The following is a 72,089-nucleotide window of genomic DNA, read 5'->3' as shown; positions in this document are numbered from 1 at the left end:
CAATAACAAATTGTCAACTAAAGTGAAAATCTGTATTTGAGACGTGTTTTAATCCACTCTTCTATATGGCTCAGAAACATGGACAACTTATGCCAAATATACCAAAATACTAAACAGCTTTCATATTAGATGCTTGCATAACATTCTTTGAACAAGATGGCAAGAGGGTAACAAATGTGGAAGTGTTAAATCATGCTGGTATGTCATTCATGGGAATGTTTATTAGTAAGAAACTAATGGCTTGGACATGTAAAGCAAATGCTGGATTACAGGATCCCAACGAGTGTGCTGTACTCTGTAGCTTGTGAAGGGTCTAGAAAAAGAGGCAGACCACTGCTTGGATTTCAGGATGCTTGCAAAGATGACTTAGTATCCTTTGGTATCACTTTGGATGATTGGGAAAGGGGTTTTGAATGCTGTTCAGCAGAGTCAGCTTGTAGATGGAGCAAGGCATTGCAAGGCAAACTGGATCAAGCTTTGTGATGACCAGCGTCAGAGAAGGAAAGAATCTGCTGCTCAGCTTTAGAGTATTGCTAGTGTGTGGGTGTGCTCTACCTGTAGACAGGATTGTCCTTTGCACATTGGACTCGGCAGCCATCAAAGAACTCTTTGACGCATACACCATGCTCTGTAAAGAGAGATGGTGCCTATGATACAAGAGGTGCAGGAAAAGGTGTCTGTAAAGTAGTTATACATAATTTACTTTGAGGTTACATTATACTTACACAGGTATTTACTATATAGTAAATAATGTTTGGGATCAGAAATCCTGATTTCTATTCCTGGCTCTGAAGGAGAGTGTAGCTTAGACATACAGCATAGCCAAGTACTTAGATTTGGCACATTCATGCTGAAAGACAGTGCAACAGAGTGGAGTAATTTGAGTCGTCCATATTAAAAACAGGTTTTATCCCATGACTCCTAGAAGTGATGTTATGCAACTTCTCATGTAACTAGTATGAGGCTTTGCTTAATCCTAAAGGCTGTGAAATGTACAGAAATATAAACCATGAGTGGGAGAATTGAGATTTGAACTTCTAGTGTGTTGACTCCCAGCTCAATGGACCTTCATTAAGATAGATTGTATTGTGTGTGTAAGGAGATGGGGGGCAAAAGTTGATCACCCACTGTCATGGTTAGAACACTGCCCTACATGGAGTAGGAAGCCTGATTCGGTTAAAATGCAGAACATACTGCAAAACCAGTATACTTAAGGGCTTCACTCTGGGCCTGAGAGTTGTCCATTTCCTGCCTCCTTCCAGTTGTCCAGTATATGTCGTCTAGGGTGACCACAGCACATGTGAAAAATCAAGATGGGGAGTGGGGGGTAATAGGAGCCTATATAAGAAAAAGACCCCAAAATTGGGACATCTGGTCACCCTAATGTCCTCACTATTTGCACCCCAAAACAATCACCACTCCACATCAGCCAAACTGTACATCAAAATGTCATCTGATCTGTCTGAAAGATGTGCCGTTCTGCTAGTGCTCTAAAAACAATAATGACTTCTTTTTCCTCCACAGGGCCAATTACATGGTGGTGTATATCCTCAAAATAAATAATGCCCCAATGGAGGCTGTTTGAGCTAAAATGTTAACTGTTGTAAGGAAACATATTTATACTGATATCAGAATAATTGTGTTGATTCTTAAAACAAAGCCCCAATTTTTTTCGACAGGAGCAAAAATAGAGAAAGCAGATGGCCTAAAGAGTGAATAGGGGATTTCCCTGATGACTGGATGGTGTTTCCCTATAATTTGCAAAACGATGTGAAGTTCTAGCTATACGATATGGTAAATTTTGCAGTTTTGCTTTAAAATCTCAAAACATTGTTGTCCCTTGTGGTAAGAGTGGACAGATCATAAGAAAGCATATGCAAACTAAATGTTGTTCTAAAATTATTTGAGCACTGCAGAGTATTAGCAGTCAATTTGTACTCCATCTAAAACAGCCTGATGACCTGTAATGACTAGGATTTGAATCCCATAATCTGAATTTACTTAGCAGGATAATTAAATATTTAAAGTCAGTTCATTTAGGGGTTAGAACAGATTCTCTCTCCACACTCAAAGATTTCTGTTTCTTTTATTAGTATGCACTGCTGTACATCCTCAATTTTTATTATAGCTTTTCTTTCAAATCTCATATCTCTGCCTTTGCCATAGCAATTAGGACTCTGAAGAGCTGTCGTTGTCCTAGGAACTGAGGGAAAAGAGAAATTATGAAACACTGAATAAGACAAAATGGGTCTAGTCCTCACTGCAGTGGAGAAAAGCACTCAGAAAAGTTAATTAAGCTCAGGAAATAGACAGCAAGATAATTAAGATTAGGCCTAATTTTACACGGCAGGCATTCTGTGCTGTTTTTACAAGAGACTAAAGAGACATCATGCAGAGAAACTCCAGGCCTTCAGTCAGATTCTCAAAAGATTGTTATGGCTGATGTTAAACAGATAGGCAAACTAATGCTATGGGGGCAAATGTTTCTTTTTTACATGTTGTTTAATATAAAATTGTGCCATAAATGTAAATAAGAAATGAATAGGGAATTTATTATTACTGATAACTAGATATCTAAATGGTTTTTCAGCAAGGAAACAAACATTTAAAAAATTGGATGTGGTTCATCTGTCAGATTAAAACTTTGTGTACATTACTGCAGTTTACTGCATTCTGGAAAATTACTGAGATATCTCTTTCATTTTGATTAAAGCTGGCACGCAGTGTCTGTTTTCCTGCCATTGGGGTTTTCAAACAAATATGTCACACTACACACAGGCAAGGTGTGTTCCTAGCACTGCACATCAGCAACAAAAGAATCCCTTTTGGGGTTGGAGTGGACTTTGCAATGGCCCTTTATCCAGTGTAGTGTTTTATAACCAGACACATGAAAATACTTGAAGGAGATGAAAAATGAAGTAAGAATGCAGAATAAGGTATACTCATTACCTGTAGTATGCAGGGTACTTATTTGATGTTTTTTGAAATGCTTCTAAGTCTGTGTATAACAAATTACTCTGTCCTTTATTTGTGGTTAATATTTTAGATACCAGTTCTGCATTCTGGCAGGATTGGGCCCAAAGGTTGTAATTGTGTAACCCCTCTGTAGATTTTGTGGTCACTTATAGGAAATAACTGCATAATACATTTTCTTTAAAATTGAACAGTCTGTCACTGATATTTTTAATCCACTATTGTTTGTGTTGTGCATGTTTTCTCAATCTGTAATCTCTCTCAATTTTGCTATTCTTCCTGAGATAAAAGGTCATCTCTCCTGTGGAAAGAGCTGTTCAGTGAGAGTGACTTGATTTTTTTTTTCTTTCTAAAAACCATGATATTCACTCTTATTCAAATGTAGCTTAATAAAGATGTAGCTAACTGTGGAGTTTTATTCCATTAGGAAGTAAAAGGGTTGGAGAACACTGTGTGTACCCAGAGGGCATTTCCCTTTGAATCTGGATTTATTCATTCTGATTTATGCTGAAGATAAAGGGTTTTTTTCAAGATTCTTAAAGAAATTAATAAGGACCAATAGGCAATTTAGATATGATGAGAAATCATGAGATTTAAAAAAAAATCTGGCAGTTAAAAAAAACTGAATTTCAGGGAACTAAAGCCACCTTTTATTGGAGCCCTATCTCCTCCCTTTCACCACATTGCTACATGCATTTGCAGTGGCAGGGAATTAGATTAGATAACCCAATACATTGGTGAACAAGTGTGCCCTGATTGTGTCTTGCTCTCCCAATGCTACAAGTAATCCAGCGTTCCCAACTCTTAGAATTATAATGCAAGTCTTGTGAAATTTGATGTTTTTTCTTAAATCCTGGCTCCTGAACTTGTATGTGAGAATTTCAACTTTCATTTTACAAAAAGTGAGTATCTAGACCTCCAGATTGTGGGAGGAAAAAAGCTTGAAGACATAACCCAAGTGCACTCTGAAGGCTCAGAAACCAGAACACACACGAGCCCCTTGATGTGTTGTGTGTGTGTTGTTTGTTTTTTACTCATGATTTTAACCCAATGTCATGTTGTTGTTTTTTTTTTTGTTAAGCCTGACTTACGATTTTTGAATGCTTGGGGTTAGCTATATTGAACTACACAAGTGATTCCTTTAGTGGAGAGTGACTTTTAGATGGATGGATTAAAAAAGAAGGATTTTCACAATAGGTTTAAATTTCCACAACCTGGATGTTAGGACTATTCATTTATAGAAATGGCGTATATAGTATTATGTTCTACGTGTCTGAATTCTGCTTATTGACTGGGGTATATTTGTATTTCCATGAATGGGATTTAGTGTGGCCATGGGCACTAAGCATTGTAGTGTTCTATATATTCTTTCATAACAAACTTACTCAATGTACACGTCAAAATTAATTTAACTCTCAGCGTTATGAGCTCACCTGCCCACTCAACATCAGTTTGTGGTCTTTTCCCTAATGATTATTACACAAAAAGCAAAGCAAGTACTTTCATTTTAGACAAAGAAAGAAATAGTCTAAAATCTCCATGAGAGAGAAGTATGTGTCATATACTGTAAAATCTTAGATTGGCTCACAGCTTTGCTAGGAGACAAGCAGGCTCACTTACGTTTAAAGATGCAATATCAGGAAAACTATAATTGCTAGTTCATACAGCACAATGCTGTAGGATGAAGGACGTCTGCATGTTGTGTTCTCCTACTTGAAATCATGGAGTTGTTACAGGGAGTGAAGTGGCCTGGTTAGATTTTTTGTGACATTAGGAGATGTGAAGAGAGCATCTGTCCTGATAGTAGAACACCCAATCAACATAGGATTTCCTGATGTCTGGGAAATGGGATATATTTGCTACAAAACTCTCTGGTTAGATTTTCTGATGTTGGCAGGGTGGGCTGGGGCATCCCTCAGTGATGCATGAGCTTCAGAATGGAAGAGCAGACCTAATCGTCACTCTTATGTGACATGGTTAATGTCATGGTTACATGGTGAGCTGCATCTTGGAGCCCTTTGTATCAAGTGCAAGCCTCCATTGAGAGATTTGACTTTCTGCATCTCTCTCCAGGTGGAATAACACAGTCTGACCATGGGCACCGGCTTCCTTCTTCCCAGCCATATTATCTCAAAAAGTCCAGCTAAGTTTGGCAACTCTAAGCCTTTTCCTCCAAGAGCCTGTGACAGCAGCTGATGAAAATGATTTAGAGTAAACCATTATTTATTTCTTCACCCGCAGCAAGAATAGTAAATGCTTAAAATAATAAAGACTCTAAACACACATTTTCCCTTACTAAATCCTTAATCTCTGAGAGCTTTTGTAAGTTCCAGTTATCTCCATCTCTGGCTTTAAGAAGCTGATTGTCCTGTTCACAACATGTGTGCACGCTCTTTCTCTGTCTGTCTCTCTGGCTACGTCCAGACTACCTGCCGTATCGGCGGGTTAAAATCGATTGCTCGGGGATCGATATATCGCGTCTCATCTAGACGCGATATATCGATCCCCGAGGGCGCTTATATCGATTCCGGAACTCCATCAACCCCAACGGAGTTGCGGAATCGACAGGGAGAGCTGCGAACATCGATCCCGCGCGGTGAGGACGGGTGAGTAATCCGATCTTAGATATTCGACTTCAGCTACGTTATTCACATAGCTGAAGTTGCATATCTAAGATCGATTTCCCCCCCGTAGTGTGGACCAGCCCTCTCTCTCTCTGTCTCTGTCTCAGGGAGTCTGGGTGTCACACTCCCACTCTGCATCCTCACAGACAGAATTTTTAAAGTTTAGGAGCCTCTTTAGTCCCAGGCTTTGGTTATGGAATCAAGAATCTTGCGTTCTAGGCTTGGTCTTCCTCTTCATTTGTTTGATTTCTTAGCATTTTTTAAAAACATTAGGAGTAAAGGTGGACTATGCTGCGAATGCATGATTGACTAACTTTAAAATGTTTTATCTTAACTTTGTGTTTCCTAGGAGTATGCCACTTGATTTTTGGTTAATTACAACGTAACTGTAATGTTTAACTTTAAGATACTGATATATTTATACTCTCAACCTTAACTCCATTTGAAGGTCATTTTTTGTCTGGCAATATCTAGTTAAGTTAGTCAAGTTAAACATTACAATTACATTGTAATTAACCAAAACCCAAGTGGCATACTCCTAGGAAATGTAAAGTTAAGATACTACATTTTTAAGTAAAATGTAGTGAGGGTACCCGAACAACCTTAGCTTTGCCCTCTAATGATGATCTGCAATAATTGTACAATTATGAAAGAGGCATTTTAGGATTTGTGATCCCAGATTATATTAAACTGATTTTTAAATCTGCATAAGAATATAGTTTATTCTTTAAATAAGAATATAGCAGTAGGGATATACTACTGACCATCTGACCAGGATGATGATAGTGACTGCAAAATGCTCAGGGAGATTAGAGAGGCTATAAAATAAAAAACTCAATAATAATAATGGAGGATTTCAACTGTTGCCATATTGACTGGTACATGTCACCTCAGAATGGGATGCAGAGATAAAGTTTCTTGACACCTTAAATGACTGCTTCTTGGAGCAGCTGGTCTTGGAACCCACCAGAGGAGAGGCAATTCTTGATATAGGCTTAAGTGGAGTATGGGATCTGGTCCAAGAGGTGAACATAGCTGGACCGCTTGATAATAGTGATCATATTATAATTTAACATCCCTGTAGCAGGGAAAACATTACCCCCAACACTGTAACATTTAATTTCAGAAAGGGAGACTACACAAAAATGAGGAAGTTAGTTAAAGAGAAAGTAAAAGGTACTGTGCCAAAAGTGAAATCCCTGCAACCTGCATGGAAACTTTTTAAAGTCATCATACTAGAACGTCAACTTAAATGTATCCCCCAATTTAAAAAACGTAGTAAAAGAACCAAAAAAGTGCCACTGTGGCTAACTAGCAAAGTAAAAGAAGCAGTGAGAGACAATAAGGTATCCTTTTAAAAAGAGGAAGTTAAATCCTAGTGAGGAAAATAGAAAGAAGCATAAAATCTGGCAAGTGAAGTGTAAAAATATAATTAGGAAGACCAAAAAATAATTTGAAGAACAGCTAGCCAAAGATTCAAAAAGTAATAGCAATTTTTTTTTTAAGTACATCAGAAGCAGGAAGTCTGCTAAACAACCAGTGAGGCCACTGGACAATTGAGATGTTAAAGGAGCACTCGAGGATGATAAGGCCATTGCGGAGAAACTAAATGAGTTCTTTGCATCAGTCTTCACGGCTGAGGATGTGAGGGAGATTCCTAAACCTGAGCCTTTCTTCTTAAGTGACAAATCTGAGGAGCTGTCCCAGATTGAGAAGTCATTAGAGGAGGTTTTAGAACAAATTGATAAATGAAACAGTAATAAATCACGAGGACCAGATGGTAATCATCCAAGAATTCTGAAGGAACTGAGATGTGAAATTGCATAACTACTAACTGTGCTTTGTAACCTATCATTTAAATCAACTTTGTATCAAGTGACTGGAGCATAGCTAACGTGACGCCAATTTTTAAAAAGGACTCCAGAGGAGACCCCGGCAATTATGGGCCAGTAAGCCTGACTTCAAAACCAGGCAAACTGGTTGAAACTATAGTAAAGAACAGATTTATCAGATACATAGAATAATATAATTTGTTGGGGAAGGGGCAAAATGTTTTTTGTAAAGGAAAATCATGCCTCAAACTACTAGAATTCTTTGAGGGGGTCAACAAGCATGTGGTCAAGGGGGATCCAGTGGATAGAATGTACTTAGATTTTCAGAAAGCCTTTGACAAAGTAAGTAAGACTCACCAAAGGCTCTTAAGCAAAGTAAACTGTCATGGGATAAGAGGGAAGGTCCTCTTATGGATCGGTAACTGGTTAAAAGATAGGAAACAGAGGGAGAGAATAAATAATCAATTTTCAGAATGGAGAGAGATAAATTGTGGTGTTCCTGAGGGGTCTGTACTGGGACCAGTACTAGTCAACATATTAATAAATGATATGGCAAAAGAGGTAAACACTGAGGTGGCAAAATTTACAGATAATACAACACTACTCAAGATAGTTAAGGCCAAAGCTAACTGTGAAGAGTTTCAAAGAGATCTCACAAAACTGGGTGACTAGGCAATAAAATGGCAGATGAAATTCAATGCTGATAAATGTAAAGTAATGTACGTTGGAAAACATAATCCCAACTATACATATAAAATGGTGGGGTCTAAATTAGCTGTTACCACAAAAGAGAGATCTTGGAGTCACTGTGGCTAGTTCTCTGAAAAGATCCACTCAATGTGCAGTGGCAGTCAAAAAAACAAACAGTATGGGATAGATAAGACAGAAAATAACATATTACCTCTATATAAATCCATGGTACACCCACATCTTGAATACTGAGTGCGGACATGGTTGCCTCATCTCAAAAAAGATGCATTGGAATTGGAAAAGGTTCAGAAAAGGACAAAAAGGACATAAAAATGATTAGATGTATGGAACAGCTTCTGTATGAGGACAGATTAAAAAGACTGGGACTTTTCAGCGTGGAAAGAGACAACTATGGGGCGATATGATAGAGGTCTATAAAATCATGATGGGTGTGGAAAAGTAAATAATGAAGTGTTATTTACTCCTCATAACACAAGAACTAGGGGTCACCAAATGAAACTGCTAGGCAGCAGGTTTAAAACAAACAAAAGGAAGTATTTCTTAACACAACACATAGTCAACCTGTGGAATGCTTTGCCAGAGGATGTTGTGAAGGCCAAGACTATAACAGGGTTAAAAAAAGAACTAGATAAATTCATGGAGGATAGGTCCATCAGTGGCTATTAGCTAGGATGGGCAGGGATGGTGTCCATAGCCTATGTTTCCTAGAAGCTGAGAATGGGCAACTGGGGATGGATCACTTGATTACCTGTTCTGTTCATTCCCTCTGGGGCAACTGGGTAGTTGGCCACTGTCAGAAGACAGGGTACTGGGCTAGATGGACCTTGGTCTGATCCAGAATGGCCATTCTTATGTATTAGATTTTTTCCCCCATATTGTTTTCCTCCTTGTGGCATTACTTTAGAGACCAGTGACAGTTGGACCTAGTAATCTACCACTGAGAACTCTTAACATGTATCCAACTCTCCTCATACCACTGAGTCTTTTTAACCAATAGATCTACTGGATGCAAATTAATGGTGGAGAAATGTCTCATGTCCCAGTGGCCCCACTTAAGTAATTTGCTGTGTGCTTGGCTGTAGTCTATACAACTGTAGGTGATAATTATTAATAACTTACTTTAATTAGGCTATATTTGAAGAAATAAAGTTCTATGTGCAAGATTTTATTTAATTTTAACTATGTGGAAACATTGAAGCATCCATGTTGTTCTATTGTTCAGAACATTCTGGACAAAGAAAAGATTGACACAGATGCTAAATTTGTTAAAGGATCCAGTTTTGAACTTTAACTCAAATAACAGATTTATTTGTAAAAATTTTCAGAAGGCTTATTTTGTACCCAAAGAGTGAATGCTGTAATTTTGGAGAGGATACACTATCTTTTTGTACAAAATAGAGAAGCTGAAACCGTGCTTTAAGTGCAAAATTGAATTCAACTTTAACTACAGAGTTTTGACCAGTGCCTCCTTAATAATGAAGAATAATAAGTATCTTGTTGAGTGTTCACTGAATGAGACAGATTTCTCTTGTCCTCTTTCCTCTAAAATCCTTTTGTAGGTGTCTAATACTCAAGAATCTTCCTTTCACTCACTGGATAGTTCTTAAGGCTCAAAATGCTGTTCATATTCCCTTCTTATCTGCTGAGATTGTCATTGTCCTTGGATAGCTGGAATAGAGAGCTACGAAAAGTACGATATGATTTTTTGGAGTACCTATGTTGAAAGCTGACATGTTTGTCACCAGAAGTGGTGTTACTACGTTGTATGAGTTTAATACTGCTAGCAAGCTGAAATATCACTTTTTTTCTTCTTCCAGAAACGTTTAAAATATCACCCGTGGAATTGCTTTGGAAGTCAAGCTGCAGGCTTCAACTGTTATTATGTTCTTCCAAATTGGAGACCGTTCTGTTTCAATCAGATTCCAAGCAAATAAATGATATTCATTTTGGGAAGTCTCTTGTTTTTTGTTTTAGACTGAAAAATAACTTTTGTCGAGAAAGAAAATGCCAGAGAACCCTTTGATCACGTTTGAAGGGAGCCTATATCCTCTTGACAGATTGTTTGTATGTATTAATATTTAGATTATAAATTATCCTACAAACTCTGGTGTGCATGGAAAAAAAAGTACATAGAGAAAGTACTAGGACATAAAATGTAAATACCATCAGTGGCACTATAAATTCAGTGGGGATTCCACTGAAACACACTGGTACGCTTTCTGGCAGCACAACCGGACTAATGTCTGTTTTCCCCGGGTTACTTCCTACCATAGTTTAAGTGTAAATAACAGTTGGAGAGTTTAGATATCCCAGTGGCTATACACAGGTATTGGAACACAACACACAGGATTAAAGGTTGATGCAAGATCATAACAAAATGGATACGCCAAGCTGCCAAGCATCATTCTATCTCTGCCACTGATGTGAGGTCAAGTCACTTTGTGCCCCAGTGGCTTGTGACAATAATGTACAATTTTCATTTTGTGAAAGAGATTCTCTTACTCATTTAGTTTTAATAAAAGCTTCAATAAGATGTGCTGGAATGTACACAGATGGAACAGTCTGATACATATGTAGGAATGTAAAGTTTATAATGTGAATGATAATAGCTGCAAAAATTACCGTACTTGGTTTTCTCTCTATGTGTGTGTTTTATGGGAGTGGAAGCAACTATTGTAGATAAGGCTGCATCATCATTTCCATTTTGAGGCTGTTTTCAGATGCTCATATCTACCCAATGCTTCCAGGCTGAAATTTGCTTCTGTCTGAGATGGACTTTGAAGAAAAAGGAGGGGAAAAATGTTCAAGCAAAATCAGTTCTTCTATTAGGGAGCATACAGAGTGAGAAATATTTTCTTCATTATGACAAAGAATTCTTGCAGTTTCCTTTGACCTCTAATGCCAGAAGAGCAGTGCATAGAGAGTTGAAGTTTGACAGCAAAGTAGTCTTCATTTAGAAATGCTTTTGACTTCCAGTGAAAATTGGTTTGGTTTTGCCTTGACTGCGTTACAAATTTTTGAAAAACGATACTACTTCATAAATGCCTTAATGGCTAGATTTTCAAAAGGGCTCAGCAACATAGGCCCCAGTGAAATCACTGGAAACTACTGGCTGCTGAGCTGTTTTGAAAAGCTGACCTCAAGCTCAAAGTGAATGTTGGGGGAATGTTGTACTTCAAATTCACACAGTACTTAGGCATCTAATCTTGCAAACATTTAAACTTTATTCCTGTGAGTAATCCAAGTCCATGAGACTACTCAAATGAGTAAAGTTAGACACAAGTTTAGGTGTTCGCAGGATCAGAGCCATAGTTCTCTGTTCACTACAAGAAATGGATGGACTCAGTAACTCTGAACCTTACAAGATGAAAGTGCCATAAGAGTCCTTATGTATTTTGTAATGTGCCCTGCTCTGGACAGTTTAGGGGCTTCAAAGGTAGGCACTCCACAACCCAGAAAGTTACAAAGCTATGGGCCTGAAATTCACTTTTGATAGATACTTTCTGAACAAAACACTGACTGCTCAAATGTTTGTGAACAAATGAATATAAAAGGAATGCACACCCTGCATTCTGAAATTTGGTTTCTAGTTTTCAGAATTATTCATTAATGTTTCCCACCAGTCTCAAAGTTCAACAAACAATACATCCAATTGAGGCTGACCTCTGAATAGCAAAACACTAACCTAATTCTGGATCTGAACATTTCTCTAATTTAAATAAACAAATTAGATAAAATATCTCTATGATACCCCATTACAATGGTCTGTAGTAGTGGTTTCAAATGCTACGTCTTATGAACAGTGGTTTGGGGATAGAGCTGGGCAATATTTGTTCGTCCAGTAGTACATTGGCCAAAAACATGCAGTTGTGGGGTAACCAAAACTATTTGTGAATGTGGGTCAAATATAAGAAATAGCTTCAGTTGCATAAAAATTAAATGGCTCACTGTCATAAACAGATAGCTAAGGGTTAATGTCTCTTTCACCTGAAGCACCTGACCAGAGGACCAATCAGGAAACCGGATTTTTTCAACTCTGAGTGGAGGGAAGTTTGTGTCTGAGTCTTTGTTGTCTGCCTGCTTTCTCTGAGCTTTGGAGAAGTAGTTTCTGTTTTCTAATCTTCTGTTTCTAAGTGTAAGGACAAAGAGATCAGATAGTAAGTTATATGGTTTCTTTTCTTTGGTATTTGCATGAATATAAGTGCTGGAGTGCTTTGATTTGTATTCTTTTTGAATAAGGCTGTTTATTGAATATTCTTTTAAGCAATTGACCCTGTATTTTGTCACCTTAATACAGAGAGACCATTTGTATGTATTTTTTTCTTTCTTTTTATATAAAGCTTTCTTTTTAAAACCTGTTGGAGTTTTTCTTTACTTCAGGGAAATTGAGTCTGTACTCACCAGGGAATTGGTGGGAGGAAGAAATCAGGGGGAGATCTGTGTGTGTTGGATTTGCTAGCCTGATTTTGCATTCCCTCTGGGTGAAGAGGAAAGTGCTTTTGTTTCCAGGACTGGGAACGGAGAGGGGGAGTCACTCTGTTTGGATTCACAGAGCTTGTGTCTGTGTATCTCTCCAGGAGCACCTGGAGGGGGGAAGGGAAAAAGGATTATTTCCCTTTGTTGTGAGACTCAAGGGATTTGGGTCTTGGGGTCCCCAGGGAAGGTTGTTCAGGGGGACCAGAGTGCCCCAAAACACTCTAATTTTTTGGGTGGTGGCAGCAAGTACCAGGTCCAAGCTGGTAACTAAGCTTGGAGGTTTTCATGCTAACCCCCATCCAGTAGTATATTGGCCAAAAACATGCAGTTGTGGGGTAACCAAAACTATTTGTGAATGTGGGTCAAATATAAGAAATAGCTTCAGTTGCATAAAAATTAAATGGCTCACTTTAGCGTTTAGTTCTGAAATGATGTTCAAAATGTTTTGTTCAGCCAGACTGACATTTTCTGTTTTTTGTTTGTGTTTTGTTTTCAAAAATACAAACCAATTTTTTTTTGGGGGGCAGTTAGGGGTAGGTTTTGCCTAATCAATTATTAGGTCAGCTCCATCTGGGACATTACTGTAGAGGGCTGTGGTAGTATGGACCTGCCTGTCCTCTCACACTGGTGTACTTTCATTAACTTCAGCAGAGTTACTCCTGATTTACACCAATATATGTGAGAGGAAAATAAGGCCCAAAGTTGTATTTAGTAGTCGTCGTCATTTTTTTCTAGGAGGTGGTATTAGGTCACTTCTGTTCCTTTATCTTATGAGGAGAGGCTGAGGGAACTGAGATTGTTTAGTCTGCAGAAGAGAAGAATGAGGGGGGATTTGGGAGCTGCTTTCAACTACTTGAAAGGGGGTTCCAAAGAGGATGGATCTAGACTTTTCTCAGTGGTACCAGATGACAGAACAAGGAGTAACAGTTTCAAGTTGCAACGGAGGAGGTTTAGGTTGGATATTAAGAAAAACTTTTTCACCAGGAATGGGTTACCTAGGGAGGTGGTGGAATCTTTTCCTTAGAGGTTTTTAAGGTATGGCTTGACAAAGCTCTGGCTGGGATGATTTAGTTGGGAATTGGTCCTGCTCTGAGCCGGGAGTTGGACTAGATAACCTCCTGAGGTCCCTTCCAACCCTGATATTCTATTTTATATTATACTCAATGCAGGAGATAAATACCTTTAATTTGCAAGAAAGTATCCTTACCCATGTTTATTCAACAGAATGGAGGCACATTAGCCATTTACAATGGCCAAAACCAACTCCAAAAAAGGACAACTTACACACTGGCCCTGATGGTTTTCAGGTTAAGAGATGCTTTCCATACAAACTCTGCCTACCACTCTTCTGCAGAACCACATCCTTTTTTCTGCACTGAGGCCATGGTGATTAAGATAACATCATCTAGGTTTGCATGTTAGGTCAATTTGTTTTCCCCATCCTACCTTCAGTTAGCCTTATCTGTTTAGTCCAATGGGTCTCAAACTTTTTTACTGGCGACCCCTTTCACATCGTAAGCCTCTGAGTGTGACCCCTCCCCAATAAATTAAACACAATTTTTAATACATTTAACACCATTATAAATACTGGAGGCAAGCAGGATTTGGGGTGGAGGCTGACAGCTCACAACCCCCCATGTAATGACCTCATGATCCCCTGAGGGGTCCCGACCTTCAGTTTAAGAATCCTTGGTTTAGTCTGTCTACATGGGCAATATGTTTTTACGAAGACTTTGGCAAAATCAAAGATGGGCTGTGCCTCTGAATATTCATGAAAACCCAGCCCTAAGCTTATTCATCACTCCGTTCAAAGAAACAAACCATTTTCTAGCATGCTCTTCATCTGTTTGCTAAAATATCATGCCGCTTAGTCCAGCCCTCACATTTTCCAGAGAACATTTCCAAGGAGCATGGTTCTTCCGGAAATTGCATTTCAGTGCTTAACTCATCCATTGTATGTCGGACAATAAATCGGAAGGTGAAGGGGGAGATCAGCAGACCTGTGAGTACCTAGAAGTATTGCATGTGTGACAATGTGCACGTTTTCAGACAAAAGAAGAGTACATTATAATAGGAACAAGAAAGCTAATCTTTGTGTGTTGAAGTGATGTTGATTTAGCACAGATACATAAGATATGAAATGTTATTAGATTTTATGTAAATCAAACCCTTGGCGCAGCATGTTAACAACAACTGAACATAACTCGCTCCCCTCCAAGTAACACTTATTTCCAAGTGCAGCATGCTTTTGTTAAACTAGCTCAGGTTTCGCATTCCATGAAAGAGAAACTATCCACAAGAGCACACAATCATCTGCCTACTGGACACCACTTTGTACCATTACATTTAGTTAAAAGGCAGGCAGTCACTGTGATTTATACAGAAGACAAACACAGGACTCATAATCATGAGGACAGCATTCCAGTAGGTGACTTATGTAGGTATTTTTAAATTTGAATGAAAATGTTAGTTGCAATTACCATTGAGAAACTTTGAAAAACCTTGTCACCACAAATGCTGGAGTGAGAACCAATACTGAGCTCAGGCAGTATTTATTTCATGGAACATAAGAGAGCATCACCTGGGACAATCTGTTTCAGAGTGCAACAGGGCTGTTTTTAAAGTTAATTGTCCATGCGAAAAATTACTGTATTACTTTTGAGAGACCCAATAACTTCTGACAGTCCTTTTGACCAATAAGTAAACAATTTTCTCAATATTAAAATATTCCTTCAGTTGGAACAAATAATTGATTTCCCTCTGTAAAACTTACTTTTTCACCGTCTGTTTAAATGAAACACTTCATTTCCAGCATGAACACAACTGCTGGATAGTGTGAAAAATTGAAAAATCATACCTGAAGAGAATTGCCACAGAAAATGTAACACATTAAGTCTGATTCACCTTATTGTTCTATGCAAACAAAGAGTAACTTTGGGGTCAATGGGGATATACCAGAGTAAAACCAGTGTGAATGAAAGTCCAACCTATTATTTTAAACATACTGGAGTAGTAGGAAGAGACGATCTGGAGCACGGGGCCTAGTACAAGGCCTGAACCAAAGTCAGTGAAAGTTATGCTACGAGCAAAAGTCAGGCCCTGTTAAAAGCAAATGCTTGCCTGCAAGTTCACTGTCTGGTATGTACTGCTAGCATTGTTAAAACACACTGAATATGTAAACACATTCCAGCAGGTTAGCATAAGTACACCCCAACCTAGCACACAATAAGATGGTTTGACTGAATCTTAGAATAGGACTGGAAGGGACTTTGAGAGGTCATCTAGTCTAATTCTCTGCACTCAAGTGAAGTTATGAATAGTAATGTTTTGTCTGAGGCATCAGGAGGAAGGTACAAGTGGAGGAAACAAACGTCATGAAACATGTAAGGAGATATGTAAGCTGTTTATCTCAATTGTTTGTCTCAGTCTATAAATGTTGGACTATCTCACCTGAACCCTTTGTCTGACTGAGCTGGTCCACTGTCATGGACGTACATGTATTAGTGTTCCTGTAGAATATATGGGGTGCTAGTACTGTGCTTTGTCATCAATAAACTTGGACAATCACCTTTGCCATTAAACCAAGTCTGTGATGTTTCTGGACTGTTTGATCGAAGTCTTCTGTGCCACATACCAGCCAGAGCTGGAACAACACACAGAGAGAACACATGCAGCTAACCACTGACAACAGGGTTAGATGCATTCTAAGAGAAAAATGGGAAGCTGCTATAGAATATATTCTGTGATAACATTCATGGCCCCAATAAACTGTATCAGGGCATTGTAGTAATTAAAATCTCATTTCAGAGGAGATAAGAGCTGCCTGGATCTAGGCATTATGAAAATATGATGCTTCCATTATTTACTTGATTTTTAACATATCTCCAAAAAAGCAGTAAATCTTTTTTAAATCATGCAGACAGAAATCATGAGTAAAAAAGACTTAGTGGGCATTTTAAATAAAATAATTAGGCCAGAGTGGAAGCTTTCAAAGATATAGCAGCCATGCCAGTATGAAAGAAGTCTCCTCATTAACTTGTGTCAGGTTTTGCAATCTAATATTTAGTGAAACAGTCATTTCTAAATTCACATTAGGAATACTGAGGAAATGAACTAACCTGCTCAAAAGAATGTGTTTCTATTGCAAAAGTTTCCAAAATCTGGACACCAAAATAAAATTTACAGGAGCGAACTCTGCTCTGTTACATGTCTATAGCTCCCACTGAAGTCAATGGAAGATGCATTGTATAACAAAGTAGAACTAGCTTTAAAGGTAATTGATAGTCAAAATACATATGAGCTTTATTCATTTCTCACAGCAGTGCAAGACCATTGACTTTAGAAAAGTTACTTCTGATTTCTATCAGCGAGCAGACTGAGGACCAGTGTCTTTATAGGCGGCTTTTCTGATTCAGAAGATACTAGGTGTAGCCCTAATCTTCCGCTCATAACTGAGGAATGCACAGTTCAACTCAGGAGTTGAACAAAGGTGGCTTTTAGTCATCTTTGTGCTCTCTTGCTTCTGAACTAGCTGGACTCTGGTCTAGTCTCTCATTGCAGTCTTAAGCCTTCTCTAACTTGTGCCATTTTCCAAGCGCACCAAGATGTTGATACAGCCACCTGAGATCAGCAGGCTTCAAGAAAGCCCCTGACACTTGCTTTGCTCTGGACACACACTCTTCACCATCGGCTGGAAGATGTGGTGATGTAGAAGCTGTTATGCAAGCTTTCTGCCACCATCCTCCTAAGCCTCCCACAGCTGACCACAGGGGCTTCAGGGGTTCTTTGTTCATGCTAGTGCAGGGACCCTAACATAAGGGAGAATCAGGGCCATCATTTTTCTAACTTATTGTGGCTTATTGTTAAAAGTGTGCCTTATTTCCGGTCTGAATTTGTCAAGCTTCAGCTTCCAACCATTGGATCCTATTATACTTTTGTTTATTAGATTTTGTCAATTTTTTGTTCCCCATATTGGTACTTACAGATTATGATCAAGTCACTCCTTAACCTTTTCTTGATCTAAATAGTTTGAGCTCTTTGAGTCTATCATTGTAAGGCATGTTCTCTAGACCTTTTTAATCATTCTTGTGGCTCTTCTTAGAACCCTTCCAATTTATCAACATTCTTCTTGATTTGTGGACACCAGAACTGGACACAATATTCCAGCAACGGTTGCACCACTGCCAAATACAGCGGCAATATAAGTTCTCTACTGCTACTCCAGATTTTTCTGTTTATGCATTCAAGTATTGTATTAGACCTTTGGCCACAGCCTCACACTGGGAGCTCATGTTCAGCTGATTATCCACTATGACCCCCAAATGCAGAGTCACTGCATCCCATGATAGACTCTTCCTGTATTCTTTGTTCCTACATGTATGCATTTACATTTAGCCATATTAAAACACATTGTTTTACTTGTGCCCACAGTTATCCTGTGATGGACTTAATCTCCATCACCTCTAAGGTGAGGGACAAACCCTAAGTAGTTTTGCTCTGGACCTGTGAGGCGTTTCACTGATTGCTTTCTAGCCAGAGGAGGAGGAGTTAAGCTGCATAACGAGCAGAGTGCACCTGTGGAAAGTGGATACCTAGAAAGAAGAGTTAGAGAGAGTTCCCTCTCTCTGGGATGGGCCTGGAGGAAGGTCTAGTAGTTTGGGACTGGCTGTGGCCAGGAAGCGGAGCTACAGGAGTAGGGTTAACTTCTGTGGTAGGGCTCTAAAGTGAAGAGCCCTGATTTAGGAGTCTGTCAGGAGTATAAGCCAATGAGGGATGGAAATCAAGCATAAGTGATACTTAGACTTCCAGCAGGAAAAACCTGGGCAGGCAGTACCCTGACAAGGAGGAAGAATTGAATTTAAGCCCCAGAAGGGGTAAAGGGACTTGTGTTTGGAACTAAATCCTGGAAAGGGATCACACTGTGGTATGACTTGGCTGGAGGGCTAAATCACAGCAGACTTAATAAGGCAGTCTGGAGAAGGGACCTAATGGGAATGACCACCGCAGCTGAGGAAGCAGCCACCAGAGGGAGCGTGAGAAGCAAAGTCCCCTGCAATGATACATAAAACACAAGGAGGTTCTCTAGAGGGATGTGTGCTTGCAATTCTAGAATGTTCTGTATCAGTGACTCAACCTCTTCATTAGTTATTAATTACAATTAATCTTTAAAAAAAGATGGGGAATAAAATTTTGATATGAGTGCTTTGGTCTAACAGCAAAAATATAATAAAATTCAATGGCTGGAAGATGAAACAAGAAAAATTTTTGATGAAAGATATGGCACAAATTTTTAACAGTGAGGGTAATTAACCATGGAAGAATTGTGGTGGTTTCTCCATCACTGAATTTTTCTAAAAGATACTCTAGTTCAGACATGAATTAATGCAGGGAAGGCCTATCACCTGTGTTACATATGAGGCCCGACTAGATGATTACAATGGTCCCTTTTGGACTTATCTAGGAATGTTTCTTTCCTGAAGAACTCAGGGCTCCCACTTTCGCTATATCCTCTCACTCTTGGAATTGATGGAGATTTTTCTCAAATCACTGCAGTAGATGATATCACAAGGTATTCTGTGGGGATCAGCCTGCAGGATATGAGAGATTGGGTCTGAATCCCAAAGGTATTCTAGGTTTTGAGTGGATAAGAAATCCCTGGCCCACCAAAGCACAATGTTGTATAACAAATATTTTGAGTGCATCTCTTGCACAAAGATGTTCAGGCCTTGACACTCTTCAGTTAGGAACATTTTAAAATCTAATCTATATTCTAGTCAACTTGCAGTGTGTGAGCCTAACTATTTAATGGTATTTTTCTCTATTTGGATATTTTTACAACCTCCATTCCTAGCATCTGAGGTCTTGATATATATTAATTTTTCTTTGTGACATACTGGGGCACAATCCAGACTAGTGGGGGACTGTCACCCCAGCCCTGTAACCTTGGGTACCTTAAAATGCCTTGCTGACATACCTCCCACCGGGACTGTTCACAAACAGCCTGCCAGCAAGCAAGCTGCACCCTGAGTGTCTGTGTATAGCTGCAGCCTGCCAGCTATAGCTGGACTCTCATGAGCCTTGGTTATACTGCATGTAACTCAAACTTCCCCCAGAAATGTATGTCCTATACTGTCCAGCCCTCTCCTACATAGTAAAAATAAAGTGTCATATATTTAAAGCCAACCTCCAAAGAAATGGGAATATTTTTATCATAAAAAGGCATGGCTGCACATGGAGAAACAAGGCCACTATAAGAGAAGAATAGAAGATGTGTTGTGATTGGTGCAATCTATGAGGGCTGAAGGACTGATCGATCAAGGTGATTTCTTTAAGGAAATATGCCAGCTTATTACCTTAAATGTTTACCCACCTACTTCATCTTAAATCCACTGGATTAGATGAAACAGCAAAACAAACTCATTAACTATAAAGATTTTAAGTGAGTACAAGTAATGAGGCATAAAAGTCAGAAATGGTTACAAAAAAAATAAAGATAAAACGCTTACTAGGGAGGGAAGCTCTACCCATAGGAACCCTAACCCTAGCTCCAAGTGCCCTAGCCTTAGGAACCCTAACAATCAGGACCAGCTTTAGGCCGATTCGCCCGATTCCCAGGAATCGGGCCCCGTGCCTTAGACACTTTTTTTTTTTAAACTTACCCCGGGTCCCTGGCTGTGATCTGCTCTGGGGTCTTCCGTGGTCCCGCCCCCTTGAGCGAAGCACAGGCGGGAGAGTGGCAAGCCCCGCTCTCCTGGCTGGAGCCCCGGCCAGAGCGCAGCAAGCCCCGCGGCTCCAATCTCCCGGCTGGAGCCCTGGCCGGAGCACAGCTCTCCCGGCTGGAACTCCAGGCCCTTTAAATAGCCTCCAGAGCCCTGGGGTAGTGAGGGGCTCCAGGGGGCTATTTAAAGGGCCAGGGCTCCAGCTGCCTCTGCCACCCTGGTCCTTTAAATAGTCGCCGGAGCCCCGCCACCCCCATGCATTCCCCAGGGCTCCCGCTGCTATTTAAAAGGTCCAGGACGGGGTAGAAGCTGGGAAGCCCCGGGCCCTTTAAATAGCCCCCAAAGCCATGGGATAGCAGGGAGCTTGGGGGCTATTTAAAGGGCTGGGGCTCCAGCTGCCTCTGCTGCACCCCCTGCCCTGCCTCCAGCTGCCTCTGCTGCACCCCCTGCCCTGCCCACACCAGCCCCAGTCCCCCTGCCTGCAGCCAGCTCTGCATCCCGTGCCCACAGCCAGTCCCTGTCAAACCCCCTGCTGTGTTTCCAGTCAACCCCTGCCACACACCCCTGTGGTCCTGCCCAAAGCCAGCCAGCCCCACACACACTGCTGCCCGCACCAGCCCTGCACACCCTGCCCTGTCTCAAGCCAACCCCTGCTGCACCCCCCTGCCTGAAGCCAGCCAGTCTCACGTTTCTCTGTCTACAGCCCTGCCAACCCCTGCTGCATCCCCCTGTGGCCCTGCCTGAAGCAGCCTGCCCCACACACCTCCTATCTCCAACCAGCCCCACACCCCTTGCCCTGCCTACCTCCAGTCAGCCCCTGCCCTGCCTCCAACCAGCCCCATGTCCACTGCTGCCCTGCAGTTCCAGGACAGTAATCCTGCACACCTGCTTCAATGAGGGGGGCAGGGAGCAGCTGGGACCCACACATGTGAAAGGGCAGTCATTAATAACCAATCAACAGCATATATGATGCAATGTACATAATATATAATTTTATTATTTATATAGATATGGAAAGTAAATAATACATGAAAGTAATGAGGGCTTTTATTTCCACTTTTTTTTTTTAAAGTCATCCCTGCCAGGGCCCCGCCAAAAATGTTCGAATTGGCCCCGCACTTCCTAAAGCCGGCCCTGCAAATAATAGCTCCAATTGCCCTACCCATAGGAATCCTAACCCTAGGGCAGGAAGCCCTACTCATCAGAACCAAAACCCTAGATCCAAATGCCCTACCCATAGGAACCCAAAAGCTAGGGCCAGGCGCCCTACCCATAGGAACCCTAATCCTAGCTCCAAATGCCTTATCCATAGTAATTGTAACCCTAGTTCCAAGTGCCATACCCATGGGAACCCTAACCCTAGGGCGGGAAACACTACCCATAAGAACCCTTAACCTAGCATCAAGTGCCCTACCCATAGGAACTCTAACCCTAGGGCAGGGTGCCCTACCCATAGAAACCCTAACCCTAGCTCCAGAAGCCCTACCCATAGGAAACTTAACCCTAGGGCTGGAAGCCTTACTCATAGGAACTCTTACCTGAGCTACAAGTTCCCTCCCATAGGAATCCTAACACTAGATCCAAGTGCCCTACTCATAGGAACCCTAACCCTATGGCGGCAATCTCTACCATTAGGAATCCGAACCCTAGCTTCAAGTGCCCTACCCATAGGAAACCTGACCCTAGGGTGGGAATCTCTTTCGATGGGAACCCTAGCCATAGCTCCAAGTGCCCCACCCATAGGAACCCTGACACTAGCTCCAAGAATCCTGCCCATAGGAACCCTAACCCCATCTCGAAGTCCCCAACCCAAAGGAACCCTAACCCTAGGGCGCTTGTCCCTACCCATAGGAAACCTAACCCTATCTCCAAGTCCCCTACCCATAGGAGCCCTAATCCTAGTTCCAAGTGCCCTACCAATAGGAACCCTATCCATAGGGTGGGAATCACTACACATTGGAACATTAAACCTAGCTCCAAGTGTCTTGCCCATAGGAACCCTAACACTGTCGCCAAGTGCCCTATCCATAGGAACCCTGACCCTAGGGCAGGAATCTCTTCCCATAGGAACCCTAACCCTAGGGGAGGAATCCCTACCTGTAGGAACCCTATTCCTAGCTCTAAGTGCTCTTCCCATAGGAACCCTAAACCTAGCTCCAAGTGCCCTACCCAGAGGAACCCTAAACCTAGCTCCAAGTGCCCTACCCAGAGGAACCCTAACCCTAGCTCCAAGTGCCGTACCCAGAGGAACCCTAACACTATCTCAAAGTCCCCTATCCAAAGGAACCCTAACCCTAGGGTGGGAATTCCAACCCATAGGAATCCTTACCCTAGCTCCGAGTGCCCTTCCCATGGGAATCCTAATGCTAGAGAGGGAATCCCTAACCATCGGAACCCTAACCCTAACTCCAAGTGCCCTACTTTTAGGAAACCTAACCCTAGCTCCAAGGGCCCTAACCATAGGAACCCTCATCCTAGCTCAAAGTCCCCTACCCATAGGAAACCTAGCCCTAGCTCCAAGTGCCCTACTTTTAGGAAACCTAACCCTAGCTCCAAGGGCCCTAACCATAGGAACCCTCATCCTAGCTCAAAGTCCCCTACCCATAGGAAACCTAGCCCTAGCTCCAAGTGCCCTATCCAGACGAACCCAACCCTAGGGCGGAAATCTCTACCATAGGAAGACTAAACCTAGCTGAAAGTCCCCTACCCATAGGAACCATAACCCTAGCTAAAAGTACTCTACCCATAGGAAATCTAGCCCAAGCTCCAAATGCATTGCTCATAGGAACCCTGCCCTAGCTCCAAGTGCTGTACCCTTAGGAACCCTAACCCTAGTTCCAAGTGCCCTACGCAAAGAACCGAAACCCTAGGGCGGGAATCCCTACACATTGAAACCTGAACCCTAGCTCTAAGTGCCCTACCCAGAGAAACTCTAAGCCTAGCTCAAAAAGCCCTACCCTTAGGAACCCTAACCCTAGCTTCAAGTGCCCTACTCATAGGAACCCTAACTCTAGCTCCAAGTGCCCTACCCAGAGAAACCCTAACCCTAGCTCCAAGATCCATACCCATAGGAACAATAACCCTAGATAAGTAATCTCTATCCATGGGAATATTAACCCTAGCTTCAGGTGCCCTACCATTAGGATCCCTAACCGTAGCTGAAAGTGCCCTATGCCTAGGAACTCTACCCCTAGCTCCAAGTGCCCTATCCATAGGAACTCTAACCCTAGGGCTATAATCCCTACCCATCAGAAATCTAACCCTAACTCCAAGTGCACTACCCATGGAAACCTTAACCCGAGCTCCAAGTGCCCTTCCCATAGATACCCTTCCCATAGGAACCCTAACCCTAGCACAAAGTGCCCTACACATAGGTTCCCTAACCTGAAATCCATGTGCCCTACCCATAGGAACTATAACCACATAGGGAGGAATCCCTACCATTGGAAACCCTAACCCTAGCTCAAAGTACTCTACCCATAGGAAACCTAGCCCTAGGGCGGCAATCTCTACCCTTAGGAATCTGCACCCTAGCTCCAAGTGCTAAACCCATAGGAACCCTAACACTGGAGAGGGAATCCCTACCCATAGGAACCCTAACTCTATATCCAAGTGCTCTAAGCATCGGAACCCTTATCCTAAGGTGGGAATCCCTACCCATGGAAACCATAGTCCTTGCTCCAAGTGCCCTATTCAAAGGAACCCTAACCCTAGGGAGGCAATCCCTACCGATAGGAATCCAAAATCATAGCTTCAACTGCCCTACCCAAAGGAACCCTAACCCTAGCTCCAAGTGCCCTACCCATTGGAACCCTAACCCATGCTCCAAGTGCCCTACCTATATGAACCCTAACCCTAGCTCCAAGTGCCCTACCCATAGGAACCCTAACCCTTGGGCGGGAATCCCTACCCATTGGAACTCTAACCCTCTCTTCAAATTCCCTACCCAGAGGAACCCTAACCCTATGGTGGGAATCCATACCTTACTGTATCTTATGGGTAGGGATTCCTGCCCTTGGGTTAGGGTTCCTATGAGTAGGGCACTTGGAGCTTGGGTTTGAGTTCCTAAGGGTAGGGATTCCCGCCCTACGGTTAGGGTTCCTATGGGTAGGGCACTTGGAGCTAGGGTTAGGGTTTCTTTGGGTAGAGATTCCCTCCATATGGTTAGGGTTTCTGTGGGTAGGGCACCTGAAGCTAGGATTATGGTTTCCATGGGTAGGGATTCGCACCCTACGGTTAGGGTTCCCATGGGCAGGGATTCCCGCCCTACGGTTAGGGTTCCCATGGGTAGGGCATTTGCAGCTAGGGTTAGGGTTTCTATGGGTAGGATTCCAGCCCTAGGGTTAGGGTTCCTATGGGTAGGGCAATTGGAACTATGGTTAGTGTTCCTGTGGGTAAGGTACTTGGAGCTAGGGTTAGTATGTCTTTGGGTAGGGATTCCCGCCCGGGGGATAAGGTTCCTATGGGTAGGGCACTTGAAGCTAAGGTTAGGGATCCTATTGGTAGGACTCTCAGAGCTAGGTTAGGTTTCCTATGGATAGAGATTCCCACCCTAGGGATAGGGTTCCTATGGGTAGGGCACTTGGAGCTAGGGTTAGGGTTAATAAGTGTAGGGCATCTGGAGGTAGGGTTAGGGTTCCTAAGTGTAGGGCACCTGGAGCTAGGGTTTGGGTACCTATGGGTAGGGCACTTGAAGCTAGGGTTAGGGTTCCTATACGCAGGGAATTTGGAGGTAGGGTTATGGTTCCTAAGTGTAGGGCACTTGGAGCTAGAGCTAGGGTTCCCACGGGTAGAGATTCCTGCCCTAGGGTTAGGGTTCCTATGGGTAGGGCACTTGGAGCTTGGGTTAGGGGTCCTATGGGTAGGGTTTCCCACCCTACGGTTAGGGTTACGATGGGTAGGGATTCCCTCCCTAGTGTAAAAGTTCCTATGGGTAGGGCACTTGGAGCTAGGGTTACGGATCTTATGAGTAGGGATTCCCATCCTAGGGTTAGGGTTCCTATGGGTAGGGATTCCTGCCCTAGTGTTACGGTTCCCAAGGGAAATGAACCTGGAGCTAGGGTTAGGGTTCCTATGGGTAGGGATTCCCATGGTAGAGTTAGTGTTCCTATGGGTAGGGTACATGGAGCTAAGGTTAGGGTTCCTATGGGTAGGGATTCCCGCCATAGGGTTAGTGTTCGTATTGGTGGGGTACTTGGAGCTACGGTTAGGGTTCCTATGGGAAGGGCACTGGAACTAGGGTAAGGTTTCCTGTGCATAGGGTGCTCGGAGCTAGGGATAGGGTTATTATAGGCAATGATTCCCGCCCCAAGGTTAGTGTTCCTATAGCTAGGATTCTTGGAGCTACCATTTTGGTTCCTATGGGTAGGGCACTTGGAGCCAGGATTAGGGTTCCTATGGGTAGGGATTCCAGCCCTAGGGTTAGGATTCCAATGGGTAGGGCACCTGGAGCTCGGGCTAGGGGTCCTATTGGTAAGGCACTTGGAGCTAGTGTTAGGGTTTCTATAGGTAGGGATTCCCGTACTAGGTTTACGGTTCCTATGGGAAGGGGACTTAGAGCTAGGGTTCAGGTTACTATGGGTAGGGATTCCCATCCTAGAGTTACGGTTACTATGGGTAGGGCTCTTGGAGCTAGGGTTAGGGTTCATATGGGTAGGGCACTTGAAGCTAGGGTCAGGGTTCCTATGGGTAGAGCACCTGGAGCTAGGGTTCAGGTTACTATGGGTAGGGATTCCCTCCCTAGGGATAGGGTTCCTATGGGAAGGGCACCTGGAGCTCGAGTTAGGGTTCCTATGGGTAGGGCACATGGAACTAGGATTAGATTTTCCTGTCGGTAGGTCACTTGGAGCTAGGATTAGTGTTCCTATGGGTAGGGCAGTTGGAGCTAGGGTTAGGGTTCCTATGGGTAGTAATTCCAGCCCTAGGGTTAGGGTTCCGATGGGTAGGGCACATGGAGCTTTTGTTAGGGTTCCTATGGGTAGGAATTCGACCCCTAGGGTTGGGTTCCGATGGGTAGGCATTCTCTCCCTAGGGTTACGATTCCCAAGGGTAGTGCACTTGGCGCTAGGGTTAGGGTTCCTATGGATAGGTCAGTTGCAGCTAGGGTTAGGGTTTCTATGGGCAGGGATTCCAGTCCTACGGTTAAGGTTTCAAAGGGTAGGGCACTTGGTGCTAGGGTTAGGGTTTTTTTGTGTAGTGTACTTGGAGATAGGGTTAGGGTTCGTATTTTTAGGGCTCTTGGAGCTAGGTTTAGGATTCCTATGGATAGGGATTCTGGCCCTAGGGTTATGGTTCCTATGGGTAGGGCCCTAAGAGCTAGAGTTGGATTACTATGAGTAGGGATTCCCGACATAGGGTTAGTGTTCCTATGCTTAGGGTTTTTTGAGCTAAGGTTAGGGTTCCTATGGGAAGGGATTCCTGCCCTAGGGTAAGGTTTCCTATGGGGAGTGCATTTGGAGCTCGGGTTATGGTTCCTTGGGTAGTGCACTTGGAATTAGGGTTAGAGTTCCTATGGGTAGGGATTCCCTCCTTAGAGTTAGGGTGCCTATGGGTAGGGCACATGGAGCTAGGATTAGGGTTCCTATAGGTAGAGATTCCTGCCCTAGGATTAGGGTTCCAATGGGTAGGGATTCCCACTCTAGGGGTTGGGTTCCTGTGGGTAGTGCTCTTGGAGCTAGGTTTAGGGCTCCTATGGGTTGGGATTCCCGCCTAGGGTTAGGGTTCCTATGGGTAGCGTTCTTGGAGCTAGGGTTAGGGTTTCTATGGGTTGGGAGTCCCGCCCTAGGGTTAGGGTTCCTAAGGGTAGGACACTTGGAGCTAGGATTAGGGTTTCTATGGATAGGGATTCCTGCCCTAGTGGTAGGCTTCCTATAAGTAGGGCATTTGGAGCTAGGGTTAGGGTTCTTATGGCTAGGGTACTTGGGGCTAGAGTTAAAGTTTCTATTGTTACGGCACTTGGAGCTAGGGTTATGGTTCCTATTGGTAGGGATTCCCACCCTAAAGCTGATGTTCCTACGGTTGGGGAACTTGGAGCTAGGGTTAGGGTTCCTATGGGTATGGGAATTGGAGCTAAGGTTTGGGTTCCTATCGGTAGGGCAGTTCGAGCAAGGGTTGTGGTTCCAGTGGATAGAAATTCCCACCCTAGTGTTAGAGTTCCAATGGGTAGGGCACTTGGAGCTAGGAATGGGGTTTCTATGGATAGGGATTCCCACCGTAGGGATAGGCTTACAATGGGTAGGGCAATTGAAGCTAGGGTTAGGGTTCCTATGGGTTGGGCACTTGGACCTAGGCTTACGGTTCCTATAGGTAGAGATTCCCGCCATAGGGCTAGAGTTCCTATGGGTAGGACATTTCAAGCTAGTGCTTGTGTTTCTATGGGTAGGGCACTTCGAGCTAGGGTTATGGTTCCTATGGGTAGAAATTCCCGCCCTAGTATGAAGGTTCCTATGGGTAGGGCACCTGGAACTAGGGTTAGGGTTCCTATGGATAGGGAACTTGGAGCTATTGTTACGGTTCGAATGGGTAGGGCACTTGGAGATAGGGTTAGGATTCTTATGGTTAGAGATTCCCGCCATAGTGTTAGGGTTCCTATGGGTAGGACACTTGGAGCTAGGGTTAGGGTTCCAATGGGTAGGGATTCCAGCACTAGGGTTGGGGTTTGTATGGGTAGGGCAATTGGAGCTAGGGCTAGGGTTCCTATGGGTAGGGGTTCCCGCCTGAGGGTTATGGTTCCTCTAGGTAGGGCACTTGGAGCCTGGGTTAGGGTTCCTCTAGGTAGGGCACTTGGAGCCTGGGTTAGGTTTGTATGGGTATGGATTCCCATCCTAGGGTTAGGGTTCCTATGCATAAGGAACATCGAGTCAGGGTTAGGCTTCGTATGTGTAGGGCACTTAGAGCTAGGGTTAGAGTTCCTATGGGTAGGAATTTCCCACCCTATGGTTATGGTTCCTATGGATAGGGATTCCCCCCCTAGGGTTAGTGTTCCTATGGGTAGGGCACCTGGAGCCAGGGTTAGAGTTCCCATGGGTAGGGCACCTGGAGCCAGGGTTAGGGTTCCTATGGGTAGGGATTCCCGCCCTAGGGGTAGGCTTCCTATGGGAAGGGCACTTGGAGCTAGGGTTAGGGTTTGTGTGGATAGGGATTCCGGCCCTAGGGTTAAGATTCCTATGGATAGGGCACTTGTAGCTCGAGTTAGGGTTTCTATAGGTAGATATTCGCTCCCTACGGTTAGGGTTCCTATGGGTAGGGCACTTGGAGCTAGGGTTAGGGTTCCTATGGGTAAGACCTCCTGTCCTAGGGTTAGGGTTCCTACCATAGGAGCACTAACCCTAGTAAGGGGCGCCCTATCCATTGGAAATCTAACCCTTGGGTGGGATGCCCTACCCATAGAAACACTAACCCTAGCTCTAAGTGCTATGCCTATAGGAACCCTAAACCTAGTGCTGGAATCCCTACTCATAGGAACCCTAGTTCTAGCTCCACGTGCCCTACCCATAGGACAGCTAACCCTAGCCCCAAGTGCCATACTTATAGGAACCCTAACCCTAGGGTGGGGCACCATATCCATAGAAACCCTAACACTAGATCAAGTGCCCTATCCATACGTACCCTAAACCTAGGGCGGGAAGCCGTACCTATGGGAACCCTAACCCTAACTCCAAGTGCCCAAACGTCAGGAACCCTATCCCTAGGGCAGGGCGCCCTACCTATAGGAAGTCTACACCCAGCTCAAAGTGCCCTATCCATAGAAACACTAACCCTAGCTCCAAGTGCTATACTGATAGGAACCCTATCCCTAGGGCGGGAATCCCTACTCATAGGATCTCTGAACCTATTGGAACCCTAACCCTTGGACAGGAAGCTCCACCCAAAGAAACCCTAACCCTAGCTCCAAGTGCCCTACCCATAGGAACCCTATCAGAAGGGAGGGAATCCCAAGGGTGGGAATCTCTAAACAAAGGAAACCGAACCCTATCTCCAAGTGCCCTACTCATAGGCACCTGAACTCTAGGTCCAAGTGTGCTACCCATAAGTACCCTAACCCCACGGCGGGAATCCCTATCCATAGAAAATGTATCCCTAGGGCGGGAATCTCTATCCATAGGAACCCTAACCCTAGCTCCAGGTGCCCTACCCATTGGAAACCTAAAGCTAGCTCCAAGTAGTCTTCTCACAGGAACCCTAATCCTAGATCCAAGTGCCGTACTCATGGGAACCCTCACCCTAGCTCCAAGTGCCCTACCCATGGGAACCAGAACCCTAGCTCCAAGTGCCGTACCCATGGGAACCAGAACCCTAGCTCCAAGAGCCCTACCCATGGGAACCAGAACCCTAGCTCCAAGTGTCCTACCCATAGGAACCCAAACCCTAGCTCCAAATGCCCTAACCATAAAAACCCTAACACTACCTCCAAGTGCCCTAACCATAAAAACCTTAATACTACCTCCAAGTGCCCTACGCATAGAAACCCTAACCCTAGCTCCCAGGGCCCTACTCTTCAGAACTGTAACCCTAGTTCCAAGTACCCTACTTATAGGAAACCTAACCCTGGGGAGGGAATCCCTACCCATAGGAACTCTAACCCTGTCTCCAAGTGCCCTACTCATAGGAACCCTAACCCTAGCTCCAACTGTCCTACCTATAGGAACCCTGATCCTGGGGAGGGAATCCCTACCCATAGGAACCCTAACCCTAGGGCAGGAATACCTACCCATAGGAAATCTACCTCTTGGGCGGGAAACCCCATTGAAAGGAACCCTAAACCTAGGGTGGGAATCCTTACCCATAGTAACCATAACCCTAGCTGCCAGTGCCGTAACCATAGAAACCCTAACCCTACATCCAAGTGCCCTACCCATATGAACCCCAACACTAGCTCTAACAGCCCTACCCATAGGAACCCTGACCCTAGCTAGAAGTGCCCTACCCATAGGAGCCATAACCCTAGGGCAGGATTCCCTACCCATAGCAACCCTAGCCCCAGCCCCTAGTGCCCTACCCATAGGAACCCTAACCATAGGGAAGGAATCCCTACTCATGGGAACCCTAACACTAGGGCCAATTGCCCTACCCATAGGAAAACTAACCCTATGGCAGGAATCTTTACTATTGAGAACCCTAACCCTAGCTCCAAGTGCGCTACCCATAGGAACACTAACCCTAGAGCGGGAATCCCTACCCATAGGAACCTTAACCCAACAGACGGAATCCCTACCCACAGGAACCCGAAGCCTAGCTTCAAAGGCCGAACCCATAGGAAACCTAACCCTAGCTCCAAGGGCCCTACACATAGGAACCCTAACCCAAGGGTGAGAATCCCTATCATAGGAACCGTAACCCTAGCTCCAAGTGCCCTACACATAGGAACCCTAACCCTAGCTCCAAGTGCCCTATTCATAGGAACCCTAACCCTAGGGAGTGAAATCCTACCTATCGGCATCCTAACCTTAGCTACAAGTGCCCTACCCATAGGAACCCTAACCCTACGGACAGAATCCCTACCCACAGGAACCCTAATCCTAGCTCCAAGAGCCCAACCCATAGGAACCCTAACCCTGGGGCAGGAATCCCTACCCATAGGAACCCGAAGCCTAGCTTCAAGTGCCGAACCCATAGGAAACCTAACCCTAGCTCCAAGGGCCCTACACATAGGAAACCTAACCCAAGGGTGAGAATCCCTACCATAGGAACCATAACCCTAGCTCCAAGTATTTCCCCCTAGGAACGCTAACCCTAGCTCCAAGTGCCCTACACATAGGAACCCTAACCCCAGCTCTAAGCGCCCTATCCATAGGAACCCTAACCCTAGGGAAGGAATTTCTTCCCATAGGAACCCTAACCCTAGCTCCAAGTGCCCTAGCCATATGAACCCTCATCCTAGGGAGGGATTTTCTACCCATGGTACCCTTTCGCTATCTCCAAGTGCCCTATCCACGGGAACCTTAACCTGAACTCCAAGTACCTTACCCACAGAAACCCTAACCCTAGGGAGGGAATCCCTAGCCATAGGAAACCTAACCCTAGCTCCAAGTACCCCATCGATAGGAACCATAACCCTAGATGCAAGTCCCCTACCCATAGGAACCCTAACTCCAAGTGCCCTACCCATAGGAACCTTAACCATATCTCCAAATGTCCTCACATTAGGGAAAATAACCCTAGCTCCAAGTGCTAAACCCACAACAACTCTAACCCTAGCTCCAAGTGCCCTACCCATAGGAACCCTAAACCTAGCTCCAAGTGCCCTATCTACAGGAAACCTAATCCTAGCCTCAAGTGCCCGACCCATAGAAACAGTAACCCTAGCTCCAAGTGCCCTACCCATAGGAATCTTAAGCCTATGGCGGGAGTCCCTACCCATAGAAACCCTAACCCTGAAGAGGGAATCCCTACCCATAAGAACCCTAACCCTAGCTCGAAATGCCCTACCGTTTGGAACCCTAGGCCTAGCCCCAGGTATCCTACCCATAGGAACGCTAACTCTATCTCCAAGTGCCCTCCCCATTGGAACTCTAACCCTAGCTTCAAGTGCCCTACCCATAGGAACCCTAACCCTAATTCCAAGTGCCCTACTCATAGGAAGCCTTACTGTAGGGAGGGAATCCGTACCAATAGAAACCCTTACCCTGGCTCCAAGTGTCCTACCCTTAGGAATCCAACCCTAGGGTGGGAATCCTTACCATTGGGAACACTAACCCTAGCTCAAAGTGCCCTAACCATAGAAAAGCTAACCCTAGCTCCAGGTGCCCTACCCATATGAACCCTAACCCTAGGGAGGGAATCCCTAGCCTTTGGATCCCTAACCCTAGCTCCAAGTGCCCTACCCATAGCAACCCTGACCCTAGGCAGGAATCTCTTCCCTTAGGATCCCTAATCCTAGCTCCATGTGCCCTATCTAAAGGAACTCTAACCCTAGCTCCAAGTGCCCTACCCATAGGAACCCTAGCTCTAGCTCCAAGAGCCGCACCCATAAGAACTCTAACCCTAGCTCCAAGTACCCTACTCATAGGAACCCTAACCCTAGTTCTAAGAGCCCTACCCACAGGAACCCTAACCCTAGCTTCAAGTGCCCTACCCATAACCCTAACCTTTGAGAGGGAATCCCTACCCTTAGGAACCCTAACCCTAGCTCCCAGTGCCCGACCCATAGGAATCCTAACCCTAGCTCCAAGTGCCCTACCCAGAGGATCTCTAAACCTAGGGAGGGGGTCCCTATGCATAGGGATCCCATCCCTAGCTCTAAGTAACCTACCCAAAGGAACCCTAACCCTTGCTCCACGTTCCCTACCCATAGGAACCCTAAGCCTAGGGCGGGAATCCCTACCCATAAGAACCATAACCCCAGGGAGGGAATATCTACCAATGAGAACCCTAGCCCTAGTTCGAAGTGCCCTACCCAAAGTAACCCTAATCGTAGTTCTAAGTGCCCTTTACATAGGAAACCAAACCCTAGATCTAAGTGCCTGACACACAGGAAATCTAACCCTAGCCCCATGTGCCTTACCCATGGGAAACCTAACCCTAGGACGGGAGTCCCTACCCATAGGAACCCTAACCCTAGCTCCAAGTGCCCTACCCATAGGAACCTTTACCCTTGCTTCAAGTGCCCTACCCATAGGAACCCTAACACTAGCTCCAAGTGCCCTAACCATAGGAACCCTATCCCTAGCTCCAATTTCCCTACTCATAGGAAACCTTACCCTAGGTTGGGGCGCCCTGCCAATAGGAACCCTAACCCTTGCTCCAAGTTCCCTACCCATAGGAATCCTAACCCTAGCTCCAAGTTCCCCACCCATAGGAACCCTAACCCTAGCTCCAAGTGCCCCACCCATAAGAACCCTAACCCTAGCTCCAAGTGCCCCACCCATAGGAACCCTAACCTGAGCTCCAAATGCCCTACACATAGGAAGCCTTACCCTAGCTCCAAGTGCCCTACCCATAGGAACCCTTACCCTAGCTCCAAGTGCCCTACCCATAGGAACCCTAACCCTAACTCCAATTTCCCTACTCATAGGAAACCTTACCCTAGGTCGGGGCGCCCTGCCAATAGGAACCCTAACCCTTGCTCCAAGTACTCTACCCATAGGAACTCTAACCCTAGCTCCAAGTGGTCTACCCATAGGAACCGTAATCCTAGCTCCAAGTGCTCTTCCCATAGGAACCCTAATCCTAGCTCCAAGTGCTCTACCCATAGGAACCGTAATCCTAGCTCCAAGTGCTCTTCCCATAGGAACCCTAATCCTAGCTCCAAGTGCTCTACCCATAGGAACCCTAACCCTAGAGCAGGAATCCCTACACATAGAAACCCTAATCATAAGGCGGAAAGCCCTACCCATAGAAACCCTAACACTATCTCCAAGTCCCCTACCCATAGGAACCCTAACCCCAGCTCCAAGTTCCGTAGCCATAGGATCCCTAACCCTAGCTCCAAGTGCTCTACCCTTAGGAACCCTAACCTGAGGGCTGGAAACGCTACACTGAGGAACTCTCACCCTAGCTTCAAGTACCCTTGCTATAGGAACTCTAAGGTGGGAAGATGTGTCTGTAGTGTATGGTTCTCTTTGTCAATATTGTTTTAAGCTTTTGTATCTGGCTCAACTTATGGGCCCCATAAGCCACCCATGAAGATGAGAAGTTTGAATCATGGCCTTAGATAGCATGTAGGAATGGTGTAATTCTCTCTGCATGGGGAGAATCTGCTGTTATACCAGGTATTTGGCAGCATTTATGTGTAAATACTGTATTATTGGGCCCAGACCTTATACGTTTTTCCAGTGAGACAGAAAGGGTGGGATCCTCCAAGGTACTCAGCAGGTTAATTCCCATTTTTAGGCACTACGGGGTGATTCACAAAACTCCCACTTGTCTGCCACTTAAGCCTTGTTGGCACCTAAAGTCACTCAATACCTAAGTTTTTAAAGTAAAAGTTCAGTAGATGCTTGTGTTTCTGCTCTGAGCTCGCGTCCTGCTGTTTCCTTCTAGGTGTTTGGATGCCTATCTCTCACCTAAGCCCCAGAGCAAACTGCAAACCAGGGGAAGATAGGCGCTCAGCTATGATCCAGTAGGCATGCTCAGAGTCCACCTAATTCCACAAAACAGCTGTAGGGGGAGAAAAAGGAGGTATACCTTCCGTATAACTTTTAACGCAGTGCATCGAGTACTCAGCAGCGAGAGAGACCCCCCCCACTGCCCTATGAGGACAAGGGAATTTAGAAAAGGATCTGCAACTCTAGAGGTGAGTTCTCTAACCACTTGGCTATAGAGTCTTCTTGATTTTTTTCTTTGGCACAATTAATATTTAATTAAAGTGGAACAGTATCTGTAGGAGAGATTGAGGGAGCTCTGCATCAGAACCTCTGATATTGACTTTGCTCCACTTTAATTAAATAATTGAATAATATTAATTTGGCCAGAGAAAGAATCAGAATGATTCTATAGCTTAGTTGCTGCGACACTCTCCTGAGAGTTGGCAGATTCCTGTTCAAATCCCTTCTCCTCATCAGGCAGAGATAGATGCCTCCTTGCAGCCTGGAGATAGGTGTCTAACTCATAGAGGGGAGGGGCTTAGCATACACCCCTCCCTCCCTACATAGCTTTGTGGATCCCATTCTAAATCTCTCCCCGTTCATTGTATAGGAGACTAGCTGGCTAATGCAGACTTTGTGGATTGTAGTGTTGTCCCTATGATTTTCTAGGTGTTTAAAAGCTGAGGGTATGTCTTCACAGCTGAGGACTGCAACGCCTAAGTCCCTTTTAGGGATCTGGACCAAAGATGTTTTTATCAGGGAAAGAAACTACCTCACTGCTTTACATTTAGCTTGTTCAGGGGAACATAACCAAATTAGAGTCCAGTCATTAATCATCAAGCCTAAATCAGAACAAAAATGCAAAGGGTAACTATGGTGTATGATACTGATGTTGCTAAGTGTATCTAGCACCACCATCAAAACAAAAAAATCCTACTCAATTACAACCAACAAATAAATATAAGAAATGTTTGCTTTCTTGTGTATGCTTTTAGAGGAGAAAGTGTTTGGTGGCTGCAATATGGTGGTACGCAGAGCAACTGATATTGGTCCTTGTGTAGTGCATTAATGAAAAATATATGAGAGTGGGTTGAGGGCCAGTGGTAACAGCACCAACAGCAGCCTTTGTTTTTAGGGTGTTTGTATTCAAAGGCCAAAAGGGGTGTCCAATAGGGTGACCGGGTGTCTGGTTTTGAACCGGAACACCCGGCAGCTCCAGTCAGCACCACTGACTGGGCTGCTAACTGTCCGGTTGGCAGCGACACTGGGAGTATTGGTGTTTTTATTTAGAGTTACATGTTTTTGAGACTCACTTACTCTGACTATGCACACTGGAAGGAATAAGTCTGGAGTGAGAAAATAAGAAGAGCAAGTGCTCCCCACAAATATCATTTTCATTTAACCTGAAAGGGCCACAGATTTATCATGATGATATCAGCGACTTGCATGGTGCAATAGCAATCTTTACACTGACTAACAATCTACCTTTCCATTTTTTCCATCCAATCCTGCCTCTAGTCCAGTCTCTCTGATAGATCCGTCATGTTGTCTCAACACCAGCTTCAACTGAGCAAGACTAAAACTGATCTCCTTGAACCAGATGGACTGAGAGTGCTCTGTATCCATTGGAAAGCTGGGAATCTCTTCTTCCCAATGCTGTAACATTCTCATTACTAGTACGCAAGCAGAGGTGAAAGTAAGACAGTCTGGCCCTGTCCAGCGTACCAACGAGCTGGTACGCTGTACTGGACTGGCTTCCCCAGGACAACAATTTAAAGGGCCTGGGGCTCCCGGCAGCAATAGGAGCCCTGGGCCTTTTAAATTGCTGCCAGAGCCCCCAGGTTGCAGAGGCAGCCAGGAGCTCCAGGCCCTTTAAATCACCGCCAGAGCCCTCGGCTGCCACCACTACCCTGGGGCTCCAGCAGTGGGGCTCTGGCAGCAATTTAAAGGGCCTGGGGCTCTGCTGCGGTAGCAGCAGCTGGAGCTCCGGGCCCTTTAAATCGCCCCTGAGCCCCAGGGCTCCCAGCTGCCTCCGCAGTTGGTAGCTCCAGCGGTGATTTAAAGCTGTTACAGGGCCCAGGATTGAGTCTTGGCTGGCCTGGGCCTCAGCCAGTTTGTAATTTGGGGGGAATAAATAAATAAATCCATAATTAGAGAGGAAAAGGAGGTGACATTTCTCTTTTGCCTCACAAAGCACAGTGTGTTTTTTATTCATAATAAAAGAGACAGGCCCTGATCTCTCCTCCTTCCCCTATGGGAGCCGTATCAGGGTTTAAGTAGAGTTCTAAGGGTGGGATCCACAAAGGGACATAGGTGTTGCAACAATCAGTATCATGGTGCTTAACTTTTAGGTACCTACAAAATCACAGGAAAAACATCATGATTCACAAAACTGAGTTAGTTAGTTCTCCTGAGAATGCAATCCAAACAGCCAGCATGCTAGGCAAAGCTGATGTCAGGGATGTGTGCCCTTGTGCGTAAGCATTATGATACAGTCTTTAATTACAGGATCACAAACTATTTCTTGCCCTGCCTCATTCAGTGCACAGGAAGGGCCATGCTCACAGAAAGAGAAGCTTTGCATTATTTTGCTTTGTACTCATTATTCACTTTGTGGCCCCAGGCCTTATTTACTCCACATTATTTCAACCTTTCTATTAAGACAGAATTATTGGTTTTTCTGCTTGGCTTTTCTATGGCATTTAGCATCTGGGTGCTTCACAGTCGTGTTGTGAATACACAGTGGTATTTTTCCCATTTTACAGATCAGGAACTGAGGCACAGCAACAAAATGTCAAAAGTGTACCCTAAATTTTGGGTATCCAATTTGAGAAGGTTATGGCCTGAATTTTCAGAGAACTTTTTAAAGCAAAACTCCCAATAACTTCAGTTGCAGTTCGAGTACTCAGCATTTCTGCAAGTCAAACTTGGTGTGACAAGCACAGCACTCAGAAAATGAGAGAAACACAATTAGAGACCACCTGTGAAAAGTTTGATTTAGGTGACTTGTCCAGCATCACACAGAAACTCTGTGACAGAAAGAGGGATAGAATCAAGTTCTGCCTAAATCACAAGACCATCCTTTCTCTTCTCTCCTTATTCACTACACTCCTTCCAGCTTCTGCAACAAATGCAGCCCTGCAAACAGCTTCCTTCACTACACATCCCTGCTTGATTCCCAGAGCACTGTCCATTCTTTTCACTGAATGAGGCAGGTGTCCTGTGGAAAACACGGTGTCATGTAATTAAAGAATGCATCACATTGCATATTCACAACGTGGCCAAATTAAGGCTGCACTGACAAACCTTAATTCTGGCATTTCTTAACTTTGGAGTGCTTGACTTTGCAACCTCAATGTTCTTTTAATGTAGGATTGTTGAGTTCAGGGCTGTCCAGAGGGGTGGGGGGGCAGCAACTGGGGCAATTTGCCCCGGGTCCTGCAGGGGCCCCCCACAAGAATATAGTATTCTATAGTATTGCAACTGTTTTTTATGGAAGGGGCCCCCAAAATTGCTTTGCCCCAGAACCCCTGAATCCTCTGGCTGGCCCTGGTTGGGTTTTGTATGTAATCTCTTAGGTTTTTAAAGAAGCAACCTGAAAAATCAAATTTCATTATTGACTCCCGCGTGGTTCATCAGCAGGGTTAGAATCTTTAGCACCACAGCACAGACCTCTGCCACTTGAGCTCATGGTAGTGGTAGGCAGTGGTAGTTCTCCACATGGGCCAGCTACAAGAAAGAGCTGAAGGGGAAGGGATAACTCAGTGGTTTGCGCATTGGCCTGCTAAACCCAGGGGTGTGAATTCAATCCCTGAGGGGGCAATTTAGGGAACTGGGGTAAAAATCTGTCTGGGGATGGGTCCTGCTTTGAGTAGGGGGTTGGATTAGGTGACCTCCTGAGGTCCCTTCTGTCATAAACAGATAGCTAAGGGTTAATGTCTCTTTCACCTGAAGCACCTGACCAGAGGACCAATCAGGAAACCGGATTTTTTCAACTCTGGGTGGAGGGAATTGTGTGTCTGGGGTCTTTGTTTTCTGCCTGCCTGCTTTCTCTGAGCTTTGGAGAAGTAGTTCTACTTTCTAATTTTCTGTTTCTAAGTGTAAGGACAAAGAGATCAGATAGTAAGTTCTATGGTTTCTTTTCTTTGGTATTTGCCTGAATATAAGTGCTGGAGTGCTTTGATTTGTATTCTTTTTGAATAAGGCTGTTTATTCAATATTCTTTTAAGCAATCGACCCTGTATTGTATCATCTTAATACAGAGAGCCCATTTGTATTTTTCTTTCTTTTTATATAAAGCTTTCTTTTAAGACCTGTTGGAGTTTTTCTTTACTTCAGGGAAATTGAGTCTGTACTCACCAGGGAATTGGTGGGAGGAAGAAATCGGGGAGATCTGTGTGTTGGATTGCTAGCCTGATTTTGCATTCCCTCTGGGGGAATAGGAAAGTACTTTTTGTTTCCAGGATTGGGAACAGAGAGGGGGAGTCTCTCTGTGTAGTTTCACAGAGCTTGTGTCTGTGTATCTCTCCAGGTGCACCTGGAGGGGGGAAGGGAAAAAGGATTATTTCCCTTTGTTGTGAGACTCAAGGGATTTGGGTCTTGGGGTCCCCAGGGAAGGTTTTTCAGGGGGACCAGAGTGCCCAAAACACTCTAATTTTTTGGGTGGTGGCAGCAGGTACCAGGTCCAAGCTGGTAACTAAGCTTGGAGGTTTTCATACTAACCCCCATATTTTGGAAGCTAAGGTCCAAAACTGGGACTAAGGTTATGATATGGTGGCCAAAACAGAGTGACTTACCTGGGTCACCAGGTGGGTCGAGGAACCATAAACCCCCTACAGGCCAAGGTGGATGCTATCCAAAAGTGGCCTGTCCCACGGTCCAAGAAGCAGGTCCAATCCTTCTTAGGCTTGGCCGGATACTACAGGCGATTTGTACCCCACTACAGCCAAATCGCTGCCCCACTGACCGACCTGACCAAAAAGACCCAGCCAAATGCAGTTAAGTGGACTGATGAGTGTCAAAAGGCCTTTACCCAACTTAAGGCAACGCTCATGTCTGACCCTGTGCTCAGGGCCCCGGACTTTGACAAGCCATTCCTAGTAACCACGGATGCATCTGAGCGTGGTATAGGAGCAGTGCTCATGCAGGAAGCAACAGATCACAACTTCCATCCTGTCGTGTTTCTCAGCAAGAAACTGTCTGAGAGGGAAAGTCACTGGTCAGTCAGTGAAAAGGAATGCTATGCCATTGTGTACGCCCTGGAAAAGCTACGCCCATATGTTTGGGGACGGCGGTTCCAACTACAAACTGACCATGCTGCACTAAAGTGGCTTCATACTGCCAAGGGGAACAACAAGAAACTTCTTCGTTGGAGTTTAGCTCTCCAAGATTTTGATTTTGAAATTCAACACATCACAGGAGCTTCTAACAAAGTAGCTGATGCACTCTCCCGTGAGAGTTTCCCAGAATTCAGTAGTTAAAAAGTGTTCTTAAAATGTAGAAGTCTGTTAGTTATATACTTAGGAGTATATGTAAAGGTGTATGTGTTGTATTAATCTGTTTACTTTCAAGTTCTAGAAGGAAATCGCCGCCAGTGAGCTTCCCCACTGTCTGCAATTTGGGGGGCGTGTCATAAACAGATAGCTAAGGGTTAATGTCTCTTTCACCTGAAGCACCTGACCAGAGGACCAATCAGGAAACCGGATTTTTTCAACTCTGGGTGGAGGGAATTGTGTGTCTGGGGTCTTTGTTTTCTGCCTGCCTGCTTTCTCTGAGCTTTGGAGAAGTAGTTCTACTTTCTAATTTTCTGTTTCTAAGTGTAAGGACAAAGAGATCAGATAGTAAGTTCTATGGTTTCTTTTCTTTGGTATTTGCCTGAATATAAGTGCTGGAGTGCTTTGATTTGTATTCTTTTTGAATAAGGCTGTTTATTCAATATTCTTTTAAGCAATCGACCCTGTATTGTATCATCTTAATACAGAGAGCCCATTTGTATTTTTCTTTCTTTTTATATAAAGCTTTCTTTTAAGACCTGTTGGAGTTTTTCTTTACTTCAGGGAAATTGAGTCTGTACTCACCAGGGAATTGGTGGGAGGAAGAAATCGGGGAGATCTGTGTGTTGGATTGCTAGCCTGATTTTGCATTCCCTCTGGGGGAATAGGAAAGTACTTTTTGTTTCCAGGATTGGGAACAGAGAGGGGGAGTCTCTCTGTGTAGTTTCACAGAGCTTGTGTCTGTGTATCTCTCCAGGTGCACCTGGAGGGGGGAAGGGAAAAAGGATTATTTCCCTTTGTTGTGAGACTCAAGGGATTTGGGTCTTGGGGTCCCCAGGGAAGGTTTTTCAGGGGGACCAGAGTGCCCAAAACACTCTAATTTTTTGGGTGGTGGCAGCAGGTACCAGGTCCAAGCTGGTAACTAAGCTTGGAGGTTTTCATACTAACCCCCATATTTTGGACGCTAAGGTCCAAATCTGGGACTAAGGTTATGATACCTTCCAGCTATGATTCTATGCTTTTTGCCAGTGAGTTTCACTGATATTTGCTGACAGCAGAGGAGTGGTGAGACTCAGCAATGCTTGATTTATTCCAGGTTCTGAGGAAATGTACTCTAGTAGTTCCAGACCTTTCTGCTCCTGTCCCCCCCAGCCTGTCCTCATCCTAGTCCCAGTCTCCCCATCCCCTCCAACATGGCTCCTCTCCCCTCTGTATTCCAGTCAGGTTTCCTCCTTTTCCTCCTTGCTGCCTGAGCACTAGAAAGGGGAACACTGAGAGCATAAGAAAACAATCTTTGGGTGCTCACTTCCTGTATCTGCCACCACAGAGCCCCCTGGCGCTGGAAGAAGCAAGTACTGGCAAAATCCTGCTCCTGCCCCACAGCTGCAGGATGGAGAATGCCCAGTGCAGACAGAATCTGCAGAGCATTTAGTTGCCAAACAGTGGCAGGTGCAAAATGAAATGTTTAGAGTTCCATAACTTGGCTGATTTTCCAAGTGACAGCAAAAGGTATATCACTGACAGTAGAACAACTTCCCCATCAAATTTCAAGCCCCCGTTCCAAAGCATGAATTCACCAGGTCCTCTCAATGAAATGGTTGTAAAAAAAAATTAATATGGCAGAACAACTTGTCTTTCCCTAAACTGGTGCTAAGAACAAGTACAACTGTTTCTTTTGAAATTTCTTGAAAAAATTCAGCCTTTTGGCAGACACCCACTATGGAAAACTTTAGCCCAACCCACTGAAGTTTAGCAAAGTTATAAGCAACTTAAAAATAGATCTTATAATATGATGGAAAGTGTCTGGCAACTTACAGGTCTGCTCAGGCCTAATTTTTAGGCCCGTGTGACCTTAGCCCGAGAGGTTCAAGTCATTTTCTGACCTAGCCCCAGCTCTTCCCCCCACCCTAATCTGAGTCAGAGGTACAGCCACCACTGCCTTCTACCTGTAAGTTCAGCTCTCTTCCTCCTGCCCATGGGTAGGTGTGGTGGTGGCTGCAGGCCCTGCTCATACTTTCCACTGCCTCCTGCTATGCTCTGCCTGCTGCAGAGTGAGACGTGCTGCAACTCCTCAGCACATGCTCTCTGAAACACACACTGTGATGGAGTGGGAATTTTATATAATATTTTGTGTAAATACTAGTGTGTGCCTCAATTTCCCCCATGTGGTGCATGGTTAACTAGGTGGTGGGAAAAGGTTGTTTACTCTTTGTAGCGACCCAGAGATATAGATGTGAATGACACCTAGCTGTCTGAGGCCTGGGTTTATCAAGATGGACTATGCTGTAACTTTCTGTTCTCCATGTTAAGCAAGGACTTTGTACACTGTGTTCCAGACATCTAATAAATCCTACTGCTTTAACAAGGCAGGCTAAGAGTAACTCCAGTTTAACAAGGTGGGAGGGGGCATTGCTTCTTTTGGGTGTACAAGTGTCTCTCAGGTGTCCAACTCAAATGGACTTGATGAAGGGAGCTTACAGGATGAAGCAGGGGTGATGAAGGCTCCAAGGTTCTGTCTAAGGAGGCAGTGAAGCCAAGTGGCTTACTCTAGTGAAAGAGTGTAACCCTACAGGGGCTGGCACACTGAAAGGGTCTCCCAGGGACTACTCCAGAGACATTCAAAATCACCAGACCCTGTGGATCTATGACACACACACATTTCAGTGAGGTGGTGGTGCCCAGCAAGAGCGGGGCACTCAGCTACCACCACACCGATTTCCTGGGTAGGAGGAGGAGAGCTGATTTGAGCCCAATGGGTTCTAGTTGTTTTCCCACCTGACCTGGACTCAACACTTGTAGTCAGGTCCTGTTGGGTTCAGGTTGGGTTGAAAGGCTTAACTATAGGTTAACCACTTGCATTGCCTCTAGTTAAGTGAAGCAGGTTACTGAAAATAAGTTTTACTTTATATCACCTCAGAAGATAATACTTGAGGAGTCGTTCTAGTAAATGACAAGCCATCAGAAAGGATGAAAGTCTGTGAATATTTATCTATCAAATATTGGAATGTATGTGCTCTGAAAAACTTATTTTTTGTGAATTTCCCATAGTAGAGAAATGGATCAACTGTAGGAGAGCTAGTTGACAAGGTGGAAGAATTTCTGTTATAAGGACCCTCTTATGGCTTCAGTAATTAAGGCATATTTGTCAAATGTCATAATCCTTCAGGATCTTGATGAGCAATCTCAAATTAAAAACACATATTTAAAAGAACAGTGTTAATGAAAGAAGGTGGATTGACAATGCTGGACACTAAAGTCCTTTTTCCACTCAATTGCTAGAGCCAGGGAAGGCACAAGAAGACCCTTACATGGTACCATCCATTCAATCCCAGGCCTCTCTGAACATTACATTAAAAAAGTCAGGTTTAAAGTGTGTGTGAAAGTGAGCGCACAGTTTTTGTGTGTGTCTGACACCTGTGTGTATTGCAGAGTTTGCACACATACATACATGCACACAGAGGCTTATGCATCTAGAAGCCCTTATTTATAGACCATATCAAGATTTGTGAGCATACAGGTCACCTGCCTGGTTAAAAAAAAAAACCAGCACATGCACGCTTTAAAAAATAATCTAGGCCAAAGTTTCTAAATAACAATTATTTTTATGCTTTCTATACATGTCCACTATGAAGTGCACTGAAACCCACAACATCTATTTCCCACAGATTGTTAAGGCTGCATCAACTAAAACAACAAGCATTATTAAAAAAAAACTTTTTGAAAACTGCTTTAGAAAATAGTTTTAGCTGGAATGGCTGGATCACCAGTAAATTCAGGACAATGTGACCTTGAGAATATTTTTCAAATACAATATATTACTTGGAGGAATTTGTGTGTGTCCATCTAAGCAGCTGCACCACTAGCGGAAACCGTTTGTACAAGTTCTTTAAAACAAAAAATCCCTCACTGCTTTGCAGTGCAAATGGAGCCTGGGTGAAACTCTCTGCTTAGTTTGATTTCCTTGTTAATTTATGTTTTCAAATTTTAGATGCATTTTTTTTTATATAAGCATCGTCACACAAACACTTCAAATAGCTTCAATGACTTTGTTTACAAGAGCTCCATGTTGGGGATCAATGTCTGACTGCATATTTGAGTAAATATACAGTTATAGGCATCTCATTCATTGTAGTGTTTACTACACATTTAGGCAGCCAAATATTTTTAAAGCCATCAAAGAATGCAGTAACATGGGACTTCAATAGACATAAATTAGAGTACTTCTAATGTTTTCAAGTGATGGCTAAGTGGCAAAATGAAGTCTGTTTTATCCAAATCAAAGATTCTGGTGTTGAGAGCGACTCCTTTTTGCATATTGTGACAAAGTCAGACCTGACATCTATGAGAGTGTGGCAGGTATAAAAGGTCTGGAATGGTGAAGGCCCTTTCCCTATGAACTCAGGCTAATTAGAGACTCCTGAGTCCAATTAAATGCCAGTGACCTTTAACCCCCTCCCCTTCTGGTGAGTGAGCAGGGATTGGAAACAATCTGTAGCAGCAAGAAAAGGATTCTTTTGGGTGGAAAGCTACTCTCCTTCCTATAGAGGAAACAACAAAGTTAACTTCTGTTTGGGGAATGACTGGAAACCAGAAGCCAGCGTAATTAGACAACCCACCAGAGTGTAGGCAGGGAAAGATATTTATTTTTGTGTCATGAGGTGTTAGTTCTTTGAGCCAAAAAAAAAAAAACAACCAAACCAACCTACTTGGACTTACTCTGAAGCTCACCTTGTAATTACTGAAAAGTTTAAACCAAAGTGACAAATTAACAACCTCCAGAGCAGGACTGATTTACTCCAGGCTCCCCACCACCACCATAGGAAGAAATTCTGAGGCTAAGGAGGTACCTTGCCTCCATGTACAGATGATGATAGGATAGGTAAGCCACTTGTTTCTTGTTTTTCATTTGTGATCATTTTCATTTCTATCTTATCAGGAGAGAGCACTGTGGACTTACTGTAGGCAAAAATATAAATAAAGTGGTGTAAAGCTGGAGTACAGTTAAAAACAGTGGCATCACCTCAAGTTTCCAGCAGTGTAAGTGGGTACAGAATCTAGTTCCACCTGTTCCTTTTCTTTTTCCAACTAGAACTATGTCAGTCTTGACAATCTGGAATCACTGATGATCTCATGGCACTCTTCAGAAGTGCTGACATTGTTGGTCCAGTGTCCTGGTCAAGGTGAAATATGACTAATTATATTCAACCTACCTAAATTCTTCCTGTAGTGTCCATGGATATAATATTCCATTACTTTCATTAGCACACAGTTGTCTGGGCATGTTTCACACCACAGGTGACTGCATTTCTCTGGTTAGGCTACTGTGTAGCTCAGACCACTACCTACCATGAAGGCCAGTACTGTCTCATTATTTTACTTATAATTCCCCTTTTGTCTATATCTAGCTGTTGTCTTTCATACTTTGCTGCTGCCCAAAGGAGCTTACAAGCGGTCTTTGTTCTGTATTGATATGGTGCCTAGCACAGTGAAGTCCTGGTCTATTACTCAAGTCCCTAAGTACTATGGTAACACAATTATTATTATTAACACATGGTACTACTTTTGTTCAGTCAGCAAATAAAGTTAGTGGGGTGCTTTGATATCTATCTAAATAAATGTATATTTGTGTATCTGTGTAAATGTAACTTCATTACCCATTGTTCATTAACATAGATGCTTAAATACAGATGTAGGCTTCCAAGTAAATAACCTGGATTTTCAGAGCAGCTAAGCACCCAGAATTCCCATTGGAGACTATGGAATGATGTCACTGTTGGAATAGCAGGGGTATTGCCCTGAGGCAATTGTGCAGAGTTTTTACACTGCCCATCTTCAGCTCAGGTTGATGCTAGCAATCTTCCACTTTCCAAACTATTAAAATTGCTTAAAATAATAGTTGTCACATAACTGCAAATGCCCACACTTGTGCTAATGCGTGGCTGTGCTAGAGTTGTTAAAACTAAGTGACCATAGCCCTAGTGGTAGCAATTTTCCTACAGTTCTTCTCCTTAATGAAATAAGAGTGTATACAGCAATAAAAAATTAGCAGCATTTCTGATTTTTTTTAACTGTAAAATGTTTATCTTATTTTAGTGTCAGTAAAGTCATGTTGCCTTCAGAGCAGTATCAACAACTGTGTTATGCTTGTGAATAGATCCCCTGCATGAAGACAGATAAATATGGTGTTTGTAAGTTTGAAGAAGAGAGCAAACAATCATAGGGAAATGGAATGGCTATTATTCCTGAAACATATTCCTGGAAGTGGATGCTTCTGCTCTCTCTCTTTCACCAACTCACCTTGTGTCCCCTGGATAAAAGTATGGTAGAAATAATTCATTCCTTAAAATGTTTTATATTTTTTCTTTGTGTTCTTGTTCTGTCATTGTCTACTATGAAGAGCAAATGTCTAGAAATTGTACTTTAAAAGAAATTGTAGTGGAAGAAATGCCTGGTAAGATATGTGGTTTCATGAGCTGGAAAAATAACGGGCCCAGTTCTTAGTTATTTGGTTTCTGTGCTTGGAGCAGGGATGGCAGGAGTAGGCGGAGCAAATGTGCCTTTAACCTACTTTTGCATTCCCTACCTTCCAGCCCCAGCTTGTGCAGCTGCTACCTGCCACCCTACCCTTCTCCTTAAGGCTTCTTCTAACTTATACTGTGTTCCATGTGTGGTAACTCAGTCTCATGTAGACCTGAGCAGATAAATGTCAATGAAACCAGTTGCTATTAGAGTATGCAACTATGTAAAAATCAACATGCTTTGCAAAATCTAGTTGATTTTTGGCAAAATTTTGTTTCAGAGGGGAGGGAAAAGGAAAAGTCATTTGATGGTGTTAAAACATCCTATTTCAACATTGGAACTAAATGTTTCTGTTTTCCATATTGAAAACATTTTCATTTACAATTTAAAAAAAATTGTATTGTAAATAATTAAGTCATAATCAACACAAAAGATTTAGACTTTGTCAACAATATTTTGATTGACTTTGAAAATTTTATTTTCAGAATTTTTACCATGGAGAATTTCAAAATTCAGATTTTTTTCTTAACTGGATTGAAACTATATTTTGAAATACTGAAATCATCCATGAAATGGATTTGCCATTCTGATTCTCATGCAACTTTGCTCCTCCGGCAAGAAAAATATAGCTCAATTAAATTGCAGCTGTGTAGAATGAAGGGACTTCAAATTTCTGTGAAATGCAGGATTTTTTTTGCTCTCAGCCTTTCAGCTTTCTTCAAGCTGTGTGATTTAAAGAAAATACTGTGCTGCTTTTAAGCTACAGGTAGTAAAACAAGCCATCCAGCTGCAGAAGGTGCAGTTACTGCTGTTATCCAAAAAATGAGTCTGACTAGCAGCAAAAGCAAAGGTGACAAGGGGATGAAGATGGTATATGCTGCTTTAAGGGGTGTTGGTGGAAATCACTCCAGGTGAAAATGAAATCAACTGGTCAGCAGAGAAATCAGGATGAAATTCAAAGTAATTTTACTTTTCCTTGCTAACCAACAGACTCCACTTAACTGCCACATTGTGAACATGTTAAGGCAAAAAACTCTAGAGAGTGATTTAATAGGTAGTTCCCCACCACCACCCAGATTTCCAGCACAGTACTGCTCAGTTAATTCCCATTAACTGACTGAAAAAATTCACTTGCTTTGCCTCAGTCCATCAGTCTTTGGACTACACCATCTTGTCATAGTTTGTCAAACTTCTCTCCTGACACTACCTCCCAAATTGGCCTCTGTGGTTGAGCAAGATGAAACAGAACCAGAAACATGTGTCCTGGAGGAGTTGTTGACATTTGGAGTGAATACGTGACACTGTTTTCATCATACTCATTGTCTTCACATGTGTGTACTTGTTCTGAAAGTCAACAAGATAGTTACTAGAGAAAGGTCAATCTTGCAAAATTTTATAACCTAAACTACTAAACTTTCATATTTGTGTTCATTCAAGATGAACTGCTGCTACTGGAAATCATATATTAAGAGGTGTCCAGGATGAGATGTTAAGCAGACCAAGATGGAGGATTGGTTGGAGGGCAACAAACTGGGATGGTGAGGTAGATTTATCAGTCACCACTATGGAAAAGGTCGTTGAAACTACACGAGTGGCTGAGATCACCTAAAGAAAGGATACAAAGTGTGAAAAGAAGTGGACTAAAGACGGAGTCCTGTGGGACTGTTGCAAAAAAAAAAAAAAAAAAAAAAACAAAAAAAAAAAACGGAGGAGAGGACCCACCAAACAAAAGAAGCTAAAGAAATAACTGGAGAGGTAGGGAGAGAACCAGGAGAGGATGGAACCCAGAAAGCCAAGAAAGGATGAGACTTCAAGGAGAGTAATCATTGCTACTATATTGTTTGTTTACTAGATTATTCAATGTATTCTTGCAGTGCAGGCATAAAGAAAATGACTGATTAGTACAATTCATCTAGTAATTCATTTGTTGCATAAAAGGAAGACTGCTTTGTGCTGCTGCTCAATTAATAATGAAAATCCCAAATCTTCTGTCTTTAAATATACTTTAATCATAGAATATCAGGGTTGGAAGGAATCTCAAGAGGTCATTTAGTCCCTCCCACCCCCATATTCCATGTCCACTACTGTAGCTGCAAATGTAGCTGCAGTGTGTATTTGTCAGGAGACAAGTGTCAGATGGATACCTCTGTGTGACGAAAGCCAAAGCACTTGTTTTCATTGCTAGGCTTAGAACAGACAACCACTAAAAAAGCTGCCATAATTGACTTTGCAGGACATATGGCAAGTATGAATGAGGTAACCTGTGTCTTGCGGTCTTTTGGTTGATTGACTAGTGGTTTTTCTTTGCTAAAAGGGTAGAAGTATTCCACCAAACTAATAGGTTTATCATGTATTACTTTTACTTATTCTAATTTTCTTATTTAGATTTCCTTACAAAGTTAAAGAGCTTAATTTTTGGCACTAAAACATTTTAGCGTATGTTTAGAGTTTGCCTTCACTTCAGGTTCTCAGTATAGAAATATACACTTGCATTAATATCAAAACTACTGATCTGTGAGTCTTGGTGAATTAATGGAGACATTGCAAAGTAATATTAAGGCTTGACTATGCATATTGCTGAATTTTGATGAAAGAAATGCAGAGAAGTGAATTTCCAACAGCCAGCATTTGTTCAGGACTGGCACAGAAAAGCTGATCTGCAATGTCCTGGACTTCTACCACCATTCAGGAGAGGAGTGATAGCAGTGTCAGAATGGGACCCTGGTATCAGAAAACAGGGCAACAATAAATCTTGATTTCAAAATTAATAGACCTCTTTAGTGGTGGTGGAGTCTGAGTTATTTTTTGAGGGCAAAGAATTATGCTAAGGCTGGTGTGCTTTATGAACTAACTAACTGATGCAGTAGTTGTAGGGAGCTGTTTAGGAGCTAGAGCAGACAACAGAGAGCTAGGACTCCTACATTTAATGCTATCACTAAGTTTACTTTTATGACTTTTGCAAATCACTTAAATTATTTGGCCCAGATCCACAAAGGGACTTAAGTGCCTAAAAAACCACTAGGATCCACAAAGCCTGGGTTGGGCACCTAGACTCCCAGTACAATTGGGGGAGGGAGTGAGAACAGGAGACTAAGAAAGTGATCCATAAAAACCCACAAGCTGAGCAGCTCCCCACCTAAGCTATCCATCCAATGGGAGATGCTGAAGGGATGGGTGTGGTTCAAGCCCCATCAGTCTCAATGAAATAAGTGGTTAAGTCTGGGCTGCAGGGAGTTGCCTGTCTGCTAGTGATCAAAAATCAGAAACCTCTTTCCTTGAATCAGATAGTTTAGGTGCCTAAGAAGTAAATGTGTGTGAGTGAGAGAGAGAATGAGTTAGGCTAGGGTGGGCAAATTACAGGCCGCATCCGGCCCGCCAGCCATTTTAATCCGACCCTCGAGCTACTGCTGGGTAATGGGGGCTGGGGCTTGTCCCATTCTGGCACTCCAGCCAGGAAGCAGGGTCGGGGGAGCACGCTGCATGGCTCTCGGAAGCAGTGGCATGGCCTCCCTCCAGCTTCTATGTGTAGGGGCAGCCAGGGGGCTCTGCTCTGCACACTGCCCCCACAGATCCCATTGGCCAGGAACCACGGCCAATGGGAGCTGCTGGGGCGGTGCCTGCAGATGGGGCAGCGTGCAGCAGAACCACCTGGCCGCATCTCCACATAATAGCTGGAGAGTGACATAACTTAAGTGGCTTCTGGAAGCAGTGGCAAATGCCACCTGGAGCCTGCACCCCTGAGCCACCCCCCCACCCCGCACCAACTCTGATCCCCCCTGCTGCCCTCCAAACCACTCATCCCCAGCCCAACCCCAGAGCCTGCACCTCCAGCTGGAGCACGCATCCCCCCCGTGCCCCACCCCCTTTCCCCAGCTCTGATCCCCCTCCTGTTTTCCAACCCCCTCGCTCCCAGCCCAGAGCACCTTCCTACACCCCAAACCCCTCACTCTACACCCCAGCTGTAACCCGCCCCAGCCCGGAATCCCCTCCCGCACCCTGAACTCCTAATTTCTGGCCCCGCCCCAGATCCTGCACCCCCAGCCAAAGCCCTAACACCTTCCCCAACCCTAACTTTGTGAGCATTCATAGCCCACCTTACAATTTCAATACCCAGATGTGGCCCTCGGGCCAAAAAGTTTGCCCACTCCTTAGTTAGACTCTTGCCTCATTCCACACAAAATAGCCAGAAGAAGAGGAAGGGGTGGTGATGCATGCTTTATAATAGTTAGCCCATTGGTTAGTGCACTCATCTGTGATGTTGGTGACAGGTACATTTCCTCCCTCTGCGTGGAGTCCCCCACTTTTCAGGAGAGCGCTCGAATCACAAAGCTATGGGATATTCTGATGTGGGGCTCCCTCAGTCTCTCCTGTTGAAGCTGTTCCATTGTGGATAAAAAGTTAGACATTGGGCCACAAAGTCTGAGCGTGATTCTGTAGCCTAGTTAGGGCATCAGTGTGAGATACGCAGAGTCCAGGCCCCCTGCTCCAATGACTACTTAATTAAATACAATATATATTATAATTAGACCCCTGTGGTTAGAGCTGTCTCATGACAGACCTGTATTCGCACCCTCTTCCCCCGTTAGACAGAGGGAGGAATTGTTTGGGTCTCATGTCAGTGAGTGCTCTAACCCTTGGGCTAAATGCTATATGGTGGGAGATGTAGATCCTCCTCCAGCTGGATTTTGAATGGGGTTTGATCCCTAGGGGTGCTCAGAGCATGATAGGTGGAGGAGCATTTATCTTCCCCCAATTCATGAATCACATAGAGGGTTATGTGGGAGACAGACATCCCCACACCTAGAATGAGGCAGAACATGTACCCAACTGCAGAAAATTGGCACGTAGGGAATTTTTACCCTGGAAATCTAGGTGCCTACAGAGCTGGGCAAGGAGTTCTGAGGACCTCAGCAGAACCTAAACCTGTGACTTTGGCACCACAATACCTTTGCGGATCTGGGACTTTGTTCCTCACAACCCAAAATAATGTTGGCACCTAATCACAGGAATGTTTAGTGGCTTGATTAATGCTTAGAAAATACAGATTTTTTTCACACAAAAGATGTTAGTAATGATAATTCTTCAAACTAAGAGACCAGACTGCAGAGTGAAGGTCCTGAAAAGATTTAAAATGGGGAATCCTTACGCACCACACCAGTGTGCTGGTAAGCAGTGGTGTGGGGACGGAGGAAGGAAGGAAAGTGTTTATATTAGAGGAAAACTTTTGGGCTGCTTCTTGTAGTCTTGAGCTTCTTTGCAGAGTGAAGACCACCTGCTCCCCCATTGTTTGCCTTTAATTTGTTTGAAGTCCAATGGTAAAAGATTAACGCTTCCTCAACCAGGAATGGATATTGTGTAGCAAAGGAAATGGAGCCTGCTGTATAGCAAACAGTCTGTTTTAAATTTGTCACAACAAGTAATTGGAAATCATCCCTAGAGAATCCAAACTAGAATCCAGAAAGCTCAGCTGATGACAGTGTTCATGTTAGCAGGTAATTAGCAAGCTGGGTAATTTTTATGTTATACTCACAGCTCTTGATGGGGCCAGGTTTTTAAATTCTAACTGCATTACATGCTGTTTCAAGTCAGTTACAGATGTAATCCTTTGCCATAGTGGATGTCACAGCTCAGTTTCATTTTGTTTGATCTTTTCCCTTCCAGTCTGCCAGCATTGAGACAGTAAGTCCTAGTTACCTTAGAAAAACATGACACGATCACTTTATTTAAAACAAATAACCATTCAACAACTCTGGTTTTCTAGGTAGCATTTAGTATTACCCCTTTAACTGGTGCTTATTACCAATTACACCAGTTAGAACCATAGCAGTTAACAAGAAGAATACACATTCCATGCTCAGTCTCCAACTTTGCTGAGCTGATACAGGGAATAGCTAGACTGGGGGGAAATGGCAGGTCTAAGCCACCTCTCTGTTCTCCTGATCGTGGGACAACTGGAGGGAGAAACAGCCTCTGGAACAATTTAAACAACCTCAGGTCTCCTTTAACTTAGTTTCAGGCAGCTTAACAGTTCTGCCAAGCAATGATCTGAATAGGCACTACTCACTCTGACAAACTCCCCACCCTCTGTATCAGGCAGTGGGTGTAGATCCATTTTTGCGTCACCTGAGAATGTCCCGGGTCATGTGTGGGATCTGCTACTGCCACTAGAAGGCCTTAGCAGCACCTAGCAGTTGGAACAGAGAGATGAGGATCTGGCCCATTGTCGCTACAGGGTTGCCCGTTGTCTGGTTTTCAACCGTAATGCCTGATCGAAAAGGGATCCTGGCAGCTCCCATCAACACTGCTGGCCAGGCTGTTAAAAGACCAGTCGGGGGTGCTGCAAGGCTAAGGGAGGCTAGCCCCTACCTGTCCTGGCACTGTGCTGTGCCCTGGCCTAGAAGCGGCCAGCAGCAGGTCCAGCTCCTAGGCGGGGGTACTCATGAGGCTCCACATGCTGCCTGAGCACCAGCTCTGCATTCCCATTGACTGGGAGCCAGACCAGCTGGCCACTTCTGGGACCCAGCACAGTGCCAAGACAGGCAGGGAGCCTGCCTTAGCCACACTGACTGGGAGCTGCCGAAGGTAAGCCCATGCCCTAACCCACTCCCCCAGCTGAGCCCCCTCCCCAAAACGCAAAGCTCCCTCCTGCACCCCAAACCCCTCATCCCCAGTCCCACCCCAGAGCCTGCACCTCCAGCCTAGAGCCCTCACCATGCTCTAACCCCCTGCCTCAACCTGCAGCCCCTTTCTGTACTCTGAAGCCCTCAGCCCCACTCCCGAGCCTGGAGTCTCCTCCTGCATCCCAAACTGCTCTTCCCTGGCCCCACCCCAGAGCCTGCATCCCCAGCCCAGAACCCATACCCTCTCCTACACTGCAACCTGCAGTCCCCTTCGACATTCTGAATCCTTTGGCCCCACCCCTCAGCCTAGAGCCCCTTTCTGCACCCCAAGCCCCTCATCTCCAGCCTCACCCCAGGGCCTGCATCGCAGCTGGAGCCCTTAGACCCTCCTGCAACCCATCTCCCTGTCCCAGCCCAGAGCCCGCTCCCATACCCCAAACCCCTCATTTCTGGCCCCACACCCCCAGTTAGAGCTCTCACTCCCTCCCGCACCCCAACTCCCTGCTCCAGCCCAATGAAAGTGAGTGAGGGTAGGGGAGAGTAAGCCACCAAGGGAGAGGGAATGTAATGAGTGAGCAGGTGGGGTCTCAGGGAAAGGGCAGGGCTTGGGTATTCAGTTTTGTGCGATTAGAAAGTTGGAAACCTTATTTGTGCAGGGAAGTACAGTCAATAATGAGTGGAAAGTCATAGCTAGAGAAAAATTGTTATTGCAAGAAAATGGGGAAAACAGAGGATTGGATTTTATTTGGTTATATTTTATTATTTAATTTAGTATACAAGTTTTGCCAGAAGCTTGGGGGATATTTAGGCTATTTTTTATGCCCTAAATTAATGACTTAGTGTCTTTAGTATGCTGGCTGACTGTTGCTAGTTTAGAGGTGAAATATAGAACACTTGAAACTTTTACAATCTATCATACCAGAACTTCAGGAGATTTTTCCTGAGCTATCAAAGAGGAACTACCATTAAATCTAAGCTTTAATTGTTTGAATCTCCAGTGTTACATTTCATCATCAACTCTTATGTTTGAACTGGTCCTTTTTAACGGTCAGCTGTGGTATGTTTTAAAACAGTATGCTACTTTCTTTAGGAACTGTACAGAGTTCAGCATTATGGGAGAAATAATTATGTTTGGTATATATTTGCATTGATGAGGTTGAACTGCTTTGTCAGAACCTTGTATTTATAAAGTCACAACAGCATCTCAGGAAAATTATCTGAATATTTCTGGGTAATTTGCTAGCAAAGGGCATATTGAACAGAGCTGGTTGGGAATTTATTGACAAAGCTTCTTTGGAGGAGGTCAGAAAAGATGGATTAATTGAATCTAAAAGGAATGGTTTGGACAAATTTCTCCACTTGAACATTTTTTGGGGGGAAAAAAATCAAAATTGTCAATGTCTTGCTTTGACACTTTCCAAATGAAAAAAAAAAAGTTTTCCAGTTCAAAATTACTTTGCTTTGAAATGTTAGCCAATAGTATAAAAAATTAACATGGTTGAAATCAAATATTTTACAGTAATCAAAACAACCTTTTGATTGTCCTAAACCAGATTTGCTTGGGGGTTGGTATTTTAGATTCATGATTTTTTTCCTAGATTGACTTTGTTTTTTTCCCAATTCAGGACAGGAAAAAATGTCGTGAGATGGAAAAATTGTTTCCCCCCAGCTCTAATATCAATTTTTAAAAAAATGTTACAAAACAGAGCATTGAATGTGTTCAGTGAAGTTCATATTTTGCATGTACAATCCAGCCCTTCCCATTCGCCTGCTTTCTTCCCGACTGTGCTCTGTGGTATCACTAGAATATCTTTAACATAATGTACAGTATACATTCAGATATACAAAAGATAGTTCGATTTATTCCTGCTAAAACAGATTTTAAAAATTTGCCATCCCTTAGTGGGAATCCATGGAAACTGCCTGGCTATACTGTGACATTGATTATGCCATTGAGTAGATTTACCAGTTTGTGACGAACATTCCCATCTTCCAGAAATGTATTGTATGTTCCCTTACAAGCAAAACAAGTCAGACTTCTCAACTCCAAAATATGCTTATTGCAAAATTAGCATTTTCAACTCTGCCTATGTGAAATAAAGGAACTGATACAGAATATAGGAATTACCTCCCACTGACATGGGAGAAGGAGAGAGAGAATGACATTCCAACCAACATGAAAACATTGAACTGTCTTCTGGGATTAATTTCACATTCCAAATAACAGGTAGCCATGCTCCTCTTCCATGTTGTTTGTATGCAATGTTAACCTTTACAAACACAACAGGCCCAATTCTCAGTGGCCTTAAGGCCCAGATATGCCGCTCTGGCACCAAAAGTGGCCTTAAAGTGGGTAGAAGCAGTTTTCTCAGAATTTCTTCTCAACTACTAAAAAGTGGTGTAAAGGGCCCTATGCCAGTCATGCTCCCAGCCTATTACATGGCAGGGGTACAGCACACTGATTATTCATGGCTTCACAAAGACCTTGGAGGACTATATGAAACAGAGCATAAACTAGGATGTTCCCCAGGCTACTCTAATGTATACCTTGGGCTGGGAAGGCTCCTTCATGTGCCCAGAATACGGGGAGCATAAAGATGGTTAAAAGTAGTCTTTGCCCTTCCATTCCTGTCTCAAGTGCAAAAATGGAGGGACAGAGAATCAGGCCCAGGAGTAATATTTATCCTCTTCTCTTGCGAACCAAAATTCCCCAACAGTTATAAGGAACTTCTTGAGGATTCAAAATGGGAAATAAAAGGCCAGATCTGACGCTAGTGTAAGTCAGTGTAGCCCCATTGGAATCTAATGCCAATTTCACTAAGGATCTGGCCCCAAACTTGCAAATGTCACTGTGCCTATAGTGGGAGTGAGATCATGTCTTAATTACTAACTGCCATTCATTTGATTACTAGGTTTATTTATAGGTTGTACATATTTGTGTAACTAGAATGTAGAATTTATTTTCCATAAATCATAGCTGTGGTGAGCTGCCTGTAGTATAGGTTGTAAAGAGAAGTCATTTTCTCCACGATTACTAATCTGAGAAGTTCCAAAAGGATATTGGATTCATAACACCAAGGTTAAACAGTGTACTTGTCCTTAAATATGTATGAAATATACATCACATTGGACTGTGGTATCTATCCATTTATTACCGACCGTTACCATTTCTTGTAACGGTAGCTCTTAACTGGCCATTTCTCAGATTATTTTGCCAAGATGAGTTAGCCCTCCTAGAAAAATATTGCCGTGGGCCTGTATTGCTTTCTGTGTAGATTGCTGATGCCAAAATCTCTTTGGTATCTACTGTGCCTTCTGTTAAATATGCAACATTCCATTTTTTATTACATGAATAGCCTTTCTGAGTTTTGTTGCATTGTTCCTGTCTTGTCACATTTCTAGACACAAAACATAAAAGCCAGCACAATGCTCTGAATTACAGAACTGACAGGTACATAATTTTCTATGGCAAAAAATCCTCTAGTGTTGCATGCCTATTTTTATTAGAGCCTTTAGGTGTCTAATGGGCCCCTGTTAGACCTAATAAGATATGAACATTCTTGGATGGTATCATTCTGGTTTGAATCATAGTCTGGTTTGAATACTTGCTCTCTTTTTGATGCTCGAGGCTCAGTTTTGCCCTTACTGCAGTCGTAATTAGGAAGATCAGACTCAGCTGCAAGTATAAAGCCAGTGTAACTCCACTGGGCTTTATTCTCCACTTCCTTACACTTGTGCACTGTAGGTATCATTCTCACTCGGCAACATTATCCACCTGTTTACATTCACTTTGTAAAGGTATGAATGACCATGCAGAGAGAAAAGTCACGCAGGGAAAAAAAAACAGGCCTATTGACTTCTGTGGGGTTACTCCTGGCTTATACCAGTGCAAGTTAAATTGGTCTCAGTGAAAGCTGTTCCCTAGTAACTAAGGAATAGAAATAGGCTTTAAGCAGTTACCCCAATCCAGACTGTCCTCCCCATAGATCTACAAGTAGAGTGAATTCTCCTCCTACAAATCTCACCTCCCTTCGCCAGGGCTCAGCCACCTTCATCACACCATTCCCCTACTGACACAAATCTCACTTGACCCTGCAGAGACCTTTCTGTGCAATCTAGTTCCCACACTGCCAGAGGCTGCAGAGCCTGGGCAGGCATTAGAAAAGGGTGCGGGTGGAGTGGGCACATATTCACCTTCCAGACTCACTGAAATTAGTCATAGAAGATAATGCAGCCCTAGGTTGTATTATGTTTTTCCACACAACACTCCATCACTGAGTCCTCCACTGCCTTAGAGGCAGCCATGAGCAATGCGAGCCAAAATGCTGCTCCATATGTAGACAGCCAAGGCAGGGTGGGAGTGCATCCAGGGAGTGGAGCTGGTGCAGAGGTAAAAGGTGCAGAACTCTGCATAGGCAGCCATGGCTTCTGTGGGATCTGCAATTAGAGGCGACTTCTACAGCTTATAATGTGGTGGGGTAAACCCTGCCCCTTCTCCCGTGAGGCACAGTGTGGGGAAGGAAATCTCTGAAGGAACCTCACCAAGGTTCTTACCCTGAGCCTCCTTCCAATGGAGAAGAGTCTGGGTACTGTAATTAAAAGGACAGTATAAGGAATGGGAGGGCCCAAAATATTGACCCCAATTTTGTGATTATCTGGTTACAAAGTCCATATAATGGCTACAGGTGAGTTTGTTAAGTTTGCTTGTAGAGGGGTTCTAAAGAAATGTTAATGATTTTTCTTCCTAAAAGTAAAACATCCACAGCTGAGCACTCAAGTGCAATACTGCACTAAGAAATCAGTGAATATAGGTGAAGGGGCAGTAAAAACCAGAATCACTGTCGAGTTTCATCTATCCTATTCATATAGGTTATATATATAAAAAAAGAAACTTTCCCAAACACAACCACATATAGGAATGAAGCAGTAACTGAGTGCCTTTCAGTGACTCTAAAGATTCCTTTAGAAAAAACTTAGACTCAACATCTCCTTCCAAAAATATGTAAAACCAAAACTCCCACCCCCAAAAGGGAGAAATGCTACAGACTATGAAGTTCACTAGGCCAAGGTTCACCAAAGGACTTGAGGGCCTAATTCTCACTTTAGTAGCCCATGTCCATATTTAGGCAGCACCAAGATCCTCAAAATTCTTGCTCAGCTTCCACCTAACTCTGTGGCTTCCTACCAGCCCTCGGCACCTACATTTTTATTGTAAAAAGGTCCTATAGGCACCTGAGTTTGTCTCTGGACAGGCGTTCCATTCGTTAACGTCTTACTCACCAACATAATCTTCAAATCTGGTGAAGACAGGTGGGACAACACCTCTCTTGCCCACAGGTCCCAATCCAGTAGGCATACTCTGAGCATGCCTAACTCTACATAAAATGGCAGGGACAAAAGGAAAGAAAGGATCCCTTTATCCCAGTGGTTAGAGAACTCATCCAGTATGTGGAAGGTCAGGGTTCAATTTTCCCATTTTCCTCCTGAGAATAAGGATTTTGAACAGAGGTTTTCCCCTCAGGTGACAAGTATCAGAGGGTAGCCATGTTATTCCGTATCCACAACAACAACAAGGAGTCGGTGGCACCTTAAAGACTAACAGATTTATTTGAGCATAAGCTTTCATGGATAAAAAACCTCACTTCTTCAGATGCACCTCAAGTGACTGTCCTAGTTACTGGATCATGGAGTCATTCTCACATTCCCTTGTCTAATGTGGGTATAATTATTTATACACAGTGGAATGGCTTCAACAGGAGAGACTGAGAGAGACTCAGATCTGAATATCCCATACCCCAGTGGTTACGCCTTCTGCCTGAGAGGTAGGACGTGCCTAGTCAAATCCCTTCTCATCAAGCAGAGGGAGAAATTGAACTAAGATCTCCTATGTCATGGGTGAGTTCCTGTACCACTGGGCTAAAGGTTGTAAGAAAATTCTTTTCTTCCCCTTCTTTTCACTCCCAAAGAAGCATTGCTGACACTTATAGTAAACATAAAAAATGAAATAAATGTCAGAAGTAAGAGAAATGAACTATTTGACCTTGCATTATAGCTACTCTTGGAAGGACAATGCCTTTAATAGTCACACATTAAGTTTAAATATAAAATGCAGAATTTCCTAAAAAAGAGCATCACATTTTGATATGATCATAATCAGTTACTTATTGCACCCAGTGCTCATTAACTGTCAGACTTCATTCACTGATACCCAAAACCATTCTGTGCTGTTGAATTATGCCAAAATCTTCAACAGGAAATGCAAGTGTTGTGCATTCTCAAAGAAGGATGCAGTTGGGGTATGTGTGAATTGCACTTATCAAAACTGGCCTTGTCCTGAAGGGACACCTCAGGGAATCTTCAAACAACTGTACTAGTGCAGTGGTTCTAAAAGCCGGTCCGCAGCTTGTTCAGGGAAAGCCGCTAGCTGGCCAAGCCAGTTTGTTTACCTGCCGCGTCTGCAAGTTCGGTTGATTGAGGCTCCCACTGGCCACAGTTCGCTGCTCCAGGCCAATGGGGGCTGCAGGAAGCAGTGGCCAGCACATCCCTCGGCCACTGTACTAGAGCATCTTAATCTACACCCATAGCAAACTGTAGAGGATGAGCAGCCTACACACTGTAGGATAAGAATGGCAATACTGGTTCAGCCCAAAGGGCCATCTAGCCCAGTATCCTGTCTTCCAATAGCGATCAACCCTAGGTGCCCCACAGGGAATGAACAGAACAGGAAATCAAGTGATCCATCCTGTCACCCATTCCCACCTACTGGCAAATAGAGACTAGGGACACCATCCCTGCCCATCCTGGCTAATAGCCATTGATGGACCTATCCTCCATGAACTTATCTAGTTCTTTTTTGAACCCTGTTATAGTCTTGGCCTTCACAACATCCTCTCATAAGGTGTTCCATAGGTTGACTGTGAGTTGTGTGAAGAAACACTTCCTTTCATTTTAACCCTGTTGCTTGTTAATTTCATTTGGTGCCCCCTAGTTCTTGTGTTATGAGAAGGAGTAAACAACACTTGATTTACTTCCTCCACACTAGTCATGATTTTATAGGACTTTATCATATTTCCTCTTAGTCATCTTTTTTCCAAGCCAAAAAGTCCCAGGTTTATTAATCTCTCCTCATATGGCAGACACTCCATGCCCCTAATCATTTTTGTTGCCCTTTTCTGAAGTTTTCCCATTTCCAATACATCTTTTTTGAGATGGGATGACCACATCTGCATGCAGTATTCAAGATGTCGGTGCACCATGCATTTATACAGAGGCAATATGATATTTTCTGTCTTCTTATCTATCCTTTCTTAATGATTCCTAAAATTGTTTGCTTTTTTGACTGTCACTGTACATTGAGTGGATGTTTGCAGAGAACTCCAAGATCTTCTTGAGTAGTAACAGCTAATTTAGACTCCAACATTTTATATGTATAGTTGGGATTATGTTTTCTAATGTGCATTTCTTGGCATTTATCAACATTGAATTTCATCTGCCATTTTGTTGCCCAGTCACCCAGTTTTGAGAGATACTATCAAGGCTGATTCCCACTCTAGCACTTTGAGTGCAGATTTTAAAAATTAATACTGGTCACTCCAGGCTTGTATTAAACTCCCAAGGTTACAGCTTTTCTCTGACCTTGGCTTGGTAAATGCTGCCACCACCCAAATGCAAAACCCCTTTTGGAACCCAGGAAGATGCACTTCAGAATTCCTTCCTGTGGGGTACCCTCAAGCCCTTTCACCCATCCCTCCCTCCGGGGAAGAGCTGAGAAAGAAAACAAAGGAAATTAGCTGTTGCTACCAGCTAAAAAATAAACATATGCACAAACCTCTTAGGACACCAAAAATCTAATCCTGTTCTTTTTTTTAAAAAAAAGTTTATTAAAAACAAAAAAGAAAATACATCTGGAACTTACCATTTTCCTAGATTTTAAAAGGGCAATTCCAAAAATTAAGCACCTAAAATAGTTTTCTTGAGGGTTCAACTTAAAGGTTACAGGAAACAAAATCATCTGGGGATAGCACAGAGGAGTCCACTAGCCATAAGAAATAAACAGAAATAAACCTAATCGCTTCTTTCTAAACATTCCTGATTTACTTACACATTTGGGAGTTCCCACACCATTGTCTCATCCACACATTGAGACCCTGCAGTTCTGCCTGCCTAACTGGCCCTGCATGTGGAACTGGAAGCATTTCAGAGAATGCTACCATGGAGGTCCTGGACTTCAATCTCTTACCTAGCAGCCTAAATTTGGCCTCCAGGACTTCTCTCCTATCCCTCCTTAGGTCAATGGTACTTTGGTATACCATGACCACTGGCTCCTCCCCAGTACTACATGTAAGTCTGCTAGATGTCTTGAGAGCTCTGCAACCTTCACACCAGGCAGGCAAGTTTGCCATATGGTCATTGCAAACCCAGCTATCTATGTTTCTAATGATCGAATCACCCATTATTAATAACTGTCTCTTTCTAATAACTTGAGTTCCCTCCCCCGATGAGGCATCTTCAGTGTGAGAGGATACCACAACACCATCTGGAAGGAGGGTCCCAACTATGGGATTGTTTCCCTCTGTTCCAGTTGATGTTTTCCTTCCCTGAGACTTTCATCCTCCTCAACAGCACAGAGGCTGTTAGATGGGGATAGGACTGTTCTACTGTGTCCCAGAAAGTCTCATCTATGTATTTGTCTCCCTTAACTCCTCCAGCTGAGCCATCCTGGTCTCCAAAGCCCATACATCAGGGTTTCTCAAACAGGGGTCACCGCTTGTGTAGAGAAATCCCCTGGCGGGCAGGGCCGGTGTGTTTACCTGTCCCGTTCGCAGGTCCGGCCGATCGCAGCTCCCACTGGCCGCGGATCGCTGCTCCGGGCCAATGGGAGTTGCTGAAAGTGGTGCGGGCTAAGGGACATACTGGCCTCCACTTTAACCTGGTCTAGGTGCAGTCTTTGGGAGGGTAGTTGTCTGAAAAATGTTCAAACTCTGTCTCAAACTACTTTTTCCAACATTTCAGGTTTTGTGAAATTAATTTATATCTATTTGCTTTTATTATTAAAAAAAATCAGGCCCCAATTTTCAGACTTGGATGCCTAAAGTTTTGCTAATTGACTTCTTTGGGAGTTGTAGGAGCTCAGCACTCTGAGGAAAATCAGGCAGCAATTCAGCTCTCTATTTATTTGTTCTTTTTCTTTCCTGAAATAACGGGACTACTCATTGTAGTAAATTTAAGCATGTGCATGAGTGTTTGGAGTGTTAGAGTCTAAATATAACATTAGGCACCTAACTATAGGCATCTACATTTGAAATTATGAAACAGTGTTTTATGAAGAGGAGAGTTGGAATGCCAGTTTTCTACCTAAAGGGAAACCTTCAGTTTAGGAGACTCCATGTCTTTTTCCCTCTCCCAAAAGCTAGTCTGGCACAAATGGAGGCATTATGAGCAATACATCTTATATGCTCTCCTCATACACTCTCTGTTTTTTGTCCAGTCAACAAACTCAGCCTATGGGTGCCTGTTAGAATTCTGAGTCAACATTGTTTGACAGGGATCAAAATAAGTTTGCCCGTCCCAACATGTGACCCAACAAACTTCCCCCAGAAATGTATGTCCTATACTGTCCAGCCCTCTCCTAGATAGTAAAAATATAGTGTCATATATATTTAAAGCCAACCTCCAAAGAAATGGGAATATTTTTATCATAACAAGGCATGGCTGCACATGGAGAAACAAGGCCACTATAAGAGAAGAATAGAAGATGTGTTGTGATTGGTGCAATCTATGAGGGCTGAAGGGCTGATCAATCAAGGTGATTTCTTTAAGGAAATAATATGCCAGCTTATTACCTTAAATGTTTACTCACCTACTTCATCTTAAATCCACTGGATTAGATGAAGCAGCAAAACAAATTCATTAACTACAAAGATTTTAAGTGAGTACAAGTAATGAGGCATAAAAGTCAGAAATGGTTACAAGAAAAATAAAGATAAAACGCTTACTAGTACCTACTTAAGAAACTATCTTCATTGCAAAGCATCTTTTTCATTGCATGGTCCAACAAATAAATGATCAAACTTTCAAGTCAGAATCACTCCTCCAGAGTCCAATAGCTGTTTCTTTTTGTCTGTGCAGGTGCAGAGAATGAGGTGGGTAGGGAGAGAAACAGGCACATGCACACTTGCATGAACACACACACTTTAGCAAAGGACCTTGCCTAGTCAGTTCAAACACACTGGTGTTTGTCTCTTCTTTTTTATTGATTTCAGCCCTCCTCTTGAAAAACATTTCCAGCTGAGACCCAGGTAGCAAAGTTTGTGTGAAAGGATATTCCCGGCTGTTTCCCCCCCCCACTTGTTTGAACTTCTTTTGTTTTCCATCCCTACTTGATGATTCTGTTTGCCTTAATTTAAGCAGTAAGCACACATTCCTTTGTTTAGGACAGTCCTGGGCTTTGGAAGATGTTAATAACATAATGTAGTGATGCACTTCACTGCTTCTCTCAAAAACCAACTCTCTGTGCAAACCTCTCTGTGCAAACACCAGTACCCTTTTATTTTCGGTGTTTGTTCACAACTTTTATATACAATTCAATTCAGTTCAGGTAGCCTCTTGGGGGACACCTGGTTTCTGCAGCTACCTGGGAACTCCAGCCTACGGCTCCTCCCTTTCCCTTTCCCTTTCCCGATTCCTCCCTGTGAGCTTTATACAGCCCCCTGGACCATAAAACCCACAGGTGTTTCTTCTTTAGCCCGGCAATGAGCCACACCCTGCCAGCTCCAAGTAATTCCCCTTAATGGGAACTGGGACTAACAGGGCCCTGCCCAGGTCTCCTGGCCAGGACCCTGTTATACACAGTAAAGGAATTTTATAACATCGCCTACAGTGTTGCCACACATTTCATCAGGAAAATATTGACCAAGCAAATTGAGTTTTCAAATGATACCTTACAAGGCATACAAGTACAAAGATTACTACAATTGCATGTAGGGCATGAACATAGGGTATATTCCATAACAACTCTTAAGAAAAAAACCACTGAGGCAAGGGGATTGTATAATCCCCATTTCACAGGTGGGGGAACTGAGCAACAGATATTAAGCATGTAATTTGCCTAGAATCACAGAAGACACTTGCGTAGGAACTGTACCCAGGGTTTCAATTCAGTGCCTTATCTTCTGATCACTTTATTAAGATAGCCTATTTGTGATTTTTTTTGTTTATATTTGCTTGTGCTAATCACTTGTCTTCAGATATTTTGGCATGAATTCATCTTTTGTCTTTTCAGTTGTGACCATGTTTTTCTTGATCATTTATGTTGTGTGCCATAAGCTGGGGGCTACCTACAATTCCAGAGATGATTCTGTCTCAGGATTCTTTTCAGGCCAGGAGAAGCATGGGTGCATCCTGGAATCCAGGTTCCAGGCATGTCTAGATTCAGGAGCAGTCAACCTATCACATACCAAAGTAGCTCTTTTTTTCGGGATGAATATGCAAGAGGTATAACTGTTGAGGTATATGCATATGCAAGGGTTAAAAATAGTCTGAATGATAAGGTGGGTGAAAGTGTGTGTGTCTTGTTGTTATTGTTTTTGTTTCTCTCCAACTCATCTTCTTCTTGTTCCCATTTATTTCCACTGAGAGTATCTTTCACCCTTCTTTCCAAGTTTTATTGTCTGGAGCTTACCAATACATCAGAAAAAAATGCAGTAAAGTGTAGTGTTAGACTGACTTTTCTTGCTCTTCAGCCTGTATTAGTAGGCTACATGATGTACCAACCCTAAATGGATACACTGATAATCAAGGTGGAAAAAAATTCTATGATTATTCCTTCTTCATGTCTGATAAGATATAGTAGCCTAAAACTTCCCCTTGCTACTTGCCATCAAGTACCCACAGAAACTGTCTACATTAGTATACGCCCTTGAAATGTATCTTTTCCACATTAATTCACATTATTGTGTTGCATATGCCTCAGGCTGCTCTACTTCACCTTTGTTTTATTAAAGGTGCTTCTGAGCTCAAGTACCACTAACTGTTCTGTTAAATATTGATTTAGCAATCTGAATTAATGTAATTTTCAGGCTTTCTTCCCTACTTAATGTACAGCAGCTCTTCAGTGACCCAGTCAATAAGATCAATAGCAATCTCACCATGCTCAGGCAAAAGCAGTAGTTGACTTGCTTTTGTCCTTCTGTCCACTCACTGTGGAACAAGAGGGTTTTCAGTAAATGCACGATCTGTGCTACCTCTAATAGTACTGAGAATGCTCCGGAACATCATCTATGCACACACAATGCTGCAGAAGTAGACGAGAGTGACATTAGTGCCTCAAACTCTTTAAGGGTTGATTCTTAGCAACCCTTTTCTTTCTTTCTTTCTTTCTTTCTTTTTTTTAAAGACAGACTAAACAATCAAGGCATCTCTGATGGTTTGCTTCAACGTATTCTGTAAACCTTTGTGCAACAGAAAAAAGCTTTGCACACAAGCGAAAGTGAAGACTTTGCAATACTGACGAGCTCTGGTAATTTACTGTGCTTCATTATGAGCTAGACCTTGAAAGGTGCTGGGCAGAGCTAGCTTCACCAAAAATATCAATGTGTGAAAACCAAAACTTCATGGAAATGTCTATTGTGATGAAATTTTCATCAGATGGGTTCCTCAGTCAAGGATGGAAACAAAACCAAGCCCACTCGAACATATCCAACACCTTACTGATTAGAGCAGTCCTGGGGGACATGGTAGACCCAGGTTCAAGTCCCTTTTCAGCCTGACTCAGAGCAGAATGTTGAACCTGGATCACTCACTTCCCAGGTGAGTACCCTGACCACTGTCCAGTCCCTTTTGTGTCTCTTCCCCCGCCTCCCATGAATCACTTCAGAAGATCTAGTTTTGGTTCCAATGCAGAATGAGAACAAAATGTTGCAACCTCTAACTTGTGAGGTGAAATTTTTGTTTTTCTGGCTAGCCTTAGTGCTGAGTACCTTGGCTCTGATCTAGCAAAAAATGTTCTTATCTTTAAACATACAAATAGTACCACTGAAATCAGTTAAGAACATGCTTAAGCACTTTGCTGGTTCAGAGATTCTTCAGCACCTTGTAGGATCAAGTCTTATGGGAACCAATACCTGCCGAAACATTACTAACTGTTGTTAGATGGAAGGCACTTAAAGTATGATCTCAAAATGTTCATGTTCACAATATCCCTAGGAAGCATCATAACTAGCTAACTATCATACCTAGTTTACAGATGTATAAACTGAGGCAAAGAGAGGTTGTGACTTGCCGAGGTTCACATAGCAAATAAACAAGAAACCTGGCTTTGAACACATTAATCCTGGCTCATTTCCTGAGTTGTTCACTGGTAGATTCGTTTCTCATATGTGTGTATGTGTATATCTATATCTAATCTCTCTCTCTCCTTCTCTCTCTCTCTCTATTTTTTAACGAGGGATGCTTTTTCCAGAACTATTTCTATTTTATTCTTAGCTAGCTACATATACAGATCAGAGTGGAAGTGGAGGGAGGTTTTTGGACAACTTGTTTTGAACAGTTTTAGAGAATAACATAGTGTGTAATTAATAATAACCTGACTATAGAAAGGTTCCTGCATTTGTTTAAACTAACAGGCATCCATATCTGCTGTAGAAAGCACAAGGAAAATTAAATCTCTTTATTTCATTTTGAAAGATGGGAAGTATAGACCTGAGTTCTCTGTAGGGAGTTGTTGTTGTTGTTGTTCCCTTCCCTCCCCCCACCATCTTTTCCGCTATGTATTATGGAAACACTGTAGGATGCCCTGCCTGCTGTGGGATCAGAAGCTTCCAGTGCTCAATAACAGAGAGATAAGATTACAGAAAGCAGTGGGGATAATTTAGCCTCTACATCCACATTCTTTACATGCACGGCAAGCAAAGAAACACATTTCCCCTCCCCAACCCTCTTTTGTAGAGTTTAAGAATGTAATTAGAAAACAATAGTTTAAACTTGGAAACAAGAATTAAATTAAGTGGAACAAATATTGTAGACAGAATCAAGCCTTTTGTCCTAGCTCCAGATTACACAAGGAAGCACGGAGATCAATAATAGAAGCCATATGCTTTTCCTGCAGTGTATGTCTGCCAGTGAGGATGGATTTTGATACAACTATCTTAGGTGCTTATTTTTATTCACTTCTACCTGGGCCTCCTCACAATTATCTTGTGCAACATTGTGCATGTAAGATTAAATTAAATGTCTGAGACAAAAGGAGACTAGTGCATATTAAAATATAGTTGAAGTACATGTATATACTTGAGGGAGTTTAAAAACTATAACATTCAAATCTAATGTATATTTTCAACAATTTACTTGTGTTTTATATGAAGATCTGCACCTGAAACCACCTTTTGCCCCTCAAAAGCCTTTGTCTTTGTAGAAGAGAGAACTTCCTTTGTGCTTTCTGGCCATTCTTTCATTTTGTAACCTTTTCAAGCCCTTTTAATTCTATGGAATAGAATAGATTTAAAAATACCTCAGGAGAGCTTCGTTTCAAACCGTGTGTGGGTTGTTTTCTTTTTCCAAGTCCTTAATGAAAACAAAAATCTTGTCTGTATCAATCATTTTCTCTCCTACATTTCCCTTTTCTCCCACTGTACGAAAGGCTGACTGGAAAATGGTGATTAAAAATTCTCATCATGCCCATCAGCCTGTGTGCCCTGTACTTTGCCATTCAGTAGTTGGGTATCAAAGCAGTATCATCAATGTTCTTTGAAAACTAAGCAGGTTGGACATGCAATTTAGATGAAAAACAATTATACTGTGTTAGCTTGCTTTTGGCTAGAGTATTAGGGCTCATCTCCAAGATGGGAAACAAAAGCAGCACTTCATCTTCATGAATTTCAAATGAGAGGGGGAGAGAAAAGATGTCTAGAGGGAGCTTCTCCACATAACCTCTCTCTAACTAGTTCCTTTCTCAATAAAATATGCCCTAGCTTATGCTACTGGCTGCAAGTGGAATAACTTTTTTCCCTCCCTCTTGGGAACACAGATAATGCTAATGATTCTATGATAAGAATTTCTTTGAGGTCACCTTTTGATAGCTATTAAAAATAAAAAAACCCACTGTGACAAACTTCACAACTTGAAAGAACATAATACATGGAATTTAAAAGAAATGAATGTCTGATGTAAGGCTGTCTAGATTCACCTCATTTTGGTAACCTTACTTTTTTTTTTTTAAGTTATTCTGTGAATAAGAATCTCTTTCGTTGTGCTAAATGGGATCAGCCATCTTCAAATATTTTTCAGATTTCTCTACAAATATCTATATATCCCTTTTTTCTTAACTCAAAGTTAAGAGTATGGTGAATGTACTGATATAGACCTTGATTCAGGAAAAAAAAAATCCCTATTCAGGAAGGGCGCTGAAGCACATGTTTAACTTGGAGGACAGCTACTGGTCACTGTTTAAGGGTCTTTGCATCATGAACGGACTATCTCTTGGAGAAGACAGTCAGACTATGCATGTGCATGACTGGCTTGGAGGGAGAGGGTGGCAGTCCTGGACAGGGAAAGAGATACTTATCTCTCTTCGGACACAGCAGCATTGTGCTGACTCTGATAGGAGAATATCAGAGTAGGGACTTGCTTTTCATCTATGAAAGAGTAGTTCTCTTTCCTCCCCCCCGCCCCAAACTAAGATGAGATTGCCTTATGTAGTTCAGCTAATTAAAAGTAAACATCTAGATATGCTAAGCAAGCCATTTCTGTTTTAATACCATTTGTTCTGGTTTTTGTTAAGCTTACTATTATATGAATGATTTCATGCAGACTTTCCCAACGACCGGAGAACCTCTGATTCTCTAAGGAGCGGTGTTGATGGGTAAATTGCTTTTGTACCTGCCCTACCCAGTCTTAGTCAAGAGGATAGGCTGAAAGACCAAATAGGAGATAATTGGCAGTGGTGTCAGCCACGATCAGTCTCTGGCTGCAGAGATTTACACAATCCAGTGGGTATTTTGCTCAAAACCAACGTTTTTACTGTGACAGCTGTGATTGTCAGTGACTACTCAGTGCTTAAGATACTTGTAAGTGGCTGTACATAACAGTAAGCAATTCATGGTGCTCTGCCCAAACTTTGTATCTGGGAACTCAGCCTTGTGAGCAGGACTGGCCTCCCAACCTAGTGGTATGAGTCTGTGGTGGCAGCCCTGCCTGGCAGTTATGGGGTACAGGTCTTGCTACTTGGCCCTCAAGAGGGTAGGGAGTCTCTGATCCATCCAGCAGACCTCCTGCTGGGAAATGCCTTCCTGATGTAGTTCCCCTGATGCAGCAAGTGCAGGTCTGTCTCTCTACACCTGCTGTGCTGAAGATGGGGGGAAGGATAGCTCAGTGGTTTGAGCATTGGCTTACTAAATCCAGGGTTTGTGAGTTCAATCCTTGAGGAGGCTATTTAGGGATCTGGGACAAAAATCTGTCTGGGGATTGGTCCTGCTTTGAGCAGAGGGTTGGACTAGATGATCTCCTAAGGTCTGTTCCAACCCTGATATTCTATGAATATGACTAATATTTATTTTAAGAGACACAGTGAAATAGAGGTTGAGCAAGGGATATTTTTTTTGGTGGGAGGGATAGCTCAGTGGTTTGAGCATTGGCCTGCTAAACCCAGGGTTGTGAGTTCAATCCTTAAGGGGGCCATTTAGGGAACTGGGGTAAAAATCAGTACTTGGTCCTGCTAGTGAAGGCAGAAGGCTGGGCTTGATGACCTTTCAAGGTTCCTTCCAGTTCTAGGAGATGGGTATATCTCCAGTTATTATATTATTATACTCTTTTAAGTCCCTCCTCCAACTGGAGATATCCAGCAGGCCTGGAGGAGCAGGGCTTTCTTCTTCAGTGTGTGGTTCATCCAGCCCATCACAAGCCCTTAAAGGCACAGCTCTTAATACCACAGCAATGGGTGTATTGTTGACCCATCATATACATTACGGTCCATGGTGCGGTTATCAGTTTCTCTGCTGACACAAATCCTGGTTTAAATAACAAACATATTCCTTGTGGTACATTAATCACAAAGGAGGTGCAACTCTCCTGCATAGCTCATGAGTTCACAGAAGGAACTGCCTATACACATGGTGCCACAGAGAAGCACAAAAGAAATAGGAGTCAACTAGAAGAGACAGACTCAAAGCGCACATACAAATAGACTTTCATTACAGACCATGTGTAACAATGGGTGTAGTGTTTATGCACAGAGTGAATACTGCAACCATAACTACACACTCAAACTGCATATATGTATGCACAAATGGTTATTTAGGGCCCTAATTAGCAACTGACTTGCAAATACCCAATTTACCTGGGACAAGAAAACTTTCAGCTAATTCTGGTGATTTCTAAGTACATTTACTGTAAGATGCAACAAGAGTGATTGAAGTCAGAGTGAAGCCAAGTATCTATCTAGCTGTCTCTATCTATCACTACCAGCAAACTCCTGGGTTAGGTTTTACAGAGAACACAAAAGATATGGCCGCAGTTAAAGTGAAATTGTTCAGTCATTTAAATATTAGTGGAAACTGTTTTTGCAACACCTGTTCAACCCTTCTTTGAGATTGTTAGGTTGCTGTGGAAGCAAAAGATTTTTCAGCTAAAAAGAGCAAATTTCAAGTGAAAGCATAATTCAGTTTTCAAAATTATGAACTATTTTAATACAAACACAGGCATTTAATTGAGCTGTATTTGATTTAGATTTCGCTACCCCCTTTCAAGAGAGAACAGGGCCTGGGGATTTATTAGCTCAGGTACATTTCATGGGACAATATTTCATTGGCAGATACAAAAAAGAGCTTTTCTGTGCTTAGTGATTAAAATATGGTCCTGGGAATACAGCATGTCACTTCCAAATATTCCTGAATTTCTAAGAACCATGGAATTTTAATGCTGAGAAATAAAACAAATCAAATTATATAGGTCAGACCCTAAGCTTTAATTAAACAATTTTATATGCTGTTCAAAGAAACAGATGCAGTGCTGTGTGTGTAAAAATAAAAAACTTTGACAAATGGATTTACTACATGAAGCAGCATCAGAAAAATAAAATCTGAAGTCACTCAACACCTATGCCTAGAACACAGCATATTTATAACCTTCTTTATAAACCTTTCTTGAGCACTTAAGTTAACAGAACTGTTTTTTGTAATGATCCTTCTTTTTTGTTTGTGTGCGCGAAATATATGTACACACACAACTAAAGTGCAGTTGATGGAAGGAGATTCTAAAGGCCCTTTACACTTGTCTAATTTCCAGTATAATAGTGTAATGAGACTACTGCTCACACCAGGTTTAGGGTCACCGCCCTGTGATGGGTTGTGCCCCTTTAAGGTGCCACCTGATGTACTGGGATACCGCTGAGCCTGCCTGTTCCACCAGTCTGGGCCTCCTTTACCCTGTCTTGCTGAGCCAGGCTCTTAAGCTTCTTCTTTCTCTCTCTCTCTCTCTCTCTCTCTCACACACACACACACACACACACACACACACACACACACACACACACACACACTCGCTCTAGAAAGACTCAGCTTAAGGGACTTGCCCCATCACTCAGGTGCCCACCTCCCTTGGAGTGCAGATCCAATGGTACATTGTCTTGCGCTGTACAGAACAATTTTCACAGTGCAAGCTCATAAGAATTCACCCTCCTTCTCAATGTGAAGAGAGAGATGCACATACCCTCTCCCCCGCCAGTTAGAAATTGCACAAATTAGATTTAATAATAAACAAAAACAAGTTTATTAACTATAAAAGGCAGATTTTAAGTGAATATAAGGGATAGCAAACAGGACAAAGCAGATTACTAAGCAAATAAAACAAAACATACATACTAATCTTAAGGTCTTAAAGAGACTGGTTTCAAGAAATAATTTCTCACCCTAAATGTCCTTTTAGGCAAGTTGAAGAGTTTCTGTAGCTTAGAGTTCCAGTTATTTCTTCTTACAGACTGGACCCCCATCTCAGTCTGGACTCCTCCCTTCCTTTCCTCAAGGTTAGTTCCTTTGTCTCTTCAGGTATTTTTGCAGTCTTTCTTCTTGGGTAGGCAATGGAGGAGAGTCCTGTTAGTCTTTTTTCCCAGC

The sequence above is a fragment of the Gopherus flavomarginatus genome, chromosome 3 (genome assembly GCF_025201925.1).
Source record: "Gopherus flavomarginatus isolate rGopFla2 chromosome 3, rGopFla2.mat.asm, whole genome shotgun sequence".
NCBI classification, from domain to species: domain Eukaryota; kingdom Metazoa; phylum Chordata; order Testudines; family Testudinidae; genus Gopherus; species Gopherus flavomarginatus.
The sequence above is the reverse complement of the archived record's forward strand: the minus strand, read 5'-3'. Positions refer to the sequence as shown.